The sequence below is a fragment of the Sceloporus undulatus genome, chromosome 2 (assembly GCF_019175285.1).
Source record: "Sceloporus undulatus isolate JIND9_A2432 ecotype Alabama chromosome 2, SceUnd_v1.1, whole genome shotgun sequence".
NCBI classification, from domain to species: domain Eukaryota; kingdom Metazoa; phylum Chordata; class Lepidosauria; order Squamata; family Phrynosomatidae; genus Sceloporus; species Sceloporus undulatus.
In genome coordinates this window covers 121500346-121572434 of record NC_056523.1, presented here as the reverse complement: position 1 = coordinate 121572434, position 72089 = coordinate 121500346, and the positions used below count along the sequence as shown (strand labels likewise).

The 72089-nt window shown below is 39.5% G+C and overlaps 1 protein-coding gene across 2 annotated transcripts; it reads left to right on the top strand.

Annotated features, from left to right (window-relative positions):
• Positions 1 to 19810: 19810 nt before the first annotated feature.
• Positions 19811 to 61322, top strand: GABRA6 (gamma-aminobutyric acid type A receptor subunit alpha6). Of its 2 annotated transcripts, none has more exons than XM_042455296.1 (10): positions 19811 to 20070; positions 20186 to 20328; positions 20891 to 20958; positions 25012 to 25232; positions 25334 to 25416; positions 29163 to 29306; positions 30220 to 30372; positions 31903 to 32162; positions 51163 to 51426; positions 58852 to 61322. In XM_042455296.1, exons 1-10 carry the CDS (start codon positions 20009 to 20011, stop codon positions 58900 to 58902), a joined length of 1449 nt encoding a protein of 482 aa, XP_042311230.1. In that variant the 5' UTR covers positions 19811 to 20008; the 3' UTR covers positions 58903 to 61322. The 2 variants fall into 2 exon arrangements, with proteins under 2 accessions (XP_042311230.1, XP_042311229.1); XM_042455295.1 differs by lacking the exon at positions 30220 to 30372 and adding an exon at positions 29984 to 30136.
• The last annotated feature ends 10767 nt before the right edge of the window (positions 61323 to 72089 follow it).

The window sequence follows — 72089 nt, the reverse complement described above, 5'->3', positions numbered from 1 at the left end:
GCTTTCATGACCAGCATCCATAGTTTTTTGTGGGTTTTTCATGCTATGAGGCTGTGTTCTAGGAGAGTTTATTCCTGACATTTGCTGGCAAAACTGTCAGGAATAAACTCTTCTAGAACATGGTCTCATAGCCCCCAAACCCCCACAAAAATAATATATACTGTTTCCAGTCTGTGGGCCAGTGTTTTGTTTTCCAAATTATTGACATATTTTAGTTAAAACTAGATAGTAGATTCTGGTTTTGTAGCTTGGAACAGCTCTATTGGTATGCCATCAGTTCTTGGTAATTTATTATTCTCAAGTGCTCTGAGTGTAGCTCTCACTTGACTTTTTAGACTCTGGGATTCATCCTCATATCTTCTTTAAAGGAATTTGTCATCAATTTGACCATTTTACATAGCTCCTCTGTGTATTGTTTCCATTGTTTTTTATTATTACTTCTTGATCATGTAATATACTTTCCTGCTGTTCATGTATTATCCCTACCTCTAGCTTAAATTTTCCCTTAATTTTTCAGATCTTGCTAAAGAAATCTATTGGTCTTTCTTTTTTGTTCTTAGTTATTAGTTCCACTTTCACTGCATTGATTATTATAGTAGTTTTCCTAATCCCTGCACACAAGTCTTTTTACATTTGCATTCAGGGTTCTGGTTCTATTTCTGTCACCATTCTTTTTTGCTTTTTTCTGTTCTTGATTGATTGTAGGGTTTTGTCTATCATCCACTGAGGCTTTTCTTTCTTTTTGGCTCCATATAGTGTCCTTCTGCTTTCCTCTCTAACAATATCCCTGGCTGCAATATTTATGCATTCCATTTCTTGTTTCACTATGTCTAGGTTTCCCTTCATTCATGCTTCTCACATTCCATGTTCCTATAATGTGGTTTGAGTAGCTTTGGAATTTCTTTTTGATTCTAGGCATGTCAACAGTTGCTCTGCCCTTTGCCTTGATATCGTGTGTGTCATTTGCCCCCTCATTATTCCTAGTTAAACTCTGCACTGCTCTAGTGATTTTCTGTGTATTTCTTAACATTTGTCTTGTTTCCTTATGGACTGTCTCATCATAGGGTTTCTGTGGTAGAAAGTTTGCAAAGGGGTTTACCAGACCTCTCCTTGCAGAATACTAATAAGTGTCAGCTATGATGCCACTGCTGTTGGCTTTAACCTTTATCTCTTACCTGCCTTCAAACCTTGTGCCTCAGCCCCACACCAGTGTAATGGGGAGGATGAGGATGATACAGATCTCCCTCCATTCTGGCTGGAATTCAGGTCGGACATCTGCACACATAAGTGTCTCTTACATATGTAGAGGTCTTTTTGGCACAGTGTGGGTTTGCTATTCACTCCTCTGCACAGTGCCCTAAAGGACCTCCCCCGCCAACTTACTTTAAAGCCTACATGCTGCCTCAGATGATTATTTCATGCTTCACAGTGAGCAGAAAGAATCAGAGGCAATTCTCTCATTTTTCCATAGCCAGATGACAATACAGTTGGCCCTTCTTATACACTGATTTTTTTATACACGGATTCAAGCATACATGGTTTGAAAATGTTCAAAAAAAGTATAAATTTCAAATATCAAATTTCCATTTTTTATAGGAGACACCATCTTGCTATGTCATTATATTTAATGGGACTTGAGCATCCACGGATTTTGTTATACACAGGGGATCTTGGAACCAAACCCCAGCGTATAACAAGGGTGCACTGTAGAAATACTGAAATTCCTGGAAGATCCTCAGAGATCTCAGTGCTTCTGTTATTCTTGTGTGTCTGGCTTTGGGGGTGGAGGGAGAGGGACCAGCCAGACACTTGTTCTCAAAGAAGCATGGAATGGACATGGAGATTATCACACTGCCCTTTTCCATCCTTCTCTCCTGACCTTGGCACAGGATGAAAACTTTTAAGAACAGATTGTATCTCACACCTCCGTGCCCAGGCAGGAGGCAGCCTGTACATGATCATGGCATCTCATAACCAGTGGTGTCCCTAGCATTGGTGTCATTTGGTGTGGTCATTCATGGGGGGGGATTTATGGGGAATGGGGCGTCCAGCATACAACTTTGGCACACTCCTGACACATGCAGGAATGTGTGTGCACAGCTGGAGTGGCACCATGTGCCCACAGGGAGCAGCCACTGCACCTGGGGTGGGATGGGGAGCAGGATTTCAGCCTTGCTCGCCCCCAGGCAGAAGCCACCACACCTGGGGTGCCTCTGTGTGGGGTCTAGGCAGTCTGAAAAGGCCCTGTGCAGGGTCTAGATGGCCAAAAAAGGCCCTACATGGGGTCTAGGCCACCTGAAAAGGCCCCACGCAGGGGTGGAGAGCCAGCCTGGTGTCACCCCCCTTCTCAGGTGTCACCCCCTTCTGGTGTGTCACCTGGTGTGACCTGCACTCCCCAGTGATGCTACTGCCATACCTGATTTCCCATACTTTGCATACAATGGGAAAGTCACATTCTTTCAAAAAGTGCCTGAGAAGTCCAGATTGGGTATGGAATGCCATATTCTGGTATGGGATTCCTCTGGCCTGGGCGCAGAGGCGTGTGATACAATCCATTTTTAAAGGTTTTCTTTCTGCACCAAGGTCAGGAGGGAAGGACAGAAAAGGACAGTGCAATAGTTTCCTGTGTGTACTGGCTTTGAAATAAGTCTAGGAAGTGGTGTATGGCTCAGCTATACTGATGGGATGTTGAATTCAGGCCTATGTGTGCCACAACCATTTTGGCAAAAAAAAAAAGAGAAGGGGGATTGTAATGGAGGAACAAAGGACATTTTGAAGATGTTAAGGGATGACTGGGACTAAGGAAAGGAAGCCTGGCTTAAATGTTGATCTGGCCTATGTAAGCCAAAGGAAAATACAGATGCTTCTAAAGCTCTTGCCCTATTTGAAGACTGCACCAATGAACCTAGCATGGGAGGTCTTTCTTGGAAACTCCAGATACCCATGGTTTTCTTTTCAAAAGCTTTCCTAACAATGCCAAGCATAGAGTTTGCCTCTTTCACTGCTGTTACACATTGAGGTGATACATTCATCTACCTATCAGTAAGGCTGAATCGAGACATATGGTTACCTGAGGCTAAAACAAAGGTGGTACCCATTCACATTCTGTACACAAAAGCCACACTGACAGATTCCTTTAAAGATGGTGATGTTGGCTCCATACAGTACAGTTCAGTAAGCTGTGTGTCTCTCAGCTCCCTCTTCCAAAACTTTAATGTAACTTTTTGGCATTTGCTTTCTGAGACTAATATCTCACAATGGTACTACCAGCCGTGGTGTCCTGGCCCAACAGGGAATTTCTATTATGATATGCTGCCCTAAGTGTAATTGTAATTATAACACTGTGCAATGTAATTATAATTGTGGTCTATATAGATCTGTCAACTGATCAGGCCTGATTCCTTGCATCTGTGACTGGGTGGTTGTCTCTTATTATATCTCCTCCCCCAGGCTTTGTTCTCCTCCACATTTTGCTATTTTCTGCTCTCTGTTTTCCATGCATCTTTTTTTTTTTTTTTTGCCTCAGCTTGTCACTCCTCTACTCCTGCTATTTCTCCTTCTATTCTTTATCTTCCATTTTTGATACTGTTATTATGTTGTTATTGTATATACCTATATATAATCTGACATCATCAGGCCTCAGAGGGAGAGAAAGTCCAGCCAGTTCCATCAGGCCTTGCCTAAAGTATGAAGACGAGCCCTCTCTCTTTGCCATCATCTGGCCTCAGAGGGAGAGAAGAACTGCTGGACTTATACTCCTTCCCCTTCCCCATTGCCATTCCCTTTCCTTTTGTGTCATGTCTTTCTATATTGTAAGCCTGAGGGCAGGGAAAGGTGTAATTAACTATCTGTAAGCTGCTGTGAGAGCCTTTCTGGCTGAAGAACAGGGTATAAATGCAGTAAATATTTATTTATTTATTTATTTATTTCCTGCTTTTACCCCAAAATTGGGACTCAAAAGGGCTGACAATTTAATTTATTGTTCCATGATAAAGTTCAGTTTTCATTTACATCAGTGTTTGAAAGTAAGCTGATTGTCTGGATAGACATACAGCTAAACACATATGTTAAGACCTGTTTACCTGGTTTTTACAGCATGAAACACAAAACTGGTCTCCCAGCTGATCAGTGACAGTTTAAAACACATGCACTTATATACGAATTTAGGATTTATTTTTTGTCCCGGTAAATGTGTCAGTCTACCTTTACTTACATGAAACTTAGTCATGTTGCACATTAGTCAGATTTAGATAGGTCATTTTTGGATTCCATGAAATGTATTTGCTTTTCCCCTGTCCTATATATTTTTTTCCTAAAAAGAGTCAGACTGAGACTGCTGATTCCTCCAGCCTGCTGATTTAAAAAGGTGAGAAGTGAGATAGAAACTGTCACATCCATCCAACAGAAGGTGTGAGAGTAGAATCAGTCCTTTACCATCCCTAAAACATTTCTTCAATGAACCACCAATGCACTTTTCTAGTAAATGAGAAATGTTCCATGTTTCCAAGAATTTTCACATTTTAATGCTGAGATCCCTCAATTTTATTAAACCAAATGAACATACCAATTATCCAAGCAGCTCACTTCATAAAATTTAAATGCACAATATATTTGAACATAGCTTACTGTTATGTGTAAATATATTCATTATTCACGAAAGCAGTACTTTTAATTTCTGAAATCAAACACTGCTTGGCTACCATTTTATTGATTTATTCAGAAAAGGAACTAAAAGCATGCAATTAAGACATCATTTTTCAGTAAGAAAAAAACCTTAGTTGTTTAAATAAACTGTAGATTCTGAATTGGATACTCTGAAGACTTTCTTTTTGTACCCAAATCATTATTTAAAATGTTCTATAAAACTAGGGTTGCCATAACCCGGCTGCAACCGGGCTTTTCCCGCTTTTGGCGGCACCTGCCCGCTCACGTCATGGATGCCGCCAAAAACCGGGAAAAGCCTGGTTGCAGCGGGGTTGCACTGCAACCCGTGGGGCCTCGCTGCCCTCCTCCTCTTCCACCTCGCATGGCCGCTTGGAGGAAGAGGAGGACAGCGAGGCCTTGGGCGGAGGAGGCGAAGGGGGAGGCGGTGCCTCCTGTGCGCGGCTGCACCACCCTTCCCGCCTCCCTGCGGTCCCGCACCCTCCTTCTCGGCCTCCTCGGAGGCCGAGAAGGAGGGCAGGCCCTGGCAATCGCCAGCAGCCCCGCGCCCTCCTTCTCGGTCTCCTCGAGGCCCAGGGCCCAGGTGGCGAGGGAAAGCCTCCCTCAGAGGAGGATTCCCTTGCTGCTTGGGCTCCGCTCCCCGCCGTGATCGCGGCGAGGCCCGGGGCCCAGGCGGCGAGGGAAAGCCTCCCCTATTCAAATGTAGGACACAAAAAAAAAATGTGTCCTACATTTGAAAATTTTGTCCTACATTTTTCCCGGTTTGGAGGTCCGGATGTATGGCAACCCTATATAAAACTGAAAATCATAAATAAATGTGTAGAATTAACAATGGAATTCTAAAATTCCATCTGAAAAGATGAGCTAGTTAATACATTCAGATTGGATCTTAGAAACTTGCAGTTTCTTCAGTATGCCACACAAGTTAACAAATAACTTCTACAGTGCTCATAATTCTGAAAAGAATAGGACTACATACAATTGCAATACTCTTCAACTGTCCCTATTAACTCCCTATGGTCCTACTTTTTCAGCTACTTTCAAAATGAACCAGGTTATCTCTCCTCCTCCTGCTTATTTCGACTTCCGCAAGCTGAGTTCAACATGTAAAAGTAGTTTAAAAAGGAAAGGTAAAGGTAATATCTTGACATGAGTGTCTAGTCGTAACCAACAGTAGGGGGTGGTGCTCATCTCTGTTACTAAGCTGAAGAGTCAGGGTTGTCCGAGGACTACTCTGGTGGTCATGTGGCCAGCATGACTACACCAAACACTGTTATCTTCCCACCAATGTAGTACCTATTTATTTACTTGCATTTGCAGACTTTCGAACTGCTAGACTGGCAGAAGCTGGGACTAGTGATGAGAGCTCACTCCTTCAGACAGCACTCGGGCCTCGAACTGCCAACCTTCCGATCTTCCGATAGTCAGAATTGGTATCTTAACCACTATGCCGCTACAGTTATTTAATTCATCTGGGGAGGGAGGAGTAGAGAAAATGGGATGGACACTTGCTTTTCCCTGTTAACTCAGGAAAAAGCAAACTGCTACAGTCTCTCCAAGCTTGTCTGTTTTTTTACATTACACTAATAACTTTTGCCATTGTGACCACATTCTGATGTTATCAATAGTAATAGTAATAGTAATAATAATAATAATAATAATAATAATGTTGCTCAGCTGCACATATCCCACTTTTCATCTGTGAAAAGTTGGAGGGTAAGAAATTGTTAGTCCAAAAAAGACACATGCACTCGATAGATCCTACGTAAATGTTTACCTGCAAAAGGAAATAAACAAGTCTAGAAGGTATGGCAGCTATGACAGCTAACTCTCAGAATTGTGAAAATATAGCCTGGCCCATTAATTTTGACCATCATGCTGGATTTCCATGCAATTTTGGAGCTCTGCTACCACAACTGAAGTTTTTTTTAAAGAAATAAATAAGAAAAAATAATAATAAAGGGAACCAGCCTTCTTAGAAATGGAAGGGGGAGGGGGACAGGGGAAAAGGAGGAGACAATAACACCACATGATTGCCAGTATCACAATTGTCTGGGGCAGCAACATCTTGCACCTGAAGACTAATGTAATTGGGAGGTCATTGACATGTTTTCCCCATCAGTGAAAAGGGATGCCCTAACCATATTTGTGAGACACAGCAGCAATGGGTGGGAGGCAGCATCCTGTGATAAGTGTTGTCGAAGCTGCTTACGTCCAGATCTAATTGCAGTTTAAAAGCTGTATGTAATAATCTCCTATATTTGATTTTAGGTTTTTGTTTTTGTCCTGTTACGTGTGTCAAGATGGATTACCACTGCTGGAGGCTTTCTGGATAGCAAATTCATCTCTTTCTTGGCCAGAAAAAAAGGGTGACCCAAGGTGTCTGGAGATGCTGAGAATCACAAAAGCAGCTTTGAGGAACCAAATGGTGGCCTTAGACAGCAATTTGTCCTGATTTATGGTAGGTAAGAGAACAAGGGAAATCCAGTTATTGCATTACCTATCCAACCATTAATTTTAGCCATTTTGGTGAAGCCACTTTTAGAGGTAAGCAGAAGCCACTTGCCTTTTTCTGGCCAAAATAGAGGGTGAATTGCAGCACCTGGAAGCCCCCCAGGTAGAACACTTAACCTTTTAAATAGGTGACATGGCCTCCCTGTACTGTTTAATATCTATCATCTATCTGTGTAACTACACACACATTTTTGAGAACCTTTGGTCATTTTGGGGGGAAAGTTTTATTTCTTGGTAATTCCTATGACTTCCAGAGGATACCAGAGTATAAAAGTGGACCGTGTACCTGCTGCAGTTTCCCACACACCCCTTGTCTTTGCTTTGTTCAGTAGGAATGCTGACTCTTGCTTTCCTTTGAACAGCAGAATCTATGCCACATGACAAAATATCTTTGAAGAGAGAAGGAAAACACTCCAGAAGTGTGCTATGTGTCTAAGGAACTAGTATTGGGAAATATGAGAGACAGTGTTGGATCTCTCAAACATGTGATGCGATGTGATGTTTTAATTGTTTTATTGTAGTAGTTTTTAAAAGAGGTTTTATTTGTGAGATGTCTTGGGTCACTTTGGCCTTAGACAGATGGCCCCAAAAGGCTGCGATTGGGCTGTGTTCGGGGTGGGGCATGCACATGACACATGCCCCAAATGTGGCTGGAAGCTACCCCAGGTGTGGCTCTTTTTGAAAGAGCTGGCCCAAAAACTGGACTGAAAAGGAGAGAAAAAAATCTGTTACTTTTCAGTGGGCTGTTTGGGGACCATGGTGGCAGCCCAAATCAGGGCCAGGTGCATGCGGCTGTCACAGCTCTGATGTGAACGGGCCCTGTGCGATCCTGGGATGGCCCATCTGGGCTGTTTGTTTTGCCCTTTACTGGGAGAAAGACAGCACAGAAATTAATTAATTAAATATTTTTTTTTTAAAAAAAGTAATCACCTTGGTATAGCAGAAGCTGAACAATAACTGTTTTTCCCTCCATCCTCTAGCATACAGGCTATAGCAGAGGAAAAAAACTTACGGTAATCTTATTGTAGAAGAAAGTAGCTTTACTTACTAAAATGTATATATAATCAAATAAATAGTATAATGGAATAGAGAAAGTAGCTGCAGGTTAGGGTGATGTAGGAGAGATGGTATGGGAAAACCCCTAACAAACAGGAAGTCACTATATATATGTACTGTATAATTCCCATAAAACCCATAGGGATGTAGTGATTTGAATGTAGGACTTGGACTCGGGAGACTGCGGTCTGATTCCCCACTCAGTCATGAAAAACCATTGGGTGGCCTTGGACGAGTCACACATTCAGCCACAGAAAACCCAATGATATGTTCATCTTAAGGTTACCATAAGTTGGAAATGACTTGAAGGCATACAACAACAACAGCAGTAATTACCATAAAGCAACATTTAAACTAGCAGTTAATGAATAAAGGTAGATTTCCTCTTTGACAAGGTGTGTCTGACTGTTGTCTCCATTACTAAGCCAAAGAGCCAGCGTTGTCCGAAGACGACTCCAGTTGTCATGTGGCCAGCATGATTGCACAGAACACTGTTACCTTCCCACCAAAGTGGTACCTATTTAGCTACTTGCACTTTTACATGCTTTCAAACACTTGGGCCTCAAACTGCTGGCTTGCTGACCTTGCAATCCTCAGAGTCAGTATCTTAGACACTGAGCCTCCGTATCCCTAGTTAATGAATACAGGCATGTAAAAGCTGCTAACAGCAAAGCTCTAAACTTCTTGGGTATGTGGAAATAGGCAATAGTTCTTTGATTCCAGCTGCAGTGTATTTTCCACACATCTGGTTGATTTTTTATTTTATTTTTTATCTGTCATATGTTGAAATATGCAATAAGACTTTTGGTGAGTTTGGTGAGACTTACTCACCAAACTGGCCTTCTAAAAGAAACACAATAAACAAAGATAGTGGTGTGCGATTTTCAGTGAAGTTGTGGCCAACCTGAATTGAAAGCATAATATAGTTCTATATGCTAATGCTTCAATAGTGAGACAAACTTGAGTGGTGTGACTTTTTCTAATTAACACACTACACTCTTACAGCATTGCTATTCAACTTTAACTGCTCTGGCTGCCTTCTGTTGCACTTTTTTCTGGAGCTTGCAGTTTGTAAGACCTCTCTAGCTGGATATTCTAAATGCCCCTCTCTAAACTGCAAATCCCAGAATGCAGCAGGAGGCAGCCAGAGCAGTTAAAGTGGAATAGCAATGCTTTAAGAGTGTAGTGCAGTTATCTAGTCTGTTGCCTTTAGGGGTTGTCTGCACAGGCCAAATAAAACATCCTTCCCATGTCCTCTTGATGAGGAGTCTGGCTGATGCAGGGTCCAATACTCAGCTCTGGTGCAAACAGTCTGAACAACATACGGCCAGTTCAGCACCAAACCTGCTGAATACCCCCTTTAAAAAGTTTGAAATAACTCATTATTTGCTCTGAATCTTCATGGAAGATCTGGAGCCCTCTGTTGTGATGCTGAATGGCTGTTCACCAGTCTGGGTGGCCACTGCTATGGCAAGTTTCTCACCCTGAAATCAGAACAAGGCACCCAGCCATGTGACTGACTGCTCCCGGAGTATTCCAGCCCATGGTATTTGCAAAGAGTAGCCTAGCAGCCCCCTGTTATCTTCAGTGGTAAAACTACAGTATTCCATACTTACAATATACAAGGAAAACCTCATTTTGAAGAGGGCTGAGGAAACCTTAAATTATAGATTTTGCATTAGTTAAGAGGAAATGTTTATTTTCTTTCAGTAATATTAATCAAGTCATGGACAGTTCTGGGAAGCTGTGAATATAAAAAGCCCTGCCAAAATATGAAAGTGCAATAGCGGCACAATTACAGATTGGGCATTGATAGTTTGCTGAGTTGGCCTCTGGAATTCCTTCCTCAGACTAACTAGAATGGCCCCTTTCTTGCCATTGGCAGGCAAACCTCTGAATTTTTTTTTAGAACTGATGATTTGTAAGGAAAGCACTTTCAAAAGGCTGCTGTACCATTTTATTATACTGGCTTTAACTGCTTTTTAATGATTTTTGTAAGTGTATGTTTTAAATTGTTTTAATTTTATTAATAATTTTATTTCGTTTAATTTTGTCTGTTTTTAACTATATTGTATTCATTTTAAGTTGTAAACTGCCTTGATTTCCAGTTAAGAGAGAAGCAGGATACAAACAAAGATGCTGCTGATAATGTTGAAAGGTAGTTTTTTTTTTTGGGGGGGGGGGCAAACCAAAATATAAAAAAAACAAAAGGGAAAAAACAAACCCAACAAAAAAAAAAAAAAAAACAAAAAAAAAAAACCAGCACTTTAGCCAATATTCTTCTTCCACCATTAAGTGAGACAACACTCCTGTAACAATACACACTACATACACACACACACACAATTGCTTAATGGTGAGTTATTGTTGTTAGTAGGGAAAAGGTAATTACTAGTGAGTCCCCCCCCCCAGTAGTTACTTCTAAATGCTGATCTAAGAATGGAAATATCTGTCAAAATTCTTCTAGTCCCTGGAGAAAGGTAGACAAGCTGGGATCAGTTTTCCATTTCAGACCCTTTTGTGTTGCATTCCAACCAAAGCAATTTATTGAAGAAGCACTCTGTGTAGCTCAGGAAACACACACACACACACACACACACACACACACACACACACACACACCAAACACATATACTCTTCAGAGACACTTCCCTGAAGAGACTACAAATATTCATTCAGTTGTATCGTTTCTTATCTGTCAAAACTTGGAAACATTGCCTTTTTTGGATTTCAGAGCCCATAGCTGGGTGAGGATTTATAGGAGCTGTTGATCAAAACTTTTCCAAGTCCTAATTCTCCCTCACCATCCCTTTTCTCTAGTGCATACTGTAATGCCCAACTTATTTGGATCAGCTAAACAGAGAAAATACAGCCCAGTGTGGTGTTCAGCATGTTGGACTTTAGGTGGAAATATCTGGGTCCCCATCCTTGATACAACTTAAATTTACATTGTGGCTTTATGGCAGTCACTGTCAGAGTTTAAGGCCTACCTTACAAGATCATTGGACTTAATCCAAGCCCATGTATTCCCCTCTGAACTCAACAGAGAATACAGATGTTCCATTTATTTATGCAGCTTTTCCTTTTTTAAAGCTACTTTTGGACCGCTGTGTTATTTTACCATAACATATGGGTCTCCAACTATTGTTGGACTACAAGTCCCAGCATCCCCTAGATGGTGTAGCCAATGCTGAGAAACCATGGGAGCTGCAGTCAGCAACATTTGGATCATGGAAACTGTGCTACTTGAAGTCACAATCTCTGCAGTCCCTGGAGTTTATGATCTAAGATGGCTCTAAAAAATTAATAATCAGGCAAGCTTAGACCACTGGGTCAGAAACCCACTGGGTGACCTTGGTCAGGTCATGCTCTCTCAGCCTCAGTGGAAGGCAGCGACAAACCCCTTCTGAACAAATCTTGCCAAGAAAACTCTGTGATAGGTTTGCCTTAGTGGTGCCAGGAATCATAAAGGACTTGAAAGCACACAACAACAACAAAGGAGAGAGTGTAAACTGCATACCCCACAGCTTAAGTGCTCAATTTAGTACTAAGGCCATAAAACCATTCAGAACTAATTTCAAATGGACATTTATTGTCTGTCAGGTCATTTGTAAATGAACCATCTGAAGATTCTCAGGCATAGCCCAAGGAAGTGGCAAATTTCTTGGGTCATTAATTAAAATGTAAAGGGGTGACAAAACAAAAATCCGAATGTTTACCAAACTGCATGGAAGGATGGTTACATCACTACTCTGATCTATAATATGTTTAGAACAATGAAAAAAAAAACTTTGAACTAGTTTTAAAAAATATTTCTGAAGAGAATCTTATTAAAAATCTTGCAGCTGGCTCTTTCAACAAGCCTCACAATAAATTCAGGGACACCCTTTATCTTCTGTTATTGCTGCAATTTTTCTTTAAAATAACACTCTCATGTATGGAGAGAAGAATCTAGGCAAACCCAGTCTTGGGTTATGAGCATATTGTAATGACAAATGACACTTCTATGGGCACAAGACTACATTGACAGCCACCTGCCAATAGTGCCATCATATTTGGTGAAGGCTTGATGTCTGTTTGAATTTGGTAAAAAAAAAAAAATCAGGATTTTATTATAAAAGAAACTGGTTTGACTTCTTAGATTATTGCTACAGACAGTGACAGGTGTGAAAAGCATGGATGCTGCAGTTTTAATTGGCTTATAAGAACTACAAAAGTTACTAAAAGAGAAATTTTGAATCTGTAACCCCCTACAATTTGCATTGTCAATGACTGAAAAATCTGTCACCTATATCTTTAATAGCTTGGGGTAAACAACACCATACAGTACATAAAAGAAAAGGCAGGGAAATTTAAAAGAAAGCACAGGGAAAATATCCTGGTTGCTGAAGAACTTGGAAAGTTTTCTCGCAAAAGACTATGGACAATATGGAGAGTGGGGCTGAACTGTGCAATATACAGCAGTACTATATGATACATTGAACCAAAACCAGATCAATTCTAAGTTATGCGTGTTATTTTCTTCAAATATAAAATATATATTACTATGTAATGACTATTCTCATTCATTCATCCACCATTATTTTTAACCATGTCTATTGTGTAAAGAATTAGGCTTTAGGCACATGGGAGGCTGCATGTAGCATTCAGTGTCCAATTCTTTTGTTCTTTCCAGTGCAGTGCCCTTCTGATGATTTGGACTAAGGCAGGTTGGTTCCCTTGGGTTTACTGTTTTGCCTAAGTTATATTACATTGTTATATGCGTACCCAAATCTCTGTGCAGAGAAAATTTTCAGCTGTGTGTAGTGCTGGGCTTGCTTTCCTTTGGAATCAGATCTCCAGAGACTTATAGACATTTTTCAACATTTGCATTCATTCATTCATTTGCAAATATGTAAGCAGAGCAAAATGTTTGTGGAATCTTTAGAACTGTCACACATTTCAAATTTAAATGTCCTTAGATCTTAACCATAATCCTAGTTTTTAAAAAATAGATAAACTCATGAAACTATGTGCATTATTTTCATCAGGTTATCTATTGTTTTTAAAATTAGTATTATGCATTTTTAACAACTAACTAGTTAAATAAGTTTAACTAAAGTTTATTGTGGCACTAGAGCCTAGTGGTGTAATGGTAAAATGCCAGTAGTGCAGCCACTCATTCACAAACCACAAGGTTGTGAGTTCGATTCCAGCCAGGGGCTGAGGGTTGACTTAGCTTAGTATCCTTCCAAGGTTGCTAAATGAGTACCAGCTTGTTGGGGGCAACTACTGTAGCTTACAGTTGTAAACTGCTTAGAAATTGCAGAATATAAATGAAGCAGAATATAAATGAAGCTGCTATTGCTATTGCTCTCTGACAGAACAAGCTAAATGTCTCACAAAACTAGTTCCCAGAATTTTCCTAGCATTGAACCAGCCGCTTTTCCTAGCATTATTGTCTTTTCTAATGATTCATGCCTTCTCGTGAAGTGGCCAAAGTACAACAGCCCCAGTTTGATCAACCTCCAGGGAGATTTCAGGCTTAATCTGTTTAAGGACCCATTTGTTTGTCTTTTTCTCTGTCCACAGTATCCTCAACATTCTTCTCTAGCACATCTCAAATGAATTTATTTTCTTGTCCACTTTCTTCACTATTCTTAAACATGAAATTTCTTCCACAGCCATTCTTCAATAGATCTGTTTGAATTTTAAGGATCATGATCATGTTGTATGACCTACTTTTTGCTCAGCTTCAGTTCTTTCATGGAGAGTCTGAGATTCTCATCTAGGATTTCCTGATATACTGTAGAACTCATGGTTGCATTAATGATGACAAGCCCTCCATTTCCTGAGGCATCAAAGCAAGTCCAAACTACCATATTTTCACTATTCTTGGGATGAGTTTTTTTCTAGCTGAACGTATTGTTTGTTCTTTGACTAATATAACATTTCTTATTGCAACCAAAAATTCTGCCTTTTTCTTGACTCTCCAAAGAATATTTCCAGAGAGCAATGATTTCCTCCCATGAACACCATTCTTATCTAGTCATTGCTGATAGTAAGGCAAGAACATTTGAAAATACGACAGTAGCCTGCAGATTCTTGAATGTTACTCTGAATGTTATTCTCTGTGATTTCCTGAATGGTGTGCCAGTTTCTTCTGGTAGATTTTGGCAAGGCAGCCACTTCTGGATAGAATGATTATGGTCTTGTACCTCTATTTGCAGATTCTTTTTTTGATAGTTGACTGATGGAGTCCCAAATAATTAGAAATGGTTTTGTAACCCTTTCTAGACTGATGAGCACCAACCATTGCTTTCCTGAGGTCCTCAGAGATGTCTTTTGATCATGGCATTTGATTGTTTGCAGATGAAAGGCTCTCCCTCCATCCCAACTGCCACTGTTCTGGCCTCAGAGGAAGAGAAGAAAAAGAAGTCACTACTCCATCATGTCTATGTCCAGAAGCAGGGCTCCATCATGTCTATGCCCAAAAGCACCCTCTATCTCATCTGCCACTGCTGTCGTCTTGGAGAGAGGGAAGAACGGAAGGTACCTGCTGGACTTGATGCCCTCACCCACTGGTATCTCCTTTCCTTGTGTGTCCTATCTTTAGATTGTAAGCCTGAGGATAGGAAATTGTTTTTTCCTTTGTTCTTTTTCTTGAAAAGCAGAATGTACAGTGATGGCAATAAACAAACAAACAAACAAACAAATAAGGCATAATCTGTTTCCACATAACTATATCAAGATTAAACCAAAAAGGTTTATGATCCTTAGTCTACAGGAACCTTTACCCAACTACAGCTCAGAAGACAAACCTGATTGTTCAAGCATCTGATTCTAGTTTTCCCCTTTGAGCTAATACAACCTTGCTTTTACACCTGCCTTTTCACATACTTATTGTTTGTCTAATTTATACATTGTTTTATTTCACAAGATATGGAATTGATTAATATAATAAATAATACAAAATAATAAAAAATATTTAAATTTTCCTGCCTCTCCCAGATGGATCAAGGCGGGATTGCAACCTCACTGAATTGTATTCCCATACATTTAGATGAAACCCATAAATTTAGATGAAATCAAACTGGCTATAAGCAACCTAAAGCTAGGAAATTTATCAATGGAGAAAAATACTCTGGAGTTTTTTGTGGGTTTTTTGGGCTATGTGGCCATGTTCCAGAAGAGTTTATTCCAGATATTTCACCAGCATCTGTGGCTTCTACTTTGTATACTCTGGAGTCTTACAATAATGGAAAAATTAACACAGCAGAAGAGATACTCCAAACCATTGATTCCTTCTATGAAATGTGACCCCCTTTTATAACATTTTTGAATTGATGTCTGTGTATATGTGTATGTGTATACACACACACACACACACACACACATACATACATACATACATAGATATGCATGTGTATCTAAATCGTCTGTATATGTCTATACAGCTGTATAGGTAATGTAACTATTCCTCTGGCTTCCCATGGATCCCTTTGGAAACCTACTATAGGCCAATTGTCACATTATTTTAGGGGGGTTTATTTGATTAATAATTCTTGTTTTCTGTTGCATATGTATTTGCTGCTGTCAATTACATTAGTTTTTATAGTGTGTGTGTGTGTGTGTTGTTGTTTTTTTAAAGAGAACACCACCCGTCATCTAAAGTGATTCCAGAATGGTTTCTAAATTTAAAGGATACATAAAAATACTTTAAATAAGACAACAGATTATAAATATTTCATAAATTGAATAGCTTTCTTTTCTTTCTGGCAGCTAAAAGAAAGCAGTGGAAATCGAGAAGGATAACACAGATCTCTAAAGGTTGCCTCCTTCTTTGCTCTCTATTTGCATCTGACAATTGTGGTTGGATCAGGGACTCATCAGAGGTCAGGAAAGTTACTTTCTGGACTAAAGCCATCATAGTTTGCAGAAGACCCAAGCACATGGATAGGCTGATATGGAAGAACATGATCCTTAATTAACAAATAAAAATAAATATACAATAAGTTAACATTTTCTCCTGGGTAAATAACATAGCTGAGAGAAAGAGATAAACATATGTGTGGTCCATGTGAGGAAAAGGGAGATTTTCTTTTCTTTGCCTGACTGAATTTATACTATCGCTACTAGGTTAGTGCAAGAGTACATTACAGTATGGACCACGTAGAATGAGAGGCACAGATCAAGGGTGTGTATGTGTGTGTATAATATCTGACTCTAATGGCTTCTTCCTTATGCTGTAATATAGGATGGCAAAACCGGCCCACTGAAAGATAACAGTGTTTTTTTATCTCTCTCTCCTGCTGTGAGACCAAAGTAGTACCAACATGATGCTCTGATCTCTAACAGATTGTAAATGGGTTGCTTAAAATTGAGAAATGTGCCATAGCTTTTCCATTGACACTCAACATGTTCTCTCACAATGTGGCAGAATTTCATATTTTGCATTTTTCAGAACAAGTAGCACTGCTCTACGGTGTACAGTCAAGCAATACGGTGTACTGCCTCGACACAAAGGTTATAAGTTAGCCCATATAAGTTAGTCATGGGAGCTGCAGTGACAGAAGGTTGTCATCATGAACATACCTATCAGAAAGTTTATCCTAGCAAATACAGAGAGATTTCACTATAAACATGCTGCAACCACAGTGGTCCCTTGGTATCCACTGGGGTTTGGCTCCAGGAATCTCTCCCCCCCCCATAACAAAATCCATGGGTGCTCATGTTCCATTAAATAATACAATGGCATAGTAAAATGTCCCTTAAAGTTTGTTTTTTGGAATGTATATATTTTTGAATATTTTCAAGCCATGGATACTTGAATCCATGCATAAAGAATCCATTGATGTGGAAGACCTAGCCTTCTTTGTTTTTTTCTTCATTTCAGAAGTGCATTATAGCACTACAAAGGAAAGGGCTCCCTCCTCTCCAGTAATGGAGAGCTGGTTTTGGAATGCTCTCCCTGCAACCTATTTTTCAAAGCTTAGACAAGTAGCTTATTTGGACTACAACGTCCAGATTCCAAAAAGTAGTCCAAAAAGTAACTTTCCCTAGCTTTTCCTGGTACCAACTTTACAAGCCTTTACATGCCCACTTAAAACATTCTGATTATCTGAATATTTTTAATGGAGGCGTGGAACAGGTGAGCCAAATGAAGCAGCTTCCGGCCACTTTGGGAGCATGGCATTTACATGATTTACATGCGATAATCCAGCTCCAGGCAGTGTGGCTTGGGTCTTGCAGTGGTGGCCCAATGTGGGAGAGGGCCGTGTGGTTGCCATGCGCCCAGCCTGTTTGTGGTTGGAGCAGCCTTGGGCCAACCCTTCTTGCCTGTCTGCCTCTGGTCCATAATTAAATCTTCTAAAGTGGTTCTGTGGTTTTATTTGCTGATTCTTTCCTTAGGAATCTCTCTCTCTTTCTCTCTCTCCCAAATTTATTTTAAATCCACCTTTCAGGATTCACAATTTTCATAAGGCAGTTTGCAAGACTCGAGAAGAAGTTAGGGAGCCGGGGTTGTTTAGCCTGGAGAAGAGAAGGTTAAGAGGTGACATGATAGCCCTGTTTAAATACTTGAAGGGATGTCACATTGAAGAGGGAGCAAGCTTGTTTTCTGCTGCTCCAGAGAACAGGACCTGGAGCAATGGATGCAAACTGAAGGAAAAGAGATTCCACCTCAACATTAGGAGGAACTTCCTGACAGTAAGGGCTGTTTGACAGTGGAACAAACTCTTTCCTCAGAGTGTAATGGAGTCTTCTTCTTTAGAGGTCTTTAAACAGAGGCTGGATGGCCATCTGTCGGGGATGCTTTGATTGTGATTTCCTGCATGGCAGGAGGTTGGATTGGATGGCCCTTGCGGTCTCTTCCAATTCTATGATTCTATAAAAAAACCATTTATGGTTTCAGTGCTTTAAGCCACATACAGAAAAGCAGCTAGAGATTTACTGTTGTATTGGCACAGCATAATCCTTCAAAAGCAGACTGGAATAAATGTATATTTTGAATATTTTCTAAGTAAGGGGGGGGGGAGCCATACATAGGTCTCAGGGAGGATGTGCAAAGGACTGGGGACACCACTGAGAAAGCCATATCCCAACCAAGTGCAAGCCTAAGATGTTCTTAATATCTGGGCAAGCTTACACAAGTGTTCCTTCAAACTGGACACTGAAGGCTAAAACAGCACTGGAATTTGTAGCTAAACAGTCAGTATAATGGATACAAAATAATATACTTCTAATGTTTACATCAATGACTCTTGTAATTATTCTAGCTGCCATGTTCTGTAGTGTTGTACGTAGTTCAAAACCATCTTCAAGGGCAGTCCCTGTAATAATCTAACTTGGATGTAATCACACTAAATGTTTGTAGCTAAACCAGCTTTTCCTAAATAACCACTCTGGGTTACCAACAGTATCTGCAAAGCTCATTCGTCTTATAGTTGTTATTATTATTGTTACCATTTTATTATATTGTTATTGTTTTATTTTCGTGAAGGATGATTAAAAATAAATATACACACTACTAAGACAAAGCAAGACGGGGGAATAACTGGAGCTCCAGATGTTGTTGGACTACAACTCCCATCATCCCTTATCACTGGCTGTGCTAGCTAGGGCTGACCAAAGCTGCAGCCCAACAACACTTGAAGGAGCACACGCTCCATGCAGAAGACTTACATCCTATTCCTAAACACACTTACTCAGAAGTAATCCCCCAGTGAATTTAAGGGGATTTCTTTCGTGAGTGGGCATAAGACTCTAGCAATAGCAGCACAGAGCCCTTACTTGCCACCAGTCAGTGAAGCCGGTGATATTTTCCCGAAAGAGAAGAAACGGTCGCCTTTTTAAGGCCCAGGTTAAGTGATATAGTTCATGGGATCTGAAGTGTTTCACTCCCACCGGAGGAAAAAAACCTCCACTTTCACCAGGCTATGGATGTGGCCGCCAATGAGTCTTAGCATGTCGCAAAGTGCAAAGGACAGGGCTGGCAATCTGTCAGGAGCCCCGATGGAGGTCAAATGACAAAATTAAGTTTGCTGTTTTGTTAAAACAAGACAAAAGATCAAAAATATCAGCTGCACCGCTTACTAAATGTCCATCCCTACTGGAGAAATAACCCCCACCGCTTTAACTGCCCTGGCTGAAGGCTATGGAATTCTGGGAGTTAGTGGTGGGCCAAGCCGGGTTATTTCTCCAGTGCGGATGCAGCCCAGGGTCGTAAGGCCTACTCCCAGCTCAGGCCTCAAAGCAACACCTGACCAAGGAAAGTTCCCGAAAAGAAAGGCGAGGACTGCTGCTTAAGAATAGTAAGAATAAGAAGAACAAGAGCCCTCTCTCCGTGGGCCATAAAATCCTCCTACTCAGGCTCAAAAGGCGGAGGCCATTCCGAGCCCCTAATCCGCCTCGCAGCAAGATGCCGGCGCTTTCCCGGATCCCCTCCCGGGTCCCTGCTAATTCCCTGCCCAAACTAGCAGTGGATTTCTCCCTGCTTAATTCCCCCTAATGCCTTCTTCCATGATTGTGTCCCTGCTCTCCCTCCGACCCAGCCCCAGCCTGCCCTTCCCAGCCGAAGGGAGGGAAGGAAGGAAGCAAGCGAGGCGGGAAGGCGAGGGGGCCGGAGGCCAGGGCCATCTGTCCTGGCTGCCAGCCTCCCTCGGAGCCACTCGAAGGCGGGTCGCCTCCTCCTCCTCCAGTCCCAGGAGCAGCAGCCAGGGAGCAAAGAGCCCCCAGAGCCCGAGGGCGATGGGCTCTGCTTCGGAAAGGGGCTCCAGTTGAGCAGCTTGTCTGGAGGATGGCGGCCTTGGGGGCCCTGGGGCTCTGCTGGAGCTCCCTGCTGCTGCTGCTGCTGCTCAGGTAGGGGAACTTTGCCTGACTTTCTCCTGGGACTCCTTGGGGAGAGGGAGGGGGGCCGCGGCCTCTGACCCTCTGCTCTTGGGTCTTCTTGTGTCTTGTGGCTTTGCCTCCGCAGCCTCGACGGGGTGCTGCTGGCGGAGGAGTCCAGCGCCGACGAAGGCGACCTCTACGCCGAGAACATCTCCCGGATCCTGGACAAGCTGCTCGACGGCTACGACAACCGGCTCCGGCCCGGCTTTGGCGGCAGAGGCAGCCCAGGTGGGGCTCCTGCTCCTCCCTGGCCCCTCCAGCCCCGGACCCTCGGGGAGAGCGAGCGAGGAGCAGAGGGAGAAGGCGGAAGAAGAGCCTCGAGGGCGCTTCCCGGGAGAGAGGCCTCCCGCCAAGGCGGAGCAACCTGGGAGCCGGGCCGGGAGGGCTTGGACGGGCCGGGCAGCCCCTCCTCTGAAGCTGGGACCCCGCACCGCCCGCCCGCCCGCCCTGGGAGGGAGGAGGAGGGGGCCGCCAAGGGATGCTCTGGAGCGCAGCAGAGGGAAGTTTCTTGCCTGGTGGCGGCCTTTCTCTCTTGGACGGCGAGGCCCCGGGAAGAAGGAGGAGGAGGGTCGGGCTAGGAGGGCTCTCTGGGCCAAGACGGACCCCCGGGGGACCTCGGGCAAGTCACACTCTCTCAGCCCCAGAGAAAACTTGCCAAGAGAAATAAAGCCCGGGATAGGATCATCTTAGGGTGGCCATAAGTTGGAAATAAGAATACTAATCCGAATACTTTAGCCCCTCTAACCCTCTCCATTCTTCTGGGGTGGCTTCCCCCCCTTTTCCCTCCCAGGAGCCGTGACAGAAGTCAAGACAGACATCTACGTCACCAGTTTTGGCCCAGTGTCAGATGTGGAAATGGTAAGAGCTCCCAGAGGCCCTGACGGCCCCTCTCCCCCAATTTAGGGGCACCCCCATTTCTCGTCTCCCCCCCCCACCTCCCCGGGCCCTGGCCCTATTTCCCAGGCGCCATCCAGGCAGCCTCTGAGGGGACTGTCATTAGGGCAGATTAGGCCTTTTAATCCCCTCCACAATCTCTGCCTGGCCAGGCCTTTCCTGTTGGGGCGGCCCAGAAGCTGCTTGGCACAACAAGGGGAGGAGAGGGGTTTTAAAATGTATTAGTCTTCGGTGGTGCTCAGGGATCTGCAGGAAAAAGACGAGGGGCTTGAGCAGCCTTCCCAAAGGAATGCTTGGGCCGCCAGGCCAATGTGGGCCATTCCTGCTTGCCCACCCCCCTGGACAGGCTGGACTGGACTTGTTGGGGAAGGCACCCGCCCCGGATAAGAAGATTGAGGCCAGGATGATACCAGGAATTACAAGGCAGAGCACAGAGCTGGGCCAGAAAAATGTAGCCAAGCTCACATCAGACAAAACAGAGAGTGGCCCTTCTTTGCTCAGGGGAAGAGCAGATGGCAGGGGGCTCTTAGTTGGGGGACCAACGTGATACCTGTGTGTGTTTCACTCAGAAAGTGTAACCTTGGTTGCCCACGGCCCACTGTTATTAGGAGCACTTCTGGATGCTGGATTCAGTTTTGAATTAGGTTCCCTCCCTGTCCCCTTTTACCTTGCCCTTGCAAATTGGTTATTGGTCACCTCAGAATGCCCCAATGGTGCTTACACTTCCTCCTGAAACGAATGAGACTTCAGCTGCCATTTTACAGTGGGCCCTTGGTATTTGCTGGGGTCTGGTTCCAGGAAATGCCATGGATAACAAAACCTGTGGATGGTCAAGTACCATTGTATATACGGTAATGGGGTAGTCAGATGGTGCCCTTTATATAAAATGGCACAATCAAGGTTTGTTTTTGCGAATTTGCGAAATGATTTTTAAAACATTTTCAAGCTGTGGACGGTTGAATCTGAGGATGCAGAATCTATGGAGATTGAGGGACGACTGTATAGACTTACTTCTGAGTAGATTTATATAGACTTGAGCGCTTTCTGTCATGTTTATGCTTAGAGTTGGATTGGTGTTCTCAAGTGTTCTGGCTGTTGGTTTTGTTTGCCTGCTCACATAGGCTGATTCTGTGAAGTTCTTGCAAAATTCACAGTAATGCTCTCAGAAAAGGATTTGAAAGATGGAACATAATCTCGCATATCTGAAAGACATCTGTTTCCCTCCCCTACTTTTAATAAGGGGTCATATACTTCATGAAGACATTTGGAGGGGACAGGGGACTGCTGAAATAGCCTATTGCTTGCCCTGTAAAATGGAATACTTAGTTCATTTGCCCATGACATTACACTTTATGCAAAAGAGTCATGGGTTTGGGATCTTTCATGGATGGCCATTTTCTTTTTTGGGGGGGGGGGGGGGTGGGGGGGGTAGTAACAAGAGTGTAACCAAATTTTGTAACCAAATTACATTTTTAAAAAATTATAATTAATACATGTGAAGTTACTTTAGCCAATGAATTTGTTTATTGGTATTTTTTTTTAAAAAAAGTTACTGTAATGGGCATTTCAAGCAGTTATTTAGCATGAATTTGGCAATCCTTATTCAATTCTCTGATGTGACAGAAAGTAATGGAAAGTAATGGTAGAGTGAAATCAGTGCAACAAGTAACATAACAAGTTATGAGCAAACAGTAACAGGCTACTTTTTAAACACTGTAATGAGTAACAGAATACATTACTTTTGAAAGTACAGTCGGCACTCCATATTCACAGATTTCTTATCCTTGGATTCAGCCACCCATGGTGTGAAAACATTTTAAATGTATATAAATTCCAAAAGGCAAATCTTGATTTTGGCATTTTGTATAAGTGACAACATTTTACAAATGCCACTGTATTTAATGGGATTTGAGCATCCATGAATTTTGGTATCCATGGGGTGGTGGTGTATGTGTCCTGGAACCAAACCCACTGAAACTTTCCAGCCATGATAAAGGACTTTATTACACAGGAGGCAAGCGCCTGCATCCCATGAATAAAGGGTCATTTCTCATGAATATCCTGGAAGAGCCGGATTGTTTTTGAACAACGTTACACAACGTCGCCATTATCCTAGCATTATCCCATGAATAAAGATTCTGCAAAATTGCACCACTGGGATAATGCTGGGATAATGTTGATGTCGTATGAAAACAATCCTGCTCTTGTGGGATATTCACAGATTTAATGGCCATTTATTCACAGGATGTGGGTCCTTGCCCCCTGTGTGATAAAGTACTAAGACTAAGAGTTTGTTTTCAGACCAAACTGTGTCAGAAATATGAAGGAAGAAAGTCAGCCAAAATCCTCATTCATGTTGGAACACTATGGGTTCTTCGTGTCTAAACAAATTCTCTGAGCCACTTAACACAACAGCATTCATTAAGAACTGAGTTTTCTGTAATCCTCACTTGAAATGAATGAAAGCACCACAAAAACTAGCATTGGGCTGATCTAGCTTGTGTAGGTAGGATTTTATAGTATAGTGATCTTAGATCCCTAGGGAATGAAATTTGGAATATAATGTGGTGGTAGTGGTAGTTAGGATGATGTGTTATCCTGAAACTCTTGATTTTTAATTATAATGGGGACCTTGTCAAAATTTAGAAAGATAAAAGGTAATCTCATCCCTATCTAACAGGTTTCCCATTTTCAGGATTGTTCCAGTTGACCCCTTGTTGGAGGCAGGCCAGCTAAAGTCAAAAGCTAGTATCTTAGGACAACTAGACTTTTTTTTTCTTTCTGTTTTCAGATATCTTTATTGAAGGCCATGCATTGCTCTCAGTTGTTGTATTTCAAATCGCTGTAGATTTACTTTGTGAAAACACAGTCTGCATTTTCTAGTACAAAAAACTAAAAATCGTTCAGGAATGTAGACAATATTCAGCTTAAATAGCGGAAAAGTGCACCAGGTACTGCTGCACTGCAGACACTTCTGCATGTTCCATAAGATTTTAAATAACTATGCTGTCAACACACAATATAAAGAGCAATTATGAAAAAAAAAGACAAATATAACAAGACTTTTTAAATGGATGGCCTTACCATTAGACACCAGAACCTTTATTTCAAGCATTTTAACTTTGCCCTTCTGGCTTTTACAGATCAATCCTTAGAAATCTTCCTTTTCTTATAGTCTTCTTACTCTTTTCATGAGTTATTCTCATTTTCTCTTCTATTTGCTTATTATTTCGAAATGAATCTTTACCAAATCACTCATTTTATTCCCACCAATCCTATGGTTCTCACTCTAGGAAAGCTTTTATTCTACCACAGCACTGTTAAATCCAAGTCTCTGCTAAAAAGCTACTTTTATCTTGTCCAAAACCAATATTGCATATTCATTTTAAGACATTAATATAGGGAATTACATTTTGTTTTATGAATTCACGTAAGGTTTGTGTTTATTATGTGATTGCAAATTATGCACTCCATTTTTGCTTACTGATATGAAACCCTTTAAGAAAGGGATATTTTTCTTTCCTTCACAGGCTGGCTCCTTTTTAGTAACTATTTAAGAATAATAGGATTAAAGTGATTAAGAAGCAGATGGAATGGGGCTGACTTGTCCATGTAAGCTCTCCTACCAAGAAACCACATATTGTTACTTGAATGTCAAGGTGGGCAACCTGCATCCCTAGTGCCACATCTGGTCCTTGACCTAATTTTATGTAGCCCTCAACCTAATTTCAGAAGCTCTCTGCAAGTGGTGACCTCATACCTCTGACGAGAGAGATGTCTTTCTTTTTCTGGGCACCTCCCCCCCCCACACACCCCTAAGATGGGGTAGAGAAAAGCATGCCAGAAGGAAAGGGGCTGGGGATAGAGATAGAGGCTAACAACTAAAAGAAAGGAAACAGGTTTGGGTCGTGCAGACTTCCAGTATATGTCCTTTGACAGGTAACCCCAACAGGGAAAAAATGTTTCCTCTACTAATTCTGTCTTCAGTAGTTATTTAGTTGATTTGTTTTGCTATAGGAATATACAATGGATGTTTTCTTTCGCCAAACATGGATTGATGAGAGGCTGAAATTTGGTGGGCCCACAGAAATTCTGAGGTTGAACAATTTAATGGTCAGTAAAATATGGACACCAGACACCTTCTTTAGAAATGGGAAGAAGTCAATAGCTCACAATATGACAACTCCCAATAAACTTTTCAGGATAATGCAAAATGGCACCATTCTCTATACAATGAGGTAAGAATAACTAGTTTTTTTCTGTTTCATAGCCCTCTTACATGAGGGAGGGGAGTGGCTTTTGTGGTGATTAATTTCAGTTGTGCTCTCCTCCTTTTTAGACTTACGATTAATGCTGACTGCCCAATGCGTCTGGTAAACTTTCCTATGGATGGACATGCTTGTCCATTGAAGTTTGGGAGCTGTAAGTCCGCAAAAACTTCATATCTTCCAATATAAGCAAAGTTTTAAAAAGCATAACATAAGTTCATCTGACATACTGCCATTTTTGAAGTAATACTGCAGGGCATTATAGAAGTATGCAGTGAGTTTCTTTGGAAAGAAGTGTTAGAAGTAAAAAGAACAGACATTGTTAGCTAAGATTTTTTTTTTAAAAAAATCACATTTAATTTTTTTAATCAAATCTGAATTAAATTCACAAGATCAAAAACATTCTGTTGGGTTAATTGACAAAGAATTGACAAAATAGTTCTCTACTACTTTATTTTCTGCTTGAGATCAGGTTTTATTTAATTTTCCATTTTTTTCATATATTCATCTAACTGAGGTTGATGTATACATAAGTGGTTCATGTGACTTTATGATAGAGATAGCTTTTAAATAGTTTAGCAAACATAGGAATGGAACAGGTATGACTTGTAAATTACATGATGTGTATTAACATCTTCCAGCATCACTTTTGTTACTTAGCCACTTATGCACATATGGTAATATATGCATAAAATCAATTTTGATTCTTTATTATTATTTATCCCATGTCGTAATTATCTTACACATTTCCCTTGAAGCCATATATATAATTGCAAGGTAACCTTGAAAGCATATTCTTTAAAATTAAGTGAAAACTGAGTAGCAGTCTTAAACAAATTAAACCATTGATTTGAACTTGCATTATTTAGATACTGATTCTGTTTAAGGGTATAATTTAAAATAGAGATTGTTTCATTGTCATTTAGAATGTTATGCATTTTAGCTAACTTTTTTTTTAGAGGCTAGTGGTTCAAATTAGATTACCAGTAATTTTTTCTCTGTGTTAAATCTTTTGTTTTGGTATATCAGTAGAACAGATATATCACACTGAGGTGTAGTTTGCACACAAGTAAATGAAGTTTACTTCATTATCTGAAAATATTTAATTATACATATCAAAGACATGATTCTGTCAAATGTTAAAATACACAAATGGCAGCAGAAGATGCTAGGGGAGCTAATCTCTTTCTATACATATCACATGTTGCTAAAAGAGTTCTTCAGTGATGAAATTGTCATTTAAATAATGCGAGTAATTGAAAGAATTCTTAACTCATAAAAAACAATTAAATATTATGGAAATATTAATATGATATTCATTTAGGTATTAGATCCTTGCTAGGTTAAAGATGCTCTTCTGATTTAGATCTACAGCCATGTATGTAAGGGAAAGGAAGCCAGATTAAGGCCAAGTCAGGTGGAACAAGGTTTCATTTTTTTTTAATATGACCTTTAGGATGATAGATCCATGGAAGCTCTGTTCTGTCTGTCTCACCTTAATTAGATACAATATGTACAGCCATGCTTTTACAACATTATTTTTCTAAGAAAGGAAGAAAACATTTATCCCCACTGAAATTGCAGCCAGTGATGGAAATTCATATGGTGATAGCCTATGTTTGGGATAAAATCACTGATCAAGCTCTTCTCAGGAACAGTGTTTGTTTGAGTCAGTAGACTTTTTCTGAGAGAAGGACTTGTGTAGTTCACTGTAGGGGAAAGATGTGACCACACTTTGGCGGGGTACATACCTCCGCTTTGCGGCGCTCTGCCGCCGCCGCCAGTAGGTCCGCGGGGGAGCCGGAGCCTTCACACGGCCCGACTCCCGCACGGACTGAAAAAGAAGCTCCAAAATGGAGCTTCTTTTTCCGTCGCGTTTGCGACGTAGCGAGGCGCCAGGGGCGCACTCGCTACATCACAAGGGACGCGACGCGTACGGACGCTCAGCGTCCGATACGCAAAGATGGCGCCGGCCATGTAGAAGGGCCGGAGCCATCTTGTACGGACGGAGTCCGTACTAGGCCCAGGGGCGTCTAAAAGAAACACCCCTTTTTTAAAATGGGACGTCCTCCGGACGTCCCAAATGGCAGTTTAGAAAGCCCCTTTCTTCCCTTTCTTGTTTTCTAGCCAAACTTAGGAATGTCTTGTTCAAGAGTGTGTTAATACTGAGACAGATATTTGCCAAGCCCGTACATACCCCAAGTTACCTAAGGTGCTTTGCATTAAATCCTGAAATTGCCAGTAAGGGATGCACAATATCATGTTTCAGGACTCAAGTTTAGAATATTTGTCTCATGGAATTTGTGTTAGAGTGTTAAAATAAGTTTGTCTTGCGACTTGCTCCAGGGTATCTTGCCCAAGCTGAATGGAGCATAAAGGATCCTGATGGAACTGAATTTTTAATTGCACATCTCTAGCTTTGAATAAAAGTTATCTTTCCAGCCTCTGCATGTCTTCTTACCCATTGTTATGACAGAGAAAGTGACCAAGGTAGACTAGGTTGAAGTAGTTTATCTGTCACTGATAATCATGCCTTTGATAAGATTGAAGGATATGAAAAAAAAAATCTTCCTTGCTTGCTGGAATGCAACAAGGAAGAGTATATAAAATGGGTCTCAAAAACTCTCTGGATGTCAAATAATGTCTCTATATGTTTGAGAAATTCACCGGCTCCTCTCCCTGTTGTCAGTCATAGATTGTTGGTGAGAGGGGGACTCAATAATACAGTGAGTTCTGGATAAGTGATGTCATAATAAGTACATTTTTACTATCATCATTTCTGAAATAACCAGAAATAAAGGTCAACTCAGGAAAATGGATGAATCATTTTGGAATTGTGTTATAATCATTCCTAAATTTCACCTGTTTTGAAACTTGCAGAGCAGTGGCTGCATCACTTGTCTGCAGCAAAACCAACATCACATAGCACCTTTAAATCTAGAAGCCAAAGTACTCTATGACCATATTTATTTTAAAATAGGTATAGATTGGATGTAGAATAAATTAGCCATTAAATCAACAGCACCTACATTATGATTAAATATCTTTAAGTCCCACTGATTTCCTTTCCACATAGGGAGTTTTGACTTTTGGGAAAGTCATCCTGATTGTATCTTTTTCATATTATAGATATTTGCCTACATTTTCCACCAGTTTTAAAATTACATACAAATTGTACATTCAGTGTAAATTCATGTTTCAGGTTTATGCTAGAGAAAAGCAAAATGTTAGCATCATTAGTTTTCACTTTAGCAAATTGGAATACAGGTATGAATGTAAATCCCAAATTTATCCATCATTGTGCACTAAAAGAGAAATTGCAATTTTGTTCCTTCTCCCCGTGGCATGGCAAGATTTGTTGCATGTTGTTGGAGAGATTTTGCTCATTTCATTGCTTCTTCTGCACATTTTTGTAAAATGTGCGTAATTGGAAAATATGATGTGTTTACCTTCTGCATTTAGATGAGTTGTTCATTTTATTTTTATCAATCAGCTGGTCCTTTTGAACATATTCTCTGTGTGTGCGTGTGTGTGTATGTATTTAACCTCACAGAGGGAAAATGCATTGGCAAGGTTTTAGTCATTCAGCTTGATATGAGTTGTTCATGTTCCCATATGTTCTGACCAGAGGTGGGGAAACATCTGGTGCTGGCGAAGAACTGGCTCTGCCATGCCTCCTTACTGGTGAGGGTAGCTAGGGCTGATGGGAACTGGAGTTCAGCAACCATTCAGAACCACAGCAAATGGAGCAGGAAATTTGTGAGTGGAACAGTACACAGAGCACAGATCGTACACTCCATGGAGGCCACAGAATTTAGCAGAATATAGATTTTCCTGCATATTTTGATATTGAAAGTTTATGGATATCATAGTTTTCTTCTTTCTCCCTTCTTGACTCAGATGCCTATCCTAAAAGTGAGATTATTTATACTTGGAAAAAAGGACCATTATATTCAGTGGAAATACCACAAGAATCCTCCAGTCTTCTCCAGTATGATCTGATAGGGCAAACAGTCTCTAGTGAAACAATAAAGTCTAATACAGGTAAGCTCATGATTCCATGTGGAGTGGCAACATTAGCAAGCTTGTTTAGTTTCTGAGCATATTTAGTGAAATTGGCTCTATTTGTTGGAAAATCTACTGACTTCCTCTCAGAGACTTATGTTCAACATGGTGCTTTAACATGTCCATAGCATGTCCTGTCCTTCTGACAGTGCTCCAGTTACCAAGTGAAAATGGTAAGATTGTTGCCAGGATTGCTCCCCACAATGCCAGGCAACACTTTCTTTCCTGTCACACAGCAGGCAATTTTAAGCAGAGACAGGATGCAGAATCAGGAGAGACTATGTGTCATGGGCACAATGAGCCCAGCTTTTGCCTCTAAATTTTTCTCTAAGATTGCCCAGAAAACCAATTGAATAAAGACGCTTACTTGCAAGGTTATTTTTTCTCTTACTTGCAAGGTTAGTGTACTCTGTAGTTCATTGTCCCTCCCTAAGGACTAGAAAAACTAGAATGAACTATGCAGGGGGGGATGTCAAAAGGGTAAACATTTGCAAATTTATTTGTTTTATCTGATCCAGTTCAGGTCTGTAAAGCCTGCTTATTCACATTTTTTTTTAAAAAATATTGAGTACACCAGCTCTGCCTGCCTGCTTATTTGAAATGTTCCAAGATAATACATGGACAAAGGTAATGCTGATATACTTGTTTCCTAACAGGTGAATACGTAATAATGACTGTTTATTTCCACTTACAAAGGAAGATGGGCTACTTCATGATACAGATATATACTCCCTGCATCATGACAGTCATCCTTTCTCAGGTGTCTTTCTGGATTAATAAGGAGTCTGTTCCAGCTAGAACAGTTTTTGGTATGAAGGTTATGATCTCAGCCCCAAACCACTCTGTTTCATTCCATTTCAACCATTTTTCATTGCTTATATGTTTCCTTTAGGTGAATATTCACTTCAGGTGCTCTATTTTCATCTACAAAGGAAAATAGGCTATTATCTCATTCAGACATACATTCCATGCACTATGACTGTAATCCTCTCTCAAGTTGTGTTTTGGATCAACAAGGAATCTGTTCCAGCAAGAACTGTGGCTGGTATTCATGCTTTTTTTACCCTCATGATCTTCGTTCATTAATGTGTTCGTTCTTGCATTGTTTTGTGTCTTATGCTGTTCTGTGGTGGAAGTTAGCATTAGGATTAGAGTTTTCCTTTCCTATCCTTTCTTTCCCTTTGGAAAGACAGTAACAAAGGAATTAAGACAGTGATGTTTTACTGCGAATATGTCCCATTGAATCAATGAGTCGTACTTTTAACTAAGACTAGGAGCAAATTTGTTCAGTTTGCATTTTAGTTTAAACAAATCTAATTTCAAATTTTCAAATTTTATGTTGAATAAAATAATCTGCAAAATTTTCCCTTTCCTGAATATTGCATTGGTGTTCTCCAGTTAAAAATGTGTACACAAATATATGTATTGAGCAGATGTGGACACAAGAATGCAGTTATTAGGGGAATACAGTGGTACCCCGGGATACGAATTGATCGCGTTACGAAATTTCCGGGGTACGAAAAAGTTAGCTTGGAAAAAACTGTTCCGGGTAACGAAAGATTTTTCGGGTTACGAAATTTTTTTTGGTGTGTTTCGGCGCTTTTTGGCACGAAATTTAAAAGCCGTGGCTTTCCAGCGCTAGCGGTTTCGGGTTGCGAAATCTTTCGGGTTACAAACGGCGCCGCGGAACGAATTAAATTCGTAACCCGGGGTACCACTGTACTATGCATTGTATTCAGTCAGTTTGCTTACATTATATCCATTAAGGAAAATTGCATACAGAAATGAAATTTAGGAGAGTTGTGCACAAAAATGAACATGCATTTTAATATATACTTAAAAGACAGTGAATTCTCAATGATTGGAAAAAATTGAAAAATAAAAAATGATAAGATTCATCTGTCTTGGCTTCTGATTAATCATGAGCCGGCTTTTCTACTTGCTGAGGAATATCACAGTGCAGGGCTTTTTGTTGTTCTTGTTGTTTTAAATAAACTGGCTTAGCATCAGATCACAAGCCTGCAGATCTGTGGAAACTCACCAGATAGGAAATGTCCTTGTACCCAGTGGGTTTGAATTCTGCAAACTTGTGCTCTGCCTATACTTCTGCAGAGATACCTATTGAAAAATAACAGGGTTTCCTTCTGATCATAAATGGCTTGCAACTTAGGGGCGAAAAAGACCACCCAAGGGTGGATCCAGGGTCTCCTGGCGCCACTTATTCCAGTGCTGCATCAGCGACATGCATTGCCCCAATCTGACTGATAGCTGCTATTTCAAATCAGCCTCTGAAAAAGAATTGGTTATTTCCTACTCCTTTTCAGGCTGGTTCTTTTCATTTAGAGAGGCACTGGGGCAGCTTCTGGCTGCATTCGGGGTGTTCATCGTCTAAACATGCACCCAATGCAACCTGATGGCATCCCTTTTGGTCCGTCTGTTTCGGGCCATGGTCTATAAATTGGTTAATTGGTTGAAATGACATATGACACTAGTGCAAAGGGAGTTTAATTCACTAAGTTTGAAAATATTATATTCATGGAGTCCTTATGTCTTTCTTTCCATTCTTCCTTTCCAGGGATCACTACTGTTCTCACCATGACTACACTGAGCATCAGTGCCCGCCACTCTTTGCCCAAGGTGTCTTATGCTACTGCCATGGATTGGTTCATTGCTGTGTGCTTTGCCTTTGTCTTCTCTGCACTTATCGAGTTTGCAGCTGTCAACTACTTTACCAATCTTCAGACTCAGAGAGCAATGAGGAAGGCAGCCAGGGCAGCCGCACTAGCAGCCGCCCTCTCAGCAGCTACTGTACCGGCGGAGGATGAGATAGTCTCGGTAATTGCTCACATTTCTGATAATAAGCATCATATAGGAAGAGACAGGCAAAGTAGTGAATGCCAAACAATTGAACAATATTACAGCGATCTTAGTCTGTGAGAGCTTACATAACACAAAGAGCTTCATCAGTTCAGGAATCAAGTTGTTGTCTTAGTGAAAGTGTGGGGGTTTATATAATTATTTTCTAAAAAGATAATTGGAAGAGATCTTGTTCTGCATCTGTTTTATTACAATACAGTTTCTCCACCTTCTGCATAAGAGAACAATGCAAATTGCCTTAGATAGTTTTGCAGGCATATTCCTGAGCTGTGCTATCAGTGTCATAGTCCTGCAAGCAGTGCAGGATCCTGTTCAAGTGGATATACACTGGCCACACATTTTTGGATCAGTTTGTAACAGGCATTCTGTAAGTGGGTCATGGGTGCGGTGAAAGGAAATTAGACTTTACATAGACTTGGCATCTTCACATAAGCTTGGCTATGTTGGAGGAAGCCCAGCAAAAGGCATGAAACTGGAAGCTCACTGTGCCTGACTCTTATGAGATACTGAAGTGCTTTATTTCAGGGAAGAAAAAAAGATCCTACACAGATGATGCCGAGCACAGTGTGCCCCCCTCATAATAGAAATATGATTGAAGAATGGCTTAGCAGCTGCAGCACTAAATTAAACCCCTCTGTGCCACATTTTCCTCTCTACTAGGGATGTGAAAATCTGTCATTTTTGTTCTTGTTGTGTTTTTTAGAGCCACACTGACATTCTAGTCCCATACCAGTTCCATCTTGGGTTACACTACTTTTTTATTCTTCCCGAAATGAAAATTCATGTGTACTTTTCTACAATCCCTCCCTCCTGGTAAATGCACTTTTTAAAAAAAATAAAAGAAACAAAACCTTATGACACCTTAAAGATTGTCAATATTTATTTGGCATATTTTTAATGGATTCTGGCCCACCTCATTAGATCCATCTGATAGGGTGTTTTGGAGTTCACAAAACATCATGACAAAGAAAACTACCTAGTATTAAAAGTGCCACAAGCCTCTTTGTTGCTGCCGCAGATGAAACATATCTATGCCCTTGGCCATTTTATTTTTCTAATAGTGTATTTTTGTATGCATATGTACATGGCTTTTTATGCCCTATCCCAGTGTTTCCTAAACTTTGGTCCTTCGGATGTTTTGGACTTCAGCTCTCAGAATTCCTGATTGTTGACTAAACTGAGTAGTGCTTTTGGGAGTTCCAACCTGGAGGATCAAAGTTGGGAAACGTTGACCTGTCCAAAAAGGGACATAAACATGCATAGCTTACTAACAGAGTGTCAACCTTCCTGTGAGCAAGCAATAAAGTTGAAGTTTAAAATTTAAAAAAATCTGTTTTAAAGAAGATCTTGTTGGAGGTTTCTGAAAATCTACATAATTTGGAGAATGTCAACAGAGTTATTCCTCCCACTCACAATCACTCAAAGAGATAGATCACTAGCAGTTTCAAGACAGATAAATCAAAAGTATTTTTGAAGTAAAAAATTAAGGAATTCACTGCTGAAATGTATAAGCATGATTACAGGCTTGAAAGGGCTATTATTTCTGGGAAAGTCTAAAGCTGGGGTGGAGAAACTCTGGTCTTTGAGATCTCTTGGTTTATAACTCACATAAGCATGGTCAGTAGTAACAAACTGCTGGAATTGGAATCCAAAACATCTGCAAAGTAAAAGGTTCTGCCCCCCCCCCCCCGGTCTAAGCAGAGACCTGGAGTTACAGAGTCATGATATATCAGGTTTTGGCACCTTATAAATATGTGTGTATGTGCGCACTTGTGCAAGCATGAATATTTGTGCACATGCACGCACACACACACAGACGTGCAGGTGTTACAACGATCCCCTTCTACATTTGTGATTTTTAAGGCAGGAGTGATCTTTTTATAACTAATTAACCTACCATCCAGTCTAATCTTATGCAATGTCAGTGTTTCCTAAGACACACTTGCAAGAGTACTCAGTGTAAATGAGTTATTTTTGCCCTCCCTGTAAACACTTCTCTATATTCATAGTCTGCCTTGATGACTCTGAATTCTGGATGCTTTGTGTGGATAGCATGTGACCCCCCCCCCCAGATGTGCAGTACTCTCACTCTAGGACATGGTGCTTTGAGGATGCTTGTTAGTTTTGATAGTGAGTACAAGTTGTCTGATTGCTCTTCATGAAGTATATTATCTCATTTGAGTTTGCTCAAGAACTGAGAAAAACCTTTGATTGAGATCCACATGCATAGCAGCAGGTTAGGTGAAGGATGGTTCCCTCGCAAATAAAATCCTACCCCCTGCAATTCCTTGGTTCTGTTTAGGATATACAGGTTTGGTCTTGTAAAAGTTATTGTTAGTGGGTGACGGTGTGGGGAAAAATCTTTTTAGTATACAGAATCGGATATATTCTCCAGCACAATCTCTTTCCATCTTTATTTATACTTTTGCTCCTGCTGTTCATCCTGTGCCCAAATTACTCAGTATATAGGCTGCTGAAGTGTAGGAGGTCAGCCATGTGTTTGATGATCAAGCTGTGTAGGTTTTACAAAATCTGATATTGTTGTTTAGTCATATCTGCCTGCTGTGGAAAAGAGATTTAGATTTTGCCTTCTGCTCTAGAGGTTTTCACTGAAGGTTGCAATCTCTTTTTATTTTATTTTTTTTTATTATTGGACAAAGGCTCTGTGTTTGCCTCAGGCAGCTGATACTGGATGTTATGAAAGGGAAGCAAATTGCTAGTTATTTTATTTATTAATGCTGCATTTTTACTGCTTGGGAAAGTTGTTTGTAAGATATTCTTGCTTCAGGTGCCAAAATAACTTGACCAGGCAATACTATGTACTTAGATTGGCAATGTACGAGTTTGGGTGTGTGGGGAAGGGGAAAGTACAATTTGCTGTTCTGCCTCAGGAGGAAGAATATCTCTGGCCAGTTCTGCACTGAATCATAGAACTCTGAAAGTTACTTTTGAAAGTGAATCTGATGCCATACAGACGTCATCCATAAATTACCAAGCATCACCCTACTAGCTTTCAGTTACAGATGGCTTATACTTTTTAGAAATAACTTTCCAAAACATGGCTGTGGAGAAGACTGCACATGCATTCTATTAATTGTGCTTAGAATCTCCTTTCCCTCTGGCTAAACTCATACATGTTGGGAACAAAGGGGCAGGGACAAAGACATTGTTGGGGAGGAGGAACTGTCATGTGGTACCCCATTTCCTCTCCACATGTTCTTTGATTGTGTAGAGACCTAATGCTCCAATAGGGATTGAGCTTGCTCATGCTGCAGTTTTGCCATGGACTGCTGGGTTGAAGAAGCTACTAATGGCTAGTACCGCATTTCTGCTAATATAAAATCTAGCAACTGCTTACCCAGACCTGTTGCCATCCTTAAGGGAAACATGCAGATTCCTTTCCTAAGACATGACTTGTCCATTAAAAAAAAAAAGAAGGGGCAACCTGAGTATGATTTGTAGCCACGACACTTACAACTGCATTTCCCGTAGTCAATCTTGTGCCATGCATTAGAATCAAGTTATAAAACTTTTTCTTGGTCTGTACTATACATTTGGAGTGCACTAGGTTTGTAGGCACTAAGAAAAATACATGGAGGGGGATAAGAGAAAAAGGGAGGAGAAAATTTCATTCCATTTAAGTGAACTTTGGAGATGTTTATGTCATCACCTAACATTGCCTTTGAAAGTGACCACAGAATAGATACAGTTGATGTTTTGCTATTGCATATGCATATAAATTATTTTATCGTTTTTTAAATATAGCTATGGACATGTTTATGGACAAGCTTGGTAACATTTTAAAAATGCATTTGCCCCACTCTCCATTCCCAAGTTCAATATTCAGTGAAATAATTTCAGAGAGCCAAACTATTACCTTTCTGAAACCTGGCTACACCTGGCTCTCACACTATAGCTTGTTAAGATGCCTAGAAGCAGAGGCAGCACCTTATTATTCATTTTTTTGTTTTGTTTCCAACACTTTATAGAAACATCTAAGACTAAGCACACATAATATACTTGTTAATGTTCAGAAAATGTTATACGGATTTTAAAAAATGTCATGACATTTGAGAAGGGCTTGGTAGAGACAAGTGAAATATCATCGATTTGTTCATTTCATATTACCTATTAGGTATATGTTGTTACAGCAAAATAAGGTTATAAAAGCAATAAGAGTTACCGATAAATAGAAAGGTTTGGAAAGTAGAATGGGACTGTATGTGATTACCTGAGTGTAAACATGAAATGAATCTTAAATGCAGTTTTTGTATGTAACAAAGTTATGTAGTCTAGCCTTAGAAGTCAACATGGAATCCACTGGAACTAGCAACCTATGTTGAACTTGGTCTTAGTAAACGTATTTTGGCTTATAGCCTTAATTCTTAATGGCAATTACTCAAAATTAACCCTATCTGCTTAAAACTGCATTCCATTAAAAACAAAAGAAGTTACTCTCCAATGGTAGGTGTACAAATGCTAACACACAACTCTGAACCAAAACAGTCTTGTTCTTGAGAAGACCTGTCCTTTCCCTCAACCGGGATTGGCACTACTAAGTGGAATGAGGTGTCTGCTATTACCAAATCTGGGCATGGTAGCAAAGTGTCAGAGGACAAAGTGGTGCCCTGCAGGCTGCCCTCAGGTGTGTTACAGCTAATGCCAATGTTCAAACAAGACTCATCTGTCATAAGTTTATTACATGCCATTTCAAAACCATTCTGGGCACAGGATGGGATTGGCATGGAATGGTGAGAATGGGTGTTACTGCATAGGAGCTGCTGATGCTGCTGGGAGTCCCTAAGCCATACCCCATCCATGCTATGGCAGCCAATTTTGAAGAACAATTTTGAACCCTTCTTCAAAATTGGCTGTCATAGCATAGAAGGGGAACAGCTTGGGGACTTCCGGTGGCATCAGTGGCATTCTCCTGCGCAGTAATATCTGTTATCACCCATTCTATGTCGATCCCATCCTGTGCCCAGAATGGCCTGGAAATCGTGTGTGATAAATTTGTCAGTCTAGCTGGTCTTTGTGTGCAGAATGACTAACAATGCTATTTTGTTCCCTGCCTTAGGTGGCAATATGTTTTTCACTAGCACTGTCTTTAATTTCAGTTAAATGTTGTAGTTCAGCTTGTCCTTTGGATCTTGGGTAAAGGGAATTTTCTCTCCATTCCTTCACTGCTTGAACAGCAAAACAGTGTCTATGTGGTAAAGCTTGAAGATCTATCCTTGGAGGCCATGGGTTGTCCATATTTCACTTGTCTGATCTTTTTTAGGATCCTATGGAGCTGCAAGGCATCGTAGAGTTAGAATCCACAGAATGCATATGCCTGCATAATACTCCTTCAAGCTGCAGCCAGTACAGCATTTACTCTCCCCTCCCCTCTATGCTGTATCTAGTGTCACAAACTCTTTCATTGCAAGATGGGAGTTAATTATTTGGGGAGCCTCATCCTTCTTAATCTTCTTAGGCCTGTTAACTTTGGTGTCTGAGATCAAAAATAAAAGCAAGGCATATGTCTATATTAATCTGGGACTCTCTTTGCACTGCTGGAATGTGTATGTTAATAACAGGCAGAATGATGCCATTGTTGATAGGAGTCAATGATTTTATCATCACATTACTCCAGTTCTTAACCTTGTTAAGCTATAATACTTGTAGTTAAATCGACTTAGTCTTCAAATCAAGGAGACCAATTAATCTCAAATCCATGTCCTTCAATGTAGCCGATTTGGCTGATGAATATGCTAGTGACAATTGTCAGTGTGCCTTTCTAATGCCAATCTCTTTGATGTATAGTGTTGTCAGTTGAGGAATGTCAAATTATTCTGGCATATGATTTAGAAAATCACACACTTCTTCCCTGGTTGTAAAAATAAAATAATAACAAAGTAAATAGCAAACAGCTTTTTGCCCTTTTGTGGCACCCAACACATGAGGAAACCACTTTAATTACCTTAGGCAACTACATCAGTCTGAATAGTGTTTATCAAAACTTCCACTGTCACATTGCTTTTATTATTCCAGCAAGAGGTTAGTATCTTTGATGTCTAGCGTTACATCCCCAAGTGTTGCTGAATTGTAGATACAGAATCTCTAACAATTGCCTATGTTCTCTGGTACTTCTGGGCTGAAGTCCATAATTTTTGGCATTAGCACAGTATTGTGCCATAGGTATTTCCAGTTACAATCTGATTTCATTCTAAATTATGTGGTATACAGTAGCTATGTGCTTAATATAGACTATATTAAGATAGAACAACTATGATTATAAATCACATTGAGAGAATATCATCTGTCATTTTAGAATAATAATTCAAATTCTGGAGTGACATTGGTCACAAACAGTATATACTATGCTTATATTTATATCAGAGTTAAAATGAAGTAAAATCTGATTCTAGATATTGAATCGAATAGTAAGCAACAAACATAGGGAAACTAAGCCAAATGATGCATGAGTTTGGATATTGTCTGTGCAAACTTTGATATGTTACTTTCAGAGAATGCAATGACAAATAAAGGTAATACATTTTTAAAATAAGCATAGAAAAGCTTTTTACCTGCCAGGTTCCTGTATATCATCCATGTTTCCTTCTACTAGCATTTCTGACATTACTAGAACCAAGAGACCCAAGTGCACATACTTCCTTTTCTAAATGTAGATGCATATAATACGTAACAGAACAAATGAAAGGTTTTGTTTAATATATTAAAAGTGGATATTAGAGTTCTGTAATAGGCATGGGGGAAAAGTTTAAAAAAAAAGGGGGGGGGGTTAATTTATTTTACAACTCAGTGAAATGTTAGTGTCCCATAAGACTTGAGTTACTAATGGTCTAATGGAGAAGGATGTCTTCTTTCATAGGGTTTTCTGACATGTAACTTAAACTGTGTTGGAAGCTTACAAAATTAACGTGTGGTGGGTCAAATCAACTTGTCAGCTAGTTGTCAGTAGATCTATGTGACATAGTGAGACAAGTTTTGTGTGATCTCATAATAACTGGGAAATCAAAGAAATACTAATATTTAGAATCCAGCTACAATTCTGATTAGAAAAGGGTATCTTGGGGCTAGATATGGCAGGGATACAAATTAAGTCTGGGTTTAATAACTAAAATTAATTCTGTTAGCTAGGAAAATTAGTAAAAGTACAGTTGAATGCATGCAAAGTACCCTTTCCTTTCCATTGCACAGGTGGCTGCCTGAAAAATCCACAGAATTAAGAATGGCTTATAGAACAGATGGAATTGTTTTCCATAAGGCTGAGTCCTTTGTAGGTTTTTTTCTTTTAAAGAAAATTAAACATTGCCTCTATTTCTGTAGCAAAACCCAGAGCAGACATATATTTTCTACACCAGAGTTAAAAGCTCCTTGATGAACTAGTTAGTGCTTATTTGTTTAATTCATATGCTGCCTTTCTCCCCACGTAGATCCCAAGGTGGCTCATCAAGAGAATCCACATTCCAGTCTTTTATTTTTGTTTAGTTCTTTATCTTAGGTCCAGGACAGACAGGCCAAAAGTGGTGTGCTGCTGCCGATATTAGGGTTCAGGAGCACACAGTAACTGCATGTTCCCGAACACTAGCATGTAATGGTGGTGGCATCATGGCAGTGTCCCGTCCACATGGGTGCCGCCATGATGATGTAAGCGAAGTGCAGCGTACAGAAGTTGTGTTGCTTATTTCACCCTGGTGCACCTATGATGTGCCTCTGGCACCTTAAAAAGAACCTGGTTTTTCCGTGTTCTTTTTACTTCAGAGCGATGCCGCATGGTTTTCCTGCTGCAGAGTCCCTCCAGAGTTAAAACGGATGCCTCCAGACTGCCCTTTCGGGGTGGTATGTACTGCGCCTTAGTTAACCTCATGTTGACCAAATTTTTTTTAAAAAGCCGGGGCCTCTACCTTCTCCCATTTAGCTAGTTCATCAGTTTATTAAGCCAAACTTCCTTGTTTTTTTTTTTTTAAACTACCTGCAGTTGGGATGAATTAGCAAATGAGCTTGTTGATATTTGGAAGAAATATATTTTCAAGATGAGGAGTGGAAGCCAGGGTTTCAAAGGTCCATTCAGTGTTGCTGTAAAATTCTTGAAAGAGGATAATGCTGGGTTGAACAAGGAAAGAGGCTGGGGGAAACAGCTGTACTTACAGAGAGGAAAAGCAGTGAAAGGATCAATAGGAGAGAGGAGCTGATAATAGTGAAAGAGTGACTCTGCCTCTTCAGCCTATTAATTGGCTCTGCTCCATTTCCAGAAAGGAAGGAGAATAGAGGTAAAAGAAGAGAAACACTGCAAGTGACATTCGGGACATTGCAGGGTAGTTAAGTTGGCCATTTTAAATAGAGCCAAAATTATTCTGTGATATTACCTCTATAATGGTGCAAAATGAAGCACACTAGTTTTTGAAACTTCACATACTTCTTCATCAGGCAGAAATGGTAAAAGAGTGTGCCAAGTAAAGAAAGTGACCATGTTGTGTTGGGAGTATCTGCATTTTGTGTACAGATGTTTTAGGAAGTGTGTATAGATGAAACGTGACCTCCCCACAATCTTGGCTGTAAGAAGAGTGGGAGCAAAGACAGTAAAGGTAAAAGGTATAGCTTTCCCCTTTGATAAGGTTGTCAAGTCGTGTCTGACTAGAGGGTGGTGCTCATCTCTGTTATGAAGGCCAAAGAGCCAGTGTTGTCAAAGATGACTCTGTGGTCATGTGGCCAGTATGACTGTACAGAACACTGTTACCTTCCCACAGAAGTGGTGTCTATTTATCTACTTGAATTTTTGAACTGCTTGGTTGGCAGAAGCTGGGACTAGTGAGGGGAACTCACTCCGTCATGCAGTGCTTGGGCCTCAAACTGCTGACCTACTGATCTTACAATTGTCAGAGTCAGCATTTTAACATCTGGGCCACCGCGTCCCCTAAAAAGTCAATAAAATAATGCTGCGGCGTTGATCTGGCATTTCTGCTGTACAAAAAGTAGCTGCAAAAAGTAGCTCCTTTTTGCGCTGCAGAAAAGGCACCTTTGCTGCTGCGGCGGCACCATCTGGTGCTCCTTTTGGTGCTGTGTCATCTCGATGCAGTGCCAAAGGAATGCTGTGATGCCACCTTCCATGCGGTCAGGCACATGGAGTGATGGTAGCATCAGGGCATGTATAAGGGCATGTGTCAGGTGGATGCCATGCCTGCACTCTGCATATAACACCAGTCTGTACAGCCTATGAAACAGGCAAAATGTATTAGTTGAAGTCAGATCAGGCTGCTTTACTTAGCACTGAAGGAGTTAAACTGTCAAAAGAATAATTCCTAGTGTAGGATGACACAACCTGCTTGCTGAAGTGTAGCTTTTGTGTCATCAGATGCTAGGAACTGTTTTTCTCTATGTTAAACCACTCCAACGTGGTTACCCATGTAGCTGGGCCCTAATTATTGAACTGTTTCCTTATGCTATTTTGATTTATTGTTGGTATGGATTAGTGCTGACAGAGAAATTTATCATGGGGCTGATCTACCTGTTGGGAGGCTTTAGAATCCTTCCCCATCAGAAGCAGGATTTTGTAGTCTTTCATGTGGCTTAACACATGAAGTTCCTTTTAAACGTTAGCTTTATGGAGATAGTCTTTCTCTTCAAAACACTAGCACTCGGCATTTATTGCAATTGGTAGACAATGTGCTTGAGGCAGAAAGGGGAGGGATTTCCTCAAGACATTGTGATTGTCCTTGGCATGGCTTACTTTATAAGAGGGCTAGACAAGTGCACACAAGACTATTTTTCTTTCCTGGATCCAGTGGGCCACAGCAGTGTGTCTGCAAGCTGCCATTTTGGCTGATTTGGGGGCATTCTTCTTATTTTTTTTTCTGTTTTGGGGAGGTTTAGCGGGTCTGTGGGTAGTAGAGCAAAAGTGTTTTTATTTAGTGTGATTTTAGGAGATCTGGGTTGGTTTGGGGCCCCAAAATTTAAAATAAGTTCTGGGCTGGGTGGCAATGATGAGTTTGAGGGACTTCTAGGGAGGTCCTGTGGGCTGCACTTAAGGGTCCCAAGCATGTGGTTTATGGGCTGCACTCTGCCCTTCTCCACTTTAAAAAGATGTTATGCAAAATCATCTATTAATGATTATTGGTCATGACCACAGGAGACAGAGGCCCCCATGAATAACTATGACCAAATGCTGCAGACAACCAAGAACGTATGGCAGAGGGTAGGTGGCCTGTGAGAACCCTGATTAGGTGACATCCTAGGAGACTTCCCCTCTCAAATTTCCTGACTGGCTGTGCTGTTCATTTTGATTGGAATCCCAAAGACACTTGCAAGGCACAATAGATAAAGATCAAGGTTGGGCTACATGCAATGCATAGGCAGCACATGTTCCTCTACTTGATTACACTGATTACTGTAATGCCACTAAATTTTGACAGCATTGCAATGACAGAAAAATCTGTTTTTTCTCTTTAAAAGCAAGGAACACTGGGAGCTCACTCCTTGTCTTAAATCATAATCTTGTTTTTGGAAGCTTCCCAGAAATATAATTTGGCTTTAAACCAAGTCACAATTTCCCCATTAATACCCCCCTTTTAATAAAGGAATTGTGCCTCCTCTCACCCTGCTTTATCAGTGGGTTCTGGCCTCCAAATGAAACAGAATACCCAAGGAAACTGGTCACCCTTGGATTCAGTTATAACACTTTATTTGTGCTTCAAAATTACATGCTGATTTGGGAATAATGTTCCCTTCTGTGCCTTGTCTTGTGAATCTCCTTTGTTACAATGCTTGACTAACACAGTAGGTAAGACAATGGAAAGAGACTTTAGGCTTCCTGTCAGGAACTCCATTTAACATTAAGCAATCATCCTGGCAGATGCATTTTTAAAATTGTGAAACTGATTTGAACAGCCACATAAATCAAAGGATACAATTTATTGTTTCATTTATAATAGGGGTGAGCAGACTTGCTAAGTCAAGTTATTGTTATTTCACTGGCCCCCTGAGGCTCACCAAATACAAAGCTAGCTGTACATTTGTGTATGTGTATACATGCATATGTGTATGTGAGGACCCAGACAAAGTGATTCTCAATACATGCTCAGGAATTTGTTTTTTGCACCAGAACAGAACGTATGGTTCTTGAACACACAAATCCATCCCTGCATTTCTTCTACATTTTCTATGTTTTAGCAGTCTTTTTCTTTTCTTTTCGTTTCTTTTCTTTCTTTCTTTTATGGAGGAGGTGGCACCATTCCATTCTCACTGTTGTTAAACATCAGTATCTACTGTATCTACTGTACTATAAATTACCACTCTCTTCTAGCAAAATAGGATTCTAAGTGACAAAATTGTAGTGGGTGACCAGGTCATCTGTAAATGCATGTGATAAGTGCAAATAAATTTATATTTCAAATGAAGAATTGGCTTTTCATCAGTATGCTCTAGCCAGCTGGGTGTAGCTATGCTGGCAGCTTTTCCTCACTTCTGTGGGGGCAAGGTTGCTCTTGCTGCATTATCAAAATGGATTAAGAAGTGGCAGCCCCATCATGTTTTTAAATATATCATTCTTTTAAAAGCCACAGCAGGAATCCTAATAAGAACTCTATTGGCAACCTATGGCAATTATGCCTAAAGTCTTATTGAGTGATATTTCTGCTTGTTTAATTTCTTGTACACTTATTGAGCTCAGGCAACAATCTGATTTTCCCAGCAATAGCATTATATCATCAAACATCCACTTCCTGAATTGAACAGATTACAAAGGAAATGAGAGAAAGGCCCATGCCCAGAATGTCAATTTGATGCTAGTGTAATTGATTTTTTTTTCTTTAAAAACTTAACTGTATTTATCATAAGGGTTGATAATTCCGGGGGGTTTAAGAATGGCAGAAGGGACAATAAATACAGGTATTTGTTGATTTCAGCATTTAAATGGTATCTAAAAATCTAAAAAAGCATTTACTTTTGTGTTACTGCCTGCTACAATCCATTCTGTTAGCAAAATCCATTATCCATATAGCACAGAGCCGAGATGATATGGAGATATTTTAATATGGATGTTCCTTGAAAATATTCCATGCAAATATAAGATGGTAGGTATAAACTGCTTCTTTGAAGTACAGTGTGAATAAATAATACAAATAAAATAAAATAGCCATGAATGTCAGCAAAATGTAGTGCAGTAAGGAAAAGTAGCAGAATTTTAAACTCTCAAGTACATACAGTATTGCACTCCTACAAGTCAAGGATTGTATTTACATTTATAGTGCGCTCAAGTATAAATGCAGATATAAAATTCCACAGAAATATAAAATATAAAAACAAATATAAAATTCCATAGAAAAGAGAGTACAGTTAACAGATGAAAGCAATACTGACTGTCCAACCCTCTGTCTACTTCATCCCGTCTTTAAAAAACAATCCTAATTGACACTGATGAAAATAAATTACAGAAATGAGTGGATATATTGCTCTCTCCAAAGGGAATTGGAAATTAAGTTGCTTCATTGCTGCCATCAGTAATGTTCTCCAATTAATTTTCACTATTACACAGTTTCACTGTTGTAATGCACTTCTGGGAAAAAAAAACAAACAAAGAAAGAAGGTAGATATTCCATATCCACAGATTATTTTTCATGGATTCAACCATCCACTGCATGCAAATATTTTAAAAATACATAAATTCCAAAAACCAAACATCGATTTTTCCATTTTATTTAAGACACACCATTTTTCTATGGCATTGTATTTAATAGGACTTGAGCATCTATTGATTTTTGAATCCATGATGGTGGTAGGGGGTTCCTGGAACCAAACCCCAATAGATAACAAGGGCCCTCTGCAACTTGCTATGCAAATAAATGCAATATATATTTCAGTATACAGCTAATCAATGCAGCATAGTAAACAATAAGATGCCACTTCTCTATATTTATTTAAGTAAACAGACAGAATAAGATATTTACTAGGATAAGGCATTTTTATCTTCATGTAAGCCCCAAACAGTTACCCGTATCCTGTTTTTTTTTTCTATATATGCATCCATACATTTTATAAATAGCTAGATTAGGGTGCTGAAATACAAAATTAAATATTGTATGTACTGTTTTACATATTTAGAAATTAGTAAAACATATTAATTCTGTATATTTGCCCCCTCTTTGCTTCCCCACTTGCTGTCCTGCTGTGATTTTTCCACAATAGTAAAATCCCATTTTTTTCATATAATTTATCCATAGAAGGTGCTGTTTTGCACTCTCTGTCTTTTTCATACAATATTCTTGCTGCAACCAATTCATAAACTTTTAATTCCATACATTGTTGACTAACAAATTTCCCCAGTAAATTCAGAAGATGAAGCAAAGCAATAGGATAACCCATTTTTTTCTATAGTTACATTAATCATTCTTCAGTAATTTTTTGAAAAGATTAAAGGCTATTTCCATTATAAATGATAAAATCCCCTTTTGTTTCTGACATTTGCAGCAATTAATGTTATTCCTTCTTTCCTGATACATTACCTCATAGTCACCTTATATAGGTCTTCTCTGCTTGACATGTTTTATTATTATTATTATTATTATTATTATTTACTTTTCAAGCTTCACTATTTTTCCACTGGAATATTCTTTCCAATACTTTGTACTCCCTTTACCATATAATGCTTCATATTTTAAAAAAGTAATTTATGGAGTTTAAATAATACCTATTTTTTATGTCTCACTATTAGTCTTTTCAATCTGCTTCATATCTCTTGCTGTTGATTAAATTTAAGATATATAGTGATATGTGATCAGAACTGGAAACAAGTTCAAACCATTTGGGAAAAACACAATTCACATTAATGTCCTTTTTATTTCTGAATATGATCTTACACTGATATATTTCAAGAAGTCTTCAAACTAAAAATTTATTCCCCTCCAGCTTTATTTCTGAATCCAGTTTTTCCATTATTAGTCTCAGAAGTTATACAATGGGGCTAAAAGTATTTTTTTTAATTCACCAAATATTTAAATAAATTCACATTAAAGCCAATGAATTTAACTGATAATTGAAACTTTTTTGGGGAAGTATCATTTGCAGTATTTACAAAAAAGAAGTTTTAATTTTGAATTAAGTATTATTTGCAAGTACAACCTAAATACCCTAAAGGCACCAGATCTTGTTTGATCGTGGAATCTAAACAGGTCAGCTCCAGTTAGTACTCAAACAGGAGATTGCCAAGGAATACCAAATATTAGTTTACACATTATAAACCAGTGCTTAAGTGCATTGATAAGTAGTATAGAAACTTGGTATTGCTATTGCTAAGTACTGTACAGAGGAAAGAACTGGCAAAACCACCTCTGTATATTCCTTGCCTAAGAAAACCCTAAAGAATCCATGGGGCCACCACATGTCAACAAGGCAACATGAAGGGGGGCGCGCGCGCGTGCACACACACACACACACACACAACTTGCAAATGAACCTTTATGAAATAAAAAAAGAAAGAAAGAAAATTAAGGTCTAATAGCCAGTTCATAAACCAATGAATACAACATACAGTACAATGGAATACATTTTCAAACTGACTGCCATGCCCCTTTTGACATATAATAACAAAACTTTTATTCTAAATCCCCTAGCACCATTCTAAATATTTCTTGAAGTGTTGCTATTAGCTGATTTCCTATGACAAAATTACAGTTAAGAGATTTCTACACACTCACATTTTTAAGGTAATATTATCATCTTTATTGTAGCATTACTTCCTGGGAATGAATTAAAATGAATTGAAACATAGATTGTAACACATCCATTTCCATTGGCTTCAGCATGACTATATTGGTTCAAATTCAAAGCATATTCAAATATTCTATATCATACATTTGTAAAATAATTTAACTTTTTGGGCCAGGCTTTGGTGTTTCTTTCACTCTCAGATTGTGGAATCTGATTACAACTACCATATAATTTACTGTATTTCATACAGTTATTAACCATAAATCCCATTGAACTCAATAAATCTTAGTTCTGAATCGACATACATAGGATTGTTTTGTTTGAAAGCATATGTGGCTGCCAGTCTTGGATAAACAGCTATTCACCATTTAAAAGGAAAGAAAGTGAATTCAACATGTCATACATCAGAAGTGGGGAGCATATGTCCTTCTAAATGGATTTTGGACTACACTTCCCATTATCAGTATGTCTGTTCAATAACAGTGATGTTATTTGTTTTTGACTGATGCCCAAGCTTCTCTGTTGATCTTGCCATTTTAAAAACCTCAAATGTGTCAGAGGAAATGCACAAAAAGCTGAAACCGTGTTGGAATCTTGGGCTTTCTGGTGACACTGTAATGTAAAGATCTGCACATGGGATAACTCTGTTCATAATATCCTGAATGGGGCAAGGATCCTAACAATAGAATGGTTAAAGTATTAAAGGCAGGCCATGGCATTTTCATTCCTTTTGAAAAGTAAGACACCCCAGCAAAATCTGATAGTGACTGTGAGCAAAAGCCGTGGCTCAAAGACTGCTGTTTATAGAGAAGGATTATTATGATGATTAGTGCAAGTGGACATGGATAACCCTCTTTCTGCTTCTGTGACACATCTGTGGCTGATCTCCCTTTTAAATCTGTCTTCAGCTTGCTATGTGAGAGGAAAAATAGAAAATCAGACATCTGTGTTCCTGATAGGCAGAGTCCCATCATCTGTATGTAGGGCCTTTCAAACCATCTGCAGAGTATTTTCCCTGTCAGTTATTTGGGTTAATGTGAGTGTCGGTAAGATGAAGAATCAAGAAACAGACATTTTAGAATGGAGAGAGAGGCGGGGATGGGGAGCAGATGAATTAGTCAGGCCTATGGAAATGTAGGTCATCAGATCTTCATTTTATTACAAAAAATACCAAATTTGAGAGAAAATTTTATACAAAAACCCTGCTGAGAGGTATCTTGGCTATGTACCTAAATAATAGTGCTTTTTGACTAACTGTGAAAGAGGTGCTGCCAGTTGCTGTGAAAAAAGGAACACTTTCCAAACTGTTGTGTGTGTAATTTAGTTGGTTGCTAGAGTTCCATAAACCTCCACTTTTTCTTGTGATTTATAATTGTGGTCTGTGGGAAAAGTCTTGCGACATTTAGAACTGTTCAGCGCAGAGAGAACATGTACTGGGAAGGGCTAGTCTCAACAGTCAGAAGTTCCATTCATATTTTCAAAACTGTGATGGATGGGTGTGCATATGCGTTTGCGTGTGTGTTTGTGTGTGTGTATGAGAGAGAGAGAGGGAGAGGGAGAGGGAGAGGAGAGAGCATGGGCTGTGCAGATGTTAAACAAAGGCCTGCATGTTGTAATGGGTCAGAATCCAGGGACCAATAAAGTCCAGTAAGATGGAAGCTCTGGACTGAAGATTCTCAGGTCAGGGATTCGGATAAGCAGCCTATTCTGCATTGGGTAACCCTAGATCCATTTCTGCAATTGACAGCTCAAATGAAGTCCATAGCTCAGTGTAGAGGCAAGCTTTGATTAGTCACCCAGTTATGGCTTTTCCTAGACAGCAATACCCTAGCCAAAATAACCCCATTCACTAGTATCTTCCCAATTAGACTACTGTAATGCTCTGTATGCAGGACTGCCCTTGAAGTTGATTTGGGAACTGCAGTTAGTACAAATGGCAGCTAGTTTGTTGCTGGAACATAATTTAGGAACCATATCATCTTGGTCTTAAAGGAGATGTACTGGCTGCCAGTATGCTCCTGGTCTGAATTTAAGGTGTTGGCAATGTTATTCAAAGCCTTAAATGGCTTGGGATCTTGACACCCTGTGTATGCTGCATGAGGACTGACATTTGCAGGAAGAACCCTCTTCTCTAGGGGTACAATGCACCATAGGAGGACTTGGGCTATTTTTTTCCTGTTCTGTCCTGGTGGTGCAATGTCCTTCCCTGGTAGGCCTAATTGGCAGCAACTCTGGTATCATGCTGATAGAAAATGTAAGCGCAAGTTTTTATTAACCCCTTCAGAGGTTCGCTGATTTTATCCAAATCTATACATGCATTATGGTGCATGCAGTATATAAAAATTGGATGCTTTAATCTTACTGAGAATCTGTATTAATATTCAGATGTTAATGAACGAGACTACAGATTAATCTATTTCTCCATTCTGACTAAAAGTAACAGACTTTTAATGCCTTAAAATGAAGGCATTTACTATGGAACAAATGTTCATGGTGTAGAGTCCATTTAATTGAATGATCATTTCTGTCAATGGAAAGCAATTAGGGCCATCACTTAAATGGTTTTGGTCTGGTATCATATTTTGAAGCCTGATACCAATATTAACCAAAACAAAACAAAACGGCTGTCTCCTGGATAACTCCAAAATGTGGAATCTAGGCATTTGCAACCTGATAATGAAAATTAGGAGTTCCTGGGGGATTGTAAATTATTTTGATGTTAAAATGGGTTAATTAATTTAAGTAAATTTAATTCTTTTGGTAGCTTGCAGTACCATCTTCACTCACTAGGTGGCAAACTTCTTTAACCATCAGAGAAGTAGCTGAAACTAGTATCAGAATATTAATTCTTCAACAACAACAACAACAACAACAACAACAGCTTCTTACCTGCCTCTCCCCAAGGCTCAAGATGGGGTATAAAACATGGATTAAAATAATAAAACCACTTAAACACATTTACTTAAAACACATAAATACAGGGCACACTAAAACCATCCAGCATAAAATTAAAATATCCCTATTTAAAATTCATAGTTAAAAATCAACTGGATAGGCCTGCTGGAAGAAGCAAGTTCCACTGTCTAATAGGTTGTTCATTCAGATTGACCTTCAGATGTCTTCCATCTTAGAGAGGAGAGAGGTGAGGAAAGAAAAGAAAAAAAAAAAGAGATACTTTCCTATCTTTACTTTTCACTGAGTGGCTGCAGGTAACAGTCCTCTGTGTAAACTCTGGGTTTTCAGTCTGGTGAAGGACCATAAATGGATGTAACTCACTGTAGTCACAGCTTTGCCACAGAGGATCCCTTTCAATATGGAAATACTAGAGGGAGGAGCAGCCAATTGTATGTATTCCCATCTGCCATCTGTCTGTGTGTTCTGTTTCAAAAGGCCTGAAGAGGGCTAAATTCTTACTTGCAATTCTGGCCATATTTGTTCTACTCACACATCTTTTTTCTTTATTCACCACTTCCATTTATTAATTCATAATCATGCAGCCACTGGGAAATACACATCAAAAATACTTCTTACATGTTTATGTGTAAATGTATTGTTACACTGGCAGGCTAGCTGCTATTTCTAGATGTGAGTAAAGTCAAAGTCATAAACAGGGTGATTGCCTACATGAACTAGAGGTTGAAACTGAGAAGAGCAAAGCATTCTTCAGATGCAAAAGGGTGAGATTCCTAGTAGATAATAGGAGAGGGAAAGAGAGATGGAAGCAATTTCACATCGTTCCATTTTTAAGTCTATGAAATATCCAAGGTTAGTATTTGTCCTGGAAAATTATAGTTTATTAGAGGAAAATGAAGACTGCTAAGGAAGACAAAATTGAAGATATTATCTATTTGCCATGTGACACTGCTTCATTTTTGTCTACTGGATCACTTTGTTTTTCAATCTGACTTTTAAAGAAAAATATATATGTGCTTTTCTTTCTTAAATAAATTGTGAGTTCTCATATCATTTCATGTCAAGGCATTCCACCAAATACAACTGTCAAAAAAAAAAAAAACCCAGTGAAGATCAGAGTGACATAATGCATGCATACATACATTTGATGAGAGTGAATGAGTCATTCTGGGCTTGTTTGTTTCATGTACATTTTAGATTGTGCTGCAGATGATAATTGAGAAAAATTATAAGAAAGTGGAAGGACAGGAAAATGAAAATATTCTGACACAACAGGGAATAAAATCTCAGAACCACATTTCCAGGAAATTGTGCAGTAATATTATGTTCTTCTTCGCAGCACTCTGATTCCAACTGCAATCTGAAGAAGCGAATGAACTCAATGACATCTCAAACAGATCAGTCCCCTGAAACAAGTATATTATCCAATAGTGCATCTCAAGGTCAACCAACATCTATTCCTTCACCACCACTGCCATCTTCAGTGCCACCAATTGGAGGCACAAGTAAAATAGATCAGTACTCCAGGATCCTCTTTCCAGTGGCGTTCGCAGGATTCAACCTAGTATACTGGGTGGTTTACCTTTCGAAAGACACTATGGAAGTGAGTAACAATATTCCGTGGCAAGATGACATCTGAGGGTGCTTCCAGATGGACAGCTCTTAGCACTGCCAGTCAGAATGTCTTGTCCAATTATTTTATCTTTCTGTGGGAAGAAAGCAGATTGAAGAGTTGATGGGAGGATACAGGAGGGTTGCAAATGAAAGATGCCATAATTGGGAATTGTCTGGCAGCACCCTACATTTGTTTAATCTGGTATATAATTTGCTGATAGAGCAATTGTTGAGAAACCTTTTTAATGAAAATATACAGTTGGTGTCAACAAGCAAACTTACAGTATGAGATTTACTGGTGGGGGGGGGGGGCGGGGGGAGTGAAGGAAACCATGTATGAAAAGTCATGTGTGCATGATCTGCCTCCTGCATTGAAGTGATTTGACAAATGGGTTCATGCAGGAGCAGGGGTCTGAATGGGGAGAATAGTGCAAGAAAACTTGCTTGCATGATTTTACATAGGTTTATCCCAATTTGGGTCAAATATTGTCATTTCAGCAGACTCCCATGGCTCACCCACTCATTATCCAGGGACACTGTTCATTGTGCACAGCTTTCTCCAGTGTGAGGTGTGGAGTGAAGGGATGGGATGGGAAACTCCTCTTCCCTTTTTAAATGTGAACTTACTTTATGATTCAAGCCAGCATGTTTAGGATCAGGATGCAGAGAAGTTATGGGGAAATATACCACCACCTACAGTATGTAGATTGCTGACTGCGAGACTGAATGAATGTTAACTGTCATGAACTCTTGTGCGAACTTCTATCACTATGATATGCTGATGGGAGCTGTCTTATTGATACCAAGATTGACTTTTGGTTCACGAGCTGTGTCCTGTGAACTCTGATCCTCTGACTCTCTGGGATTTCAAAGAGGAGTCTTTCCTAGCCCTGGGTAGAAATCTTGGTTGTTCCCTGGGTTTCCCATCAAAATATTAACCTTGCTTAGCTTTGAAAATCAGAAACAAGCAGGTATGTTTTGGTTGGTATGGTGTTGGTTAAATGCCTGTACTGCAGCCATTTACTCAAAACCACAAGGTTGCGAGTTCAAGACCAGCAAAAGGCCCCAAGCTCGACTCAGGCTTGCATCCTTCCGAGGTCGCTAAAATGAATACCCAGACTGTTGGGGGCAAATTAGCTTACTTGCTAATTAGCTTACTTGCTGTTCACCGCTATGATCTTTGGAATAGCGGTATATAAATAAAACAAATTATTATTATTATAATCCTGAACCCATATTTGACAATATTATCATCCCAGAGCATTCCAGATATATTTGTAAGCATCTCCTTCTTTGTACTAGTCTTGGCTTTACTGTATCTCAAATCATGTGAAACAGAAAAACCTGGCAATGAAAAATTGTTCTTACATAGGTGGCTGAAATGGGATATAAATTTTAAATCTGGAAATCACCTTTCAGGGGGCAGCATCCAATGGGGACCATTTGCTGACAGAATGAAGTGGGAGGGGGAATTGCAATGCACCCAGTCCTACAAACAAGTAAAACCTGACTCTGCAGGCTGAGAAACTTTCCTGAACCCATTTTCAGATGACACTGAGGGCTGCAGCATGGAGGGGAGGAAGAAACATTCCATCATGCTGGCATGGTAGCATTGGTACAATATTGGATTTAGTAAAGGTATTTATATTAAATCCCTATAAGAGGCTTCTGTGGGGCCTGCCACCAAATAGGAAGGCCGACTTCTGAAAAATGGGATACTTCCTAATGGTATGGTGGTAGTTTGGTTCTTCAGATACAGTAGCAGAATTGTATTTGGGGTTTACTAGATGGCTGCATTACTGAGAATTCCATTTACATTTTACCTGTGGTATAATTTATCTGGGCATAGGTACAGGTTCAAAATATGATGTCTGCTGTGAAATACTACATAGGTTATATCTTTACTGCAGAAAAAATGCAGCTTGGCACCATTTTAATTGAATCATAGAATCATAGTGTTGGAAGAGAGCTCAAGGGCCATCCAGTCCAACCTCCTGCCTTGCAGAAACTCAATTGCTATAGCTCAATGCTGTTGAATTCTGGGATTTGTAGTTTTGTTAAATATTTAGTCTTCTCTGTCAGAAACCTCTGATTCCACAGCAAACTACAAAGCCCAGGATTCCATAGCATTGAGCCATGGCAGTTAAAGCGGTGCCAAATTGCATTATTTGTGCAGTGCAGATTCAGCCATTGTCATATTTGAACACAGTAATTTCTGGCAGTGTCGGTCATGTGATGAATCCTGGGGAATGTGGGTCTGTTACTAAAAAGCTGACAGATGTTTAATTGGAGAAGCATGCATAGTGATATTTATAAATTGCAAAATCAAAGTATTAAAATCATTGTTGTGAGAGAACGGACATCCTCTTCCACATAAGATCAATTTATAATTAATTTAGATGGAATATATCAGTGTGTGGCCTCACTATCATGCGTACATAAAACTGGACCAATGCCACATTTTTCATATTTTATCTAACACAAACACACTCTTCTGATAATCACAGTGGGATTTACCACTTTGCAAATTTGCAAAGACAGACACAAGGCAGACAGAGATGGATGGAGAAAGGAAATCCCCCTCCTTTCCTTTCTTTTAAATAAATTGCATCTGTGAATACAGAGTTAAGGACAAAAGAACATTAATTCTGATAACAAAACAAACGAATTCTCCTTCAAGTAGATTCTCTACCATAAATTGTTTACTGGATGTGTGTATTACATTGAGAGAGATAAGCAATTAACAAACAGAACATTATATAGCAAGAGCAAAGCCTTTCAACTTCTGTCTTCTTCAGTTGCCAAAGATCTTGCAGCTTTCCAGATTTTGTTGGACTGCAGCCTCTAGCATCCCAAACCACCATAGCTCATGGTGAAAAAGGTTGGCAATTGAGGTCCAACAACATCTGGAGGGACACATGTTTCTCACCCTTCCAGAATGGCAAGAATGGTGAGTCTGATTGGGAACATAGGGGACTTTAACTGTCCCTCATTGTGCACTCAATTATAACTGCCCCTAAATTCAATTTGGATTAAAATAGTGACAAATAATACTTCTACCTTTGTCTTTAAATACCTTTGGGCCCTTAATCAAATAGTTTCTTATTCAGATTGGGCAACATAGAGTGAGATTATTTAACAGAATGTCTGTAGGGAACAATTAGATAGCAATTTCTACTAAAAAGTATATCTTTTAAAATCAAATTTACTTCACAAAGAGTGTGATTTAACATGTGATATTATGACTGATCCTGAACTTGATGGTTGCTGCAATATAATTTAAGAATATGATTGCAAAAATTAGACAAGAATTCAACCTCCCCCCCAAAAAAGTGGAAAGATGTCCAAAATATTGCATTAGTGTACATAAACCAATGAGGATTATACACATTTGATTGTAGGATATAAAAGGATATCTTTAATTTGCCCATTAAAATTAGTAGGATTTAAATGTGCTTAACTTTGGAGGACTCATGTCTTCTGATTGTCTCCACCTCCTGTAAATTTATTTATTTTATTCATTCAAATTGTTGTTGTTGTTGTTGTTGTGTGCTTTCAAGCCATTTTTTTTACTTATGGTCACCCTATCACAAGGTTGTTGGCAAATGTCTTCAGAGAGGGTTTGCCATTGCCATCCTCTGGGATTGAGGGAGTGAGACTTGCCCAAGAGTTCCTATGACTAAATGGGAATTTGAACCCCGGTCTCCAGAGTCCTAGTCAAACACTCAAACCACTACACCAAGCTGGCTCTCAAAATATTTATGCCCCATCCTATATCAAAGATTCTTGATGAACAAACAACTTTTAACTTGGAACCTAAATGAAATGAGTGTTTGTGTGAACTGAACCTCGAAGAGAGGGCATTACACAGTTGAGGTGCCACAGCTGAGAAGGCCCTCTACTGTCCCAACACATTGTATCAACCTCGCTGGTGGGAAACAGAGGAGGACCTCCCAGCAGACCTTAATCCTCAGGCAAGCATAAACTTGACATCTGCATCCTGGCGTAACTTAAATCATCCATGTCTCAGTCGAATAATGCAGCTTACCATCAGCTGTTATTGTGTGCCTTCAAGTAGTTTCCAACCTATGATGACCCTAAGGTGACCCCATCATGAGGTTTTCTTGGCAGGATCTGTTCAGAGGAGGTTTGCCATGGCCTTTCTCTGAGGTTGAAAGAGTGTGACTTGCCCAAGATCATTCAGTGGGTGTCATGGCTGAGTGGGGAATTGAACCCTGGTCTCCGGAGTCATAGTCCAACATTCAAACCACCACCACCACCACCACCACCACCACCACCACCACCAATAATAATAATAATAATAATAATAATAATAATAATAATAACAACCTGCCTTTCCACACAGATTGAGGTGGGGAACAACAACAAATAACAGAAAACAATATCAATTAGAAAGACATAAGTTAAAACACACATCAGTTTAAAAGTACAAACAAGATGTACACATATTAAAACAGTCCATATTTAAAATTCATCATTTAAAATTCACAATTTAAAAATAATCTGATTAAGCCTGCTGGAAGAAACTGGTCATTAATGCTGTTTTAAATGTGGACAGCATATTTGGCTGTTGAATCTCTTCCAGCAGGTCATTCCACAGTCTAGGAATGTGGATTGTTTGTGATACACACTACACAATACTGGCTCTCTTTAATAGGCATACATTATCCTTATTCATATTGACAACATGAAAGCTGTGTGTACTACTACTACTACTACTAATATTTATTTGTATCCTGCCTCTCCCTGTATTGGATACTAGTACAGCACTCTAAGCATATGTGATCTCCTCCGATGTTGGAAATTATGCAAGATTAAACTTGATTAGTAATCAAATGGGAGATCACCAGGAATTGAAGGATCTCCAGGCAGGGCTTCTTGGAGAATCCTACTTGAATTCCCAGAGACCAACCAGTTGACAGTACTGGGCTAGGTGGATCAAAGGCTTGACTTAGCATAAGGAAGCTTCCTATGTTGCTGTAAATTTTTACAAATTGGAGCATATGTGCAGCAATACCTGTTTCGGGTTAACACATGTATGCCAACACATAGGAAATGTAGTGCAGGACTATTTCTCAGTGTCATGGTAGTCTGAGCAGTACATGGAAATAGCTGCTGTGAGGATGAACACTATCCATATTAAATATCATAACATTTTTGTATGATGATGATGTGCACTTCTGAAGGTGTCCTCTCTGTGGGCCCTAATTTGTTCAAAGACAGCATTGGGGGAAATAGCAGTAAACACTGTGTCACTTCTAATGGTGCAGTGAATTCTCCCAATTGGCTTGGGGACTGGGGGCAAGGAAACTGAACGGTTCCCCTAAACATGAGAGAATAGTTCAGTTCATGGTAGGGCAATCCTGACCATGTCTGATCCATTTGTGCCACTTCTGTCTGTCTGTCTGTCTGTCTGTCTGTCTCTCCTCCTTCTCTCTTTCACATACACAAACACACAGTGAGTCTTCAACCTTATTTTTCTTTTCTTTTCTTACTCTGCTTTGCTTGCTGTTTGGCAGTGGGCACCTGCTCTCTCACCCATTAGGAACACTGAGAGATACACAATTTCACAAGCACTTATGGGGGCTGTGGAGCAATTGTCAGACTTGCCATAATGGGGACTTTATTATGTTAGGTAGGGGAGAGTGAGTAACTATGTATAAGTGCATTATTTGTTCAGCCTTTAAATTCCCCATTTAATAAGGTATCAATGTATTATGAATATAACTTAATGAGTGAGAACTCACTGCCTTTAAGTAAGTAAATGTGAACTTTAAAAAGTAACCAAAAGTTTGTTTATTATTTAGACTCTAATTATTTATATTTGCTGTTCAGCCACAAAGGTTCCCAGAGTGGTTTACAGACTGCTATGTAATTTAATTGTTCCCTGTCCTCAGGTTTACAACATATTGTGCTTTTTGTGGCATATCTGTAACTTTTGGTTACTTTTACAACTTTATATGTACAGTAGTTACTTTTAGTTTGTGTAAAAATAACTAAATGGTACAGTTACATTGCAAAAGGCATACAGTTATCCCTCATGAAGTTATAGTTGCGGCACAGTAATCTTATGGTGGAGAGGAATTATTACGAGTAACTATATATTTATAACTGTGCTCTGTGCTAGAGCCAAACATCTGATGTTTCTAAATAGTTCATAAAAATAGGGGAGGCACACTTCCACATGGAGTAGCATTTTTCTAAGGCACTGTGGTACTGGCAATAGCCCAAGAAGTGATGGCATCATATCTGCCTGGGCCCAGGTTTCCATCAAATCCAGTAGAATTGGCAAGGTATGAAACACAAACAAGAGGCTAGAGAAAACTGTAGACAGGTCAGCTGCTGAAGTGTGTAATTAAGTTTAACAACTGTAGGCTGGAAACACTGTGATTACAGTAAAATGGAATCAATTTAGGCACACAATTACTTTTGTGGTTTGACAAAAACTGGTGGTAGTGAGGATGTCTCTTCTCAAATCAAAGGATCCTAGAAGTTCTTTTGGAAATACAGTACAGCTTCTTTATCTTAATTATGTAGATTTCAGCTTAAAAAGGGAGATCATACTCAAGGCCAGAGTGTTTGAAATGCTTATTTTGTAAACAGTTATAGTAATATTATTATCTAGTATGTTAATAATGAAATTGGTAACACATTATGTATAACCCACTGTTATAAGTAACCCATTGCTTATAATACTCATTACACTTTTAGACTTCTTGATAATGGAAGACCATTCACACTTACTTTATTGGTTTTTTTTTGTGCTTTTATGATTGAGGGCATTTTCCAATTGAGCAGAGCAGTATATAAATTAAATGAATAAATAATAAACCAATTAGAAATTACACTCAGCGTGGCCTCTTGAAGGGGATTTGAAGAATTGTGCTTTATCACAACTGTAAGAGTAAGTATAACGGGGATTTCTTGATTATGATTTTGTCACTTGCAGCTTCATATAATATATCCTCTGATTTTCTGAATGCTTTCAATTTTTATTGAAAATGGAATATATTAGTATTATTGCTTTGGTTACGAAAAAGAGAAAAGTTAGCAATAAAAACTGTTTTATTATTTTGAAAGTTAACATTGCATCACTTCTAATGTGAATTACTTTTAATTAATCAGCACGAGAGACTATGAATCCTTATCAATGTGCATTTCTGTTGCTGAAGAAGGGGAATGTCTATAAAAGAAACAGTCACAGAAAGAGAGAAAGTCTGCCGTGCACACTTACTATTGGGCCTTATGGAGTCAAGCCAGCTATGATTTCCCCATACAATATCTTGCTGATTTAGACTTTCTGAGACAAATGAAAATCAATAGTAGCTGTGATGCTGATTGACTGCCCTTTAGGGAGTACTTTACTAAATTTTCTTTTGAATTTTCTTTCCAGTTTTTTGAACCTACGGCAATGCATCTTCGAAATGACCATCAGGCCAACTGATGAGTACCAACTCAGGTTTGACACAGAACTGAAAGACTTGCTGAATTAAGTGGCAAGGTCAAAGGACAATTATGAAACTCTAGTCACACTGAATGTAAAATGCTTCAGTGTTTTGAAGATGCTACCTGACGACATAAGGTTTGGCACTGAAAGACACAATGTATGCATCTATGGAAAGTGACTGTAAGAACAAGTTCTTCTGTTGATTCACCTCTTGTTCTGGCCACTTCACTAAATAGCTCAGGGCTAAGGCTTCAGGATAATTGTTCAGGGTTTTTTTAAATGGTAGAAATGTTCTCTACAAAATAATTTCCCTTAGCAAATTGCACAGTTTTGTAGCACAAGTATTACGCACCAGCATCAGGATTAAAGCCTGCTACTTATACACTTTACATTACCAGGACACCTGCATTTAAGTGATATGCAACTTGATTTTATGAATTCTTACTCAGAGGCAAATCTAGTGAATTCATTGGGGCTTACACCTTGGTTATTCTGTATGGGACTGCAGCTTTGGTCTCATTAATCTAGGTAGGACAAAGGCAACTTTTTGTAGCATGAGCGTTGTATGGAAATATTCTAGGGACTAGTGCACTTTGTAATGAAGCCTTTATCCAGTAAAACAGACTCTTCATAACCCCTTAACATCTTTCACCCACCCAAACTTACTCACAATTAAGGTGGGAAAAGTGTGGCCTTGCCCTAGCTTTATTTCATGCATAACTGGGAAGCTACTCCACTCTGGTTACTAACAGTATATTCTTGTGCATACATACTACAAAATAAGTTCCAGTATATTTAGCAGGGCTTTTACTACCTGCTAAGTAGGTATAGAACTGTGTCCTGAACAGAGAAATGAGGAGTATCAGTTTAAGACATTAGATCTGGATGATGGTCATGTGTTTAGAACTCCAATAGTTGAATACTGTAATACTATTCTAAAGGAGGAGACGGCGATATTCAGGCATCACTGTGTTTAAACTTCAGTCCTCTCGAGCCACCTCCAAATGATTTTAATGGGATCTTCTTGTTACTGCTAAAACATGTGTGTTTTTTTTGGGGGGGGGGTTGCCATGCTTTACAGCAGTGCCTCACAAGCTGTCTGATGTGGAGGACTGGCAGCCCCCCCCCCCAATGCGCCTGGCTACCATTCTTTTTTTTTTTTTAACTTTCTTGAAAACATTTCAGGGGCCCACAACCAATGGCTCAGAGACCATGAGTATCACTGTTTTGGCGATGGGCTAATCTAGAAGAATGGTCCTCCTCTAAAGAGTAGTGATATCTGCCTCTTAGAGGAGTAGAGATGTAGTAGCCCTATTATGTAGGGGATGTGGTGGCTCTGCAGTTAAGACACTGACTCTGAGTACTGCAAGATCTGCAGGTTGGCAGTTCAAGGCCCAAGTACCACTTGCTGGAGTGAGCTCCCATCACTATTCCCAGCTTCTGCCAACCAAGCCATTTGAAAGCATATAAATTTGCAAGTAGATAAATAGATACCACTTTGGTGGGAAAGTAACAGCATTCCATGCAATCATGCTGGCAACATAATCACACAGTCATCTTTGATAACGCTGGCTCCCTTGGTTTAGAAACGGAGATGAGCACTACCCCCTACAGTTGGACACAACTTGACAACATGTCAAAGTGGAAACCCTTATCTTCACTCCCTCTAGAGGTGTGATTCCCTTGGTTTATGAGGGGGCAAGAAGCCCTAACAAATTTGGACCGGGGGGGGGGGGGGGTAAGATCTTTTCTGTTGTTGCTTTGAGGACCACAGAAAGAGCCTTGGGGTAGCACATACCACAATATTCTCTGTCCTGTTCTGAAGTAACTGCCTGTTGATATGCAACTTCAGGCAGAACTAGAAATTAAACAGGCAGAACCATGGTCCTGATCTTGAAATTTGTTAGAACAGCAAGAATATAGTACTAACAAATAGTACTAGCAAAGGATACCTCCTGTAGTTGCTGATTCCAGGGACAGCCTGTGCAGGGAGGTGACTCCACTCTTGACTTTGTAGTTGTTCCTGCTATAGATATTGCAGGTTGTATAGGAGGTTGTATTCTTCTCAACCTCTGTCAGGAGTCCAGCACCTGGGTAGCTTCTGAAGCAATATCATGGAGCAGTTGCAGGAGAACTAGTGTAAAACTGAGGGTAGATTCAATGCCTTTGTGGCAGTGGATTCACTAGCTGACCCCCCGCTGATTCTATGGGCAGATTCACAAAAGTATTCTGGTCTTTCAAAAGCAACACTTTGCTGTGCTCTGGGTAGCTTCCAAACACTCTTCAGTGCAATACCATAGAGAGGGACATTGCAGTGAACCTAGGATGGTGGCTAGTTCTGCGTTCTCCAGAAATGAGGTGGAACTAGGGTTGCCATAATTCTCTACTAAAAACCGGGACAAAATTTAGACCAAAATATAGGGGAATTGTAGGATAAAATTTAGCCCAAAATGTAGGACATTTAAGGCCCTCCATTTTTCTTAAATGTCCTACATATTGGGCTAAATTTTATCCTACAATTCTCCTATATTTTGGTCTAAACTTTGTCCTACATTTTGTTCTGGTTTTTAGTAGAGAATTATGGCAACCCTAGGTGGAACTGGTGTACAGGCCAGAAGTGGGGAAAAATCCTGTTCACAGCAGCCATCAGATCTTCCATGTACTGAACTGGAATTGATCTCAACTGTTATACTTTTAAACAAACCACTTTTATAATCCATGAAGTTGATTCATTTAAAATAAACCATAGATATAATTAATCACAGTTTCTCTGGTGATATAGGAAAGCATGTGGAAATGGAAGCTTCCAATCTCTTCCTTATATTTGCAGAGGAGGACTCAGTGAGGAGGGCATATCAAGGAGAGGCTACACTCATTCTTGAAATGCTAAGCTAATTTTCAGCATAGCATCTGAAATACTAAAAAGGAAAAATACAGTGCATTTCAATCTACTTCTTCTTTAAAAAATCCTAGAATTGAGATATGCAAATTGCTTAAAGGAAGTTGAAAGATTAACTGTTGGCATTCTCTGATCAGTTCCTCTTTTATTTCTTATGTACCTTTATAGATTACCCTTGTGGGAAATATTGCCAAAAAATTCAGCAGCTCTTTGGTTTCAGATCTCTTCTGGAGGCATTCTGTTCAGTTCTACATTTTTATGGCACATATTTTTGCTGTACTTTTTTAAAAAAATGAACTTAGGCTATCTGAGCATGGATGTAATGAGAGTGTACTTTGTTCCTCAACCCATTTTCCTTCTAGTGAATACTGGATTGGGAGTCTGTAGCACGAAAGGGACACACAATGTACTGAGCATTCTACTCAAAGCACTGGGCGGCTGAAGCTTCCTTGATACAATTCAGGAAACAGGAGAAGAAGAATTCCTATAACTCTTACTCCCTCTGTTCACAGCACCAGCTGCAAAGGCTTTGGGATCTCTCTTATCTCCCTTACAGGGAGATGTATTGGGTTTCAGAAAAAGAAAGTATTTCAAGCATCTCTCTGTGAGGAGGTATACATGTTGCACTAATGTACCTTACTGGGGAAGTGAGGTGGTGGTGGAATAACCCCTTATATTTTGATTTTACTCCTTTAGAAATTAATTAGTCCAGAGAAAAAGAGTTGGATTAGTTAATGGCTATGTGCAATTACATTTTTTCTTTAAATAAATAACATATTTTATATGTACATTTGTAATTATGCAAACATAGTTTTAACATCACTTGATATAGCTTGTTACAATAAAATATAACGTTGAAAGTATTAATCTTTTGGGGCAGGGAAAAGCCCCTGCTATACGAGTTTGAATGTATTTGAACTATTTATTTCGGTATTATTTTGGTATGATGATAACAAAGTAAAAGAATATTGAAAGATGCAGCAGTACTATAAGACTGAACAGAAAAATGGTAAATCTTATTTTGGAATGTACTTAAAATATAAAGTTAGACCTCTTCACTTTTGTGAACAAGCCTGTATTACAGCACTACCGTTGATCTGCTTTATCATGTAACAGTGATGGCCTACATCCAAAATACATTTTACACATGGCATTATTTAATGGCTCATGCACTGTTAGCCCTTTACTGATGGTCTAGTTTCTGCATGGATGCCTTGGATCTTCTCACATAAGTAAGGGAAAGAATTTTAAATGTTTGTTTTCATAGTAATAAAAGAAGACTTATTTTGGTTATTAAATGCTTTGTAGAAATACATCATGATTGTACAACTACGTTGTAATAACCTTGCTGAATATATCTTAATAAATCCAGTGACTTTTATGTGAATCATATCATAGATGGATATTCAACCTGAAGATATAAGCAAAGCAGTGAATTAAAAATAGAGATGTCCTAGGATTTTATTTTTCATTTGTTTTTTTGGGTTTTGTGATTAATTCAAATGTCTTGGAATAACCCATAGTCCAAGTACTGTACTGCTTACTTTTCTGAATTTTTTGATATATTTCTTGGTTATAAAAAAGAAAGAAACAAAGAAAGGATAGAAGGAGGGAAAGGAAAAGAAACCACAGTATAAAAATGCAAATGCATACATACATTTGTTTGTCTGAAAAATGCTAAAAATAATGCCATTTTGGTGCACTTTTTAAACAAAAATTATGTAGAAAGGAAGAAACTATTACACAAATCTCGGGCCAAATAAAGCTCTTTGCAACAGCTTTGAAGGTAGGGCATTTAGATGCCACATGCCTCCAAAGTGGGTCGAAACTGGACCGAAGCCACGCTCCAGGGCTAAAAACTAGAGCAAACAGAACCCAGGATTGTTTGGCTTAGCATAGAAGACACGCATTTTCACCCTGCATATTAATGGCCTGATGCAAGCGTGGGGCTGTAGCAAAGCAAAGAAATGAATGTGCACCAACTCCAATGGATGTAATTATAATATATACAAAGCAGGATATGAAAGGGGCATAGGGGGAGCCTCCACAATTTTTGCCAATGTATTGCTCACACACTGATGCAACAATGCCCTGAACAGGGCACATCATATGTGCAACTGTGTGGCCGATCAGAGGGGTGGCTATCCAATGGGATGGCATCTGGTGGAATGAAATCCACATTTTTAAATGTCCAGACAGAATATGTTGCTTGACATTCAAATCTCCACAATGAAGGTTACAAAGGAGTATCTGCAGGAATGGCATCACACAGGGAAGGTGCCACCACCAAAAGGTCTCTCCCTAACAGCCCCACCTCCTTTCACTGGTTGGAGGTACCTGGAGAAGGGTATCTGAAGAGGATTTCAGGATGTAGTTGGGAGGATGTGCAGGGACAAATAAATTCCACAGATAAAAATTGACATACATTTTATAAAACCCAAAGGAAATGCAAGCACCTTCATAGCAATTCTTAATCAAAGAAGCATAAAATGACAAATGTATTTCTACTTAGATCAGTTTTCCTCAGTGGTCTAATAAAATGATTTTTAGGTTGCATCTTATTTATCTAATATATCTTGAGTGGCCTGGGACCATAGTGACTGCAGGGCCCACTCTCAGTCCCACAGTCCCAAATGGGCCACCATCAAGGAGCACTTTTACAGCACTTCTTTTTCCGGTGGCCTCAGAGCAGCTCCTAGCCACTCCAGGGGTGTGCGGCGTCTGCACGCCCTGCCCCCAAAGTGGCCAGAAGCCCCACTTTTTGGCCCAGCTGCTTTGGGCCATAGTCTCAAGTCTAGTCTCAAGTATCAAGTCAAGTATCAAGTCGGGGAGCCAACTTTAACAGAAAAAAAATGAGGTGGTGGTGGAGTGTGTGTGTTTGATAGGGTGGAGTTTCAATACCAGGAAATCAAGAAGATGTGCATATAGTAAGGTTAACAAATTTAAATTATCATAGGCCATTTATCAAGACTGTATTTTAGAAACATGAGGTCTTCTCAGGAGCCTGTCACTCCTGCACATCAGAAGAGCCTTCTTAATCTTTTCCTAGGAGGAGCATGCAAGACTTAGCCCCATAGCACAGGCTATGTTTTTTGGAGGAGAACAGCAAACATGTTAAGCAATGGAAGTGGGGCAGCAAACATGAGCTCTGTCAAATATCAAGTATCATTTCTGTCATATGATCAGTAGGCAAACAGCAATGAGATGGAAGGGTTCAAAAAAGAGAAACAGTTGTCAGTGCCATAACATTTTTGGTTGAACTTGGTCCAACAAGTCAGTCATTACAAATATGCAAGATGTGCATCAAGTCTCAAGTCAAGTCACTTGAGTCTGATTTGAGTTTGGGTCAGTCCAGTTGAGGCTACATCACTGTAGGCAAAAATGCTGTTGGTTAGTCTCAACTAGATTAGACCCATTTTTAACCCACTAAATCAATTGTTGAATGGGGAGTCAACATATACCGTATATACTCAACTATAAGTCGACCTCATGTATAAATTGAGGACAGGTTTGTGAGCCTAAATTAGGGATTTTGATATGATCCATGGATAAGTCGAGAGCAAAACTTAGAGGCATGTAACAAAGGATGTAAAGGATGAAGCAAAGGAAAATAACGTCATAGAACATAAAAAAATTCCAGCAGATGCTCATACTAAAAGCTGGATGGATGAGAAAATAGTGTGTGTGTGTGTGGGGGGGGGGGGGGTCAGTGCTTCCAGGATAGATTGTGCTCTTACCTTTCACCAGGGGATGGCTCCTTTTTATAATAAGTGTTAAAGTACAGTACTTACACTGACCCATGGATAAGTCAACACAGATTTTGAGGGTCAATTTTTGACTATAATTTCTATACTTATACATGAGTATATACAGCAGGTAAATTCCATTTATTTAATTATTATTCTAGTTGGTACTAACAACAGGATCTTGGCAATACTCTGGATGTATTTCTTTCCTCAGTCATAGCATAGTCATGGTCACAGAGCTCCATTCGGTGTTGTACTGTCCCTCCTCTTTTATTTTCAAAAGAGTATTCAAAACTCCCCCCCCCCCAATTTTGCATGTAATTTTATGCATATTTTCTGCATGTTTTATGCATGTTAACTTGATGTTATCCTTATATTTCAAGGTTTAATACAGATTATATTTTGTGTTATGAGTCTCCTTAGAAGGATTTGTATCCTGAAATGTGGGTTTTGATTATAAAAGTAGGAACAAAGAACACCAGGAATTAAATAAAGATTTAATATTATTACTTTTAACCCCAAATGGGTGAGGAGATGTGAGCTGTCCTTAAACAAGGAGAAGGCCTTCATAAATAATAGCTTGACTTTAAAAAAACAGATTGGAGGTAGAGATATTTTTGTTTTGTTTTAAAGGTAACCTTGCCAGTTCTGTTTTAAACTGTGAAAACTGTTGGTAAAAATGGACTGTCTTGCAAACAAGTCATATCTGTTCAGTCAGATAAAGTGTAGTGAAACAAAGGTGCTACATTATAATTGGATTGGCAATTGCACTGGAAAAGCTCTGTCAAAAATCTTGAACACTCAACAGAGGTGGGTCACAGAAAAGGTTTAATCCTTTCCTTTCCTTTATGGATCATTCCAAACCACAATGTTGAGAAATGATTACTTTCAATGTTATTGAAAGAAAGAAGTTAGTTGCAACAAAAATAGATACAAGACAATCAAATTCAGGGAGAGGCAGAAATCATAAGATTTGCTGATTTTTCTTGCTATATCACCTGATCATCCCTGGCTGGCAAAAATATTATCAGATTATAGAAGTGACAAAGAGGCATACCTAGTTGGACTGGGCTAATATCTAGTTATTCGTTACTAAAAGAGATATGTCTTACAGTGTATTGGAGGCATGAGAGAAACCTCATGAAATAAGAATAATAGTAAAGAAACCTCCATGAAATTGTTCCCTGTACTCTCCTGAATCCATGTTGGAGACTACAGAATAATATAGAACTGTAAGGCACAGAGTGGACCGCTATATGCTGATTGTGGGAATTCCTCATGTTAAATTAAAAAATCACCTTCATTGTGAGGAGAAAAGTAGCTGTAAGTGTTCTAATCCAATTTTCTGTCATACTTTTTTTCTATCTGAATTTAAATAAAAAGCAGGAGAGGTTTCAAAAATTACATCCTATTCTATTGCCTGAAGTAGTCCATTCTACTATCCCAGGGTTATATAATTCCATTCTACAGCATATGTAAGGTCCTGTCCTGGACTGCGACCAGCACACACACAAACCAATGCTTATAGTGATGGCTCAGCAAGAAAGGAGCTGGGAGACAGTCTACAGACCTTCCTGTTAGTGCGAGAGAAGTAAGCCACAAACAAAGCCGAGGTCAGGATACCAGAGTTCACGGAAGTCAGTTCAGTCCAAGGTCAGGGCAACCAGAAGGTAGCAAGAGTCCAATTCGTTCCAAAGTCGTAGGTCCAAGACGAAGGTTCAGGAAACAAGAAACCAGTGCTGACAGCAATCACCAAGGACGATTCTGCAATAATTGCTCGCAAAGGGTCGGTGTTCCCCAGCTGCTTAAATGAGAGACACCCTCCCTTGTGCCAGCTGTGGCTTATCAGCAGCTTGTCTCTCTGCAAGCCTCCTGGATCGACACACACAAGAACTCTCAGCTGTTCTCTGCCTAAAGGAAGGAACCTCCCAGCTTGGTTCTTCCCTAGAGTCACCACTAGGCTGCTGAGCCTCAGGAGGGATCCCAACAGAGGTAGGACCTGGCTGAGCTTCAACCCCTGGGGCTGGGAGATCAGGGCTGAGGTCTGGCAAGGCAGGATTAGGACCTGGTATAGCCACCATCTCCTCTTGCACTTGAGGAGCCACGGCCTCCTTCTCATCCTCTGAGTCCTGCTCTTGGCTGGCCATGACAGGTCCACAAACATTTGGAATGTATGAGCACAGAAAATGGCTGTCCCATGACTTCCCTCTAATGGCTGTCTCTTTACAGCTTCTGGAATGGACAAAATCTCCTACTGACTCCTTCATGTAATAGATCACTCAGCATCTTAATTTGGTTTGGGGCCCAATTTTCTAACCCAGTGGCATCACTAGGGTTGATGTCAAGTAGTGCACTAATTTATGGTCCCCCCGCCCCGCAGCCATTGATGTCCTCCCATACCACACCATAGATAATACTTAGTAATTTTCTCTTTCTTTCTTTCTTTTTTACAAATCATACTCTTAAATTTTACTCTTAAATCATAATTCCAATGAATCACTAAATGGAATGGTAACAGTTGTGATACAAACAACTAGCAAAATTAAAATTATACCTCTAAATTACAATTTCATATACACAGCCAAAGAGTATTTGCATCTACATAGTTTCATGTATTTAAAGTGAACATTTGGTAACAGTGGCCTCTTCTTTCTCCTCTCTCTGAGCTTCACCCCATTTGTACCATCACTTCTACTGAGCTCCAGCATTTTAAAGGTATTTAGGAGAGTGCCATAGCCCAAAAGGCCAACGCTTGGGAACAGCGATATCACACCACTTAGGATGTCACCTGGTATAGACTGCACCTCCTACACTCACCTAGTAATGGCCCTGTTCTCATCCTTTGGACTTTCTTGGGGCACATGAGGGACACAAAGTACACTTCTAGTTTTGAAAGTAAGAGTAGCTTTTAAAAATGTTAAGCAGTACAGGGGAGAGGACTCTACTATTTAAAAGATGAATTAGTACTCCAGGAGAGTCATCAAAAGATAATCTGGGGCACTGAGTGGGTCACAAAACAGCCTTGAGGGGCTACACTTTAACACCTCTCACTGAACTGTAGAGGCAATGTTTTGTGTTATCTTGCATCAGCAGGACAGAAATTTATGATGGGGATTAAAATATTAATGCCCTCAAAATAAATTCAATGACTATATTTTAGATTTTCCAACCACTAGGCTGCAGTTACCAACACAAAGCAAAAACACCCGACAGCTCCATCTGGTGATAGGTTTAAAGACCTTTCAAAGCACTTCTATTAACTTCTGGCAGGTTATTACCCTTGGTAGTTATGTAATTTAATAAAGAATCAAAGCAAGGAAGAGCCTGAAACTGCTATCATGGTTGGGGGAAACTAGGGTGAAAAGGTGAAGCTGTCTTTCCTCTTCCCTTGATTGAACTTTGACTTCAGAGGTTTCTGAACTGATTCTCATTAACAAACGGATGCAGACTTATGCATGCTGAGGCTGATTGATTTCAATGGGCTTACATGTGCTTGGCTCTCTATTGGATTTAGGCATATGGATGACTATTTTGCAACTGACTTTGGTCTCAGGATTCAGAATGTCTGTAAGCATCTGGACTTGGATTTATTGTTCTCTGCAATTTCTTCAGCATGGGTAACTGCACTTTCTGAAACTTTTGCAATCCTTAGTCTTAGTGAGGTACACTGGGTTAGTCTGAAACAGAAAAGCCTATTGTATGAGGGCTTAAGGTATCCATATATATATATATATATATATATATATATATATATATATATAAAATCTGTGATGACATGCTAAACATGGGCGTCTGCTGAGATATATACAAGGTGACTCTTTATGCCTACAATCTGGAATTAATATTTTAAACAGAAAAAAAAATTGGAGTATTCATCAGTTGCAGTAAATGCTCTCTGATTACCTCAGACAATGGAAAATAATTCTCCACCCCATTTCAAAGGAGTCTCCTATATATGGCTCTCCATAATCCCATCCCAGACTCTTTATATTTACTGAATGGTCCCACAACAACAACCCTGAGCAAACCAGCTCTGCAAGGAAAGTCCCATCGATAATAGTGTTCTTTTCCCTACCTGATTAGGAAGAATTTTTGGCGATTCATATGCAACATATTCTTCTGCAAGACTGTTTCTTTGTTCGTACATGACAGTACCATACTGTCATTTCCCAGACTATATATAAGGACTGTAATAAATAAATAAATAAATAGAAGAATTTATTCCTGATGTTTCACTGACATCTGTGGTTGGCATCTTCAGAGAATGCTGGCATGGAAGTGAGTGGAGTGTGTGTGTGTGTGTGTATTGTGTGACTTTAAGTTGGGAGCAGTGATTTACATGTTAATCTGTGTATTGTTCTGTTGTTGAATGGTAAGGCCTCAGGGTGGGAGGATTTGTGCCTGTTTAATTAGTGGTCCATTGTCTGCTGGGACAAACCCTGATCCTGAGTAGTTTTCACTTGCATTTTCCTGGATCTTAATTTTGGTGTTTTTCAGGACTGGTAGCCAAACTTTTCTTCTTTCCTGTTGAAGTTGTCCAGGTGTTTGTGGATTTCAATGGCTTCCCTGTGCATTCTGACCTGATAGTCCAGAATTTCAGTGTTTTCAAACAGCATTTTATGCCCAGGATGGTTTATAACATGTTCTGCCCAGGATGGTTTATAACATGTACTGCAGCCACTCACTCACAAACTGCAAGGTTGCAAGTTCAATACCAGCCAAGGGTTCAATCTCGCCTCAGGCTTCCATCCTTCCAAGGTCGCTAAAATGAGTACCCAGATTGTTGGGGGCAATTAGCTTACACATTGTAAAATGCTTATGGAGTGCGTAAGTGCACTGATAAGTGGTATAGAAATGTACTTGCTATTGCTATTGCTGATTTTTCTGGCTGACTCAGTCTGCAGTGTCTCTCCTGTTTCTTGATTCATGTTTGGACACTGCATTTGGTGGTTCCTATGTAGACTTGTCCACAGCTGTATGGTATGCGGTAAACTCTTGTGGTCGCTTGTTATTCTGGTTTTCTTCCAGGAAGATACTTAAAAAATAACATCAGGACCCTATTAAATATCTTTGAATATTATGAAATAAATAAAAAATACAAATTGGGAGCAGTATTCTTAGACCTAGAGAAAGCATTTGACAGTATAAATTGGGAAATGCTGCTGTCCCTAACAGAAGAATGTGGAATCAAGGGAAGATTCCTTAAAGGAATACAAAATATTTATAAATCCCAAGAGACACAGATAATAGTAAATGGACAAAAAACTAATAAATATACAATCTCCAAAGGAACACATCAGGGATGTCCACTCTCCCCACTACTTTTTATTATGGCCATGGAAATCCTGATAAAAAAAATAAAATCTGGAAAAAAAACATCCTAGTCCCCAAAACACGAAACTTTCAATATCATCTGCGTGCATATGCAGATGATGTAGTAATATTTCTAGACAACCCAGCAAGGACTATTCAAAAACTAGAAGAAATTTTAGAAGAATTCGGCGAAATGGCCGGAGTTAAATAAAATAAAAACAAAAGCGGGATTATCACAAAAAACTAAATGCCAAAAGAAACTGAAGCATTAAAACGGAAAACTGAATTTCAAATAGTAGACAAAATTAAATATCTGGGGATTACAATTACCAACCAAAATGAAGATTTGTACAAAAATAATTATGTAATTACCTGGAAAAAAATCAAAGAAGACCTAAATAACTGGAATAACAAGCATTTGTCACTCTTGGGGAGAGTAGCAACAATCCAAATGTGTGTTCTTCCAAAAATATTATTTTTATTCCAAACCCTGCCCATATTAGTGAATAAATCATCATTTATGAACTGGAATAAAGACATAATTAAATATATATGGAAGGGGGGGAAACCTAGGATAAAAGCCAAAGTGTTGCAAGATAAAAAAGAAAATGATGGATTAGGATTTCCTAATTTCAAATTATACTATAACGTATGCACACTCCTCTGGGCTAGAGATTGGATCGTGCTAGAAAATCAAAAGCTGTTAGAACTAAAAGGAGCAAATATGAAATTTGGATGGCATGCATACTTATGCCACGACCATACAGTTAAAGGAATAAATGCACATAGTATCAGAAAAGCAATATTTAGAATTTGGAAAGCATACAAAAATTTCTTTTATACGAAAATTCCGAGATGGACCTCACCGCAAGAGGCCTTCCATAAAAATGAATATCAGGGGAAACACAACTGGATCAAATATGAAGATTGTTTGACAATTACAAAGGATGAAATAAAAATAAAAACAAAAGAGCAATTAGAACAAGAGGAAATAAGAATTAATTGACTACACTACGGGCAATTAAAACAAGACCTTAATAAGGATCTGAAAGATGAAGGAATAGAAACAGAAAGGAAAGAATTTGATAAAATTATATCGGGAGGAGAAAAAGGATTTATCAAAAAAACGTATAAGGTACTTTTAGATATTGAACTGAAAGAAGAAACCATCAAAGAAACCATGATAAAATGGATGCAAAATATAGGAAAAACCATACCATTAACAA

What these genes read in the sequence shown, in the direction of transcription:
- GABRA6 (XM_042455296.1), top strand. Translation starts at nt 20,009, where the DNA reads ATGGCGGCCTTGGGGGCCCTGGGGCTCTGCTGGAGCTCCCTGCTGCTG. An exon ending in CAGTGTCAGATGTGGAAATG is followed by an intron (nt 20,959 to 25,011) that starts GTAAGAGCTCCC and finishes GTTTTGCTATAG; the next exon opens with GAATATACAATGGATGTTTT. An exon ending in TCCATTGAAGTTTGGGAGCT is followed by an intron (nt 25,417 to 29,162) that starts GTAAGTCCGCAA and finishes TTCTTGACTCAG; the next exon opens with ATGCCTATCCTAAAAGTGAG.